Source organism: Primulina huaijiensis, chromosome 4 (genome assembly GCF_012295235.1).
Source record: "Primulina huaijiensis isolate GDHJ02 chromosome 4, ASM1229523v2, whole genome shotgun sequence".
Classification (NCBI taxonomy): domain Eukaryota; kingdom Viridiplantae; phylum Streptophyta; class Magnoliopsida; order Lamiales; family Gesneriaceae; genus Primulina; species Primulina huaijiensis.
This window is the reverse complement of record NC_133309.1, coordinates 2,337,006-2,409,094: the sequence shown is the minus strand read 5'-3', so window position 1 is coordinate 2,409,094 and position 72,089 is coordinate 2,337,006. Positions and strand designations below refer to the sequence as shown.

General features: G+C 34.4%; 4 protein-coding genes across 6 annotated transcripts; 3 read left to right on the top strand and 1 right to left on the bottom strand.

Moving 5' to 3' along the window:
- The first annotated feature begins 33,547 nt into the window (after positions 1-33,547).
- LOC140975200 (auxin response factor 5-like) lies at positions 33,548-39,755 on the top strand. The gene is made up of 14 exons (XM_073438776.1): positions 33,548-34,621; positions 34,811-34,923; positions 35,716-35,814; positions 35,937-35,993; positions 36,084-36,236; positions 36,348-36,432; positions 36,569-36,659; positions 36,763-36,927; positions 37,041-37,163; positions 37,275-37,350; positions 37,423-37,558; positions 37,635-38,857; positions 38,973-39,160; positions 39,297-39,755. The coding sequence occupies exons 1-14, from the start codon at positions 34,519-34,521 to the stop codon at positions 39,451-39,453; spliced, it is 2,769 nt and encodes a 922-aa protein (XP_073294877.1). The 5' UTR covers positions 33,548-34,518; the 3' UTR covers positions 39,454-39,755.
- Positions 39,756-40,341: 586 nt separating this feature from the next.
- On the top strand, positions 40,342-50,928 carry LOC140975199 (uncharacterized). Its single transcript, XM_073438775.1, has 6 exons — positions 40,342-40,791; positions 48,963-49,097; positions 49,223-49,310; positions 49,468-49,562; positions 50,238-50,405; positions 50,482-50,928. The coding sequence occupies exons 1-6, from the start codon at positions 40,440-40,442 to the stop codon at positions 50,640-50,642; spliced, it is 999 nt and encodes a 332-aa protein (XP_073294876.1). The 5' UTR covers positions 40,342-40,439; the 3' UTR covers positions 50,643-50,928.
- Positions 50,929-51,674: 746 nt separating this feature from the next.
- LOC140975197 (protein FREE1-like) lies at positions 51,675-57,924 on the top strand. Its single transcript, XM_073438774.1, has 10 exons — positions 51,675-52,727; positions 54,008-54,094; positions 54,572-54,703; positions 54,951-55,082; positions 55,805-55,870; positions 56,075-56,185; positions 56,444-56,536; positions 57,124-57,157; positions 57,392-57,462; positions 57,558-57,924. The coding sequence occupies exons 1-10, from the start codon at positions 51,804-51,806 to the stop codon at positions 57,633-57,635; spliced, it is 1,728 nt and encodes a 575-aa protein (XP_073294875.1). The 5' UTR covers positions 51,675-51,803; the 3' UTR covers positions 57,636-57,924.
- Positions 57,925-58,315: 391 nt separating this feature from the next.
- Positions 58,316-61,242, bottom strand: LOC140975196 (putative pentatricopeptide repeat-containing protein At5g52630). 3 transcript variants are annotated; one of them, XM_073438771.1, is made up of 3 exons: positions 59,154-61,242; positions 58,809-58,940; positions 58,316-58,477 (listed from the first exon to the last, which is right to left on the bottom strand). In XM_073438771.1, exon 1 carries the CDS (start codon positions 61,201-61,203, stop codon positions 59,353-59,355), a length of 1,851 nt encoding a protein of 616 aa, XP_073294872.1. In that variant the 5' UTR covers positions 61,204-61,242; the 3' UTR covers positions 58,316-58,477; positions 58,809-58,940; positions 59,154-59,352. The 3 variants fall into 3 exon arrangements, with proteins under 3 accessions (XP_073294872.1, XP_073294874.1, XP_073294873.1); XM_073438773.1 differs by lacking the exon at positions 58,316-58,477 and having other exon boundaries at positions 58,738-58,940; positions 59,154-60,846; positions 60,973-61,242; XM_073438772.1 differs by lacking the exon at positions 58,316-58,477 and having other exon boundaries at positions 58,741-58,926.
- Between the last annotated feature and the right edge of the window lie 10,847 nt (positions 61,243-72,089).

Sequence of the window (72,089 nt, the reverse complement as noted above, 5' to 3'; positions counted from 1 at the left end):
ATTTTTCATCACAAAATTTCATAACCTTTCAAAATAAACATTTTAACATTCATTACATCATTCAGGACACTGTCAGAACTCCTAATAATTTTTAGGTATAAAATGACTGTTTTGCCCTTGAAACCCTAGTTTTCCCATTATACCCATGGACCTCAAAACTACGATCCGAATCCATCTAAACTTATCATAACACCTTAAAACACTCACATAAACATTTCTTAGATTTACATGGGTATAATGGGAAAACTAGGGTTTCGGATCGTAGTTTTGACAACTCACCATCTTTGACTCCTTCCTTATTATTTCTTAGAATGATAACTCCTTCATTTTTAATCACCATTAATTATTATTAACAAATCATTATCCTAGCCTTGAGATGACATGGTAGAATCGGTCCTTGTTGCCCCCCATTATCCGTCCAACAATCTCTTGAATATCAAACCATTTCAAATTCAAAGAGAGCAAGACTTGGTCTTGCCATCCCTTCTATATTGCAACTCCCCTTCATCACTCCTAACCATTCCCTCCCTCTCCATTATTTCAAAATTTCAGAGCCAATATTGAGAGAAAAATCGAGAGTGAGCTAGGGAATTATAAGAGAGAAAATCAAATAGAAGCAAGAAAAGAAGATCACTTCGTCTCCTCCGCGCCGCGTCGTTGCGTTTCGTTCGTTTTCTTCTCAAAACGAAACCAAGGCATGTTTATATTTTTATTGACTCTTCAATCAAGCCATATTAGTATTTTAAAACATCAATCTCATGATTTGTTTAAGCAAAAAACAGAAATACATGTCAACTTTTTCAAGAAAATGAAGTGCAGATTTTCGGCCTCTCCCTTCATGCTTCACGGTTCTTGTTGTTTTGTGGTTGCAGGGTTAGCTTGATTTCCAGGGGCTCAAGGCTGCTTTTAGACATGATATAGGGTGTGTTAGGAAGGGATTTGTCCATTGGTCTCAGCCCCTTTTCACCCTTGCATCGCGTTTTGGACAGCAACTCCCCAGCATGGCGTTTTGTGTCCCGGTTTGCATGTTTAGTGCCTAAGGTGAAGATTCTGGTCTTGGCTGCCCTAGGGGCTGCAGCCATGGTTAGAATCTCTCCTTGGCTTGTCTAAGACGTGACCAAGTCGGCCTTTCGAGGCTTGGTCCATGGTTCCATCACCCCTTCGATTTTCTTTTCCTGCATGTGTGGTTTCGAGTTTAGGGGTTGGTGTGGATCTTGGTTGGCTTTTTAGCCCTTAGCCATGGTTCAAACCATACCCTAGGATGTTGGTAAGAGCCTCTGGTTGGTGGTTCCAGCCCCAATGGCCGGTAGTCTCGAAAACGACACAAGGAAGCGAAGGCAAGGCTGCTGGAATTTCTGGACAGCAACTTGCTGCTTCGATTCAGTGGCTCGTTTGGGTTTTTGGTTGGCTTTTAGCCTATGGCCTTGGACTGGACAGTGCCTCATTGAGTTAGGAAAGTCATGTTTTTGGCCGTTTGTGATTCGGATCATTTTAGAGGTCGTACGAGAAATTTCGGTGCGATGTGCCAAATTGACTCTCGAAAGAGCGTTTCATGTTTTGGCCTCCATTCACCAAAATTTTGGCCCTTACCATGTTAGGAGCATGATTTCATCATTTTAAGTGTATTTTAATCATGACTAAATGATGGTTCGGGTTGGCACGGAGTCATGATTAAATACGAAGTCGTCGGACGTAATTGTCTCGTTTTTGGATTCAATTATAAAGTTTTGTCAGGATAAATCATTTGCATATTTTTCATGTTATATTTAGGTTGCAGCGAGCCTGGGAACGATCCAACCCATGTGGTAAAATTATTACAGGATATTTAATTACGCCATTTAATTATATTACGTGCAAAATATTCATTTTGAGATTTATGCGATATTGCTTGTGGTCACTTTACTATCATGGGATTATTACTTTACCCGATCGTCAGTTACCGGTCTGTTCAGTTTGTACCACCCAGTATACTGTGGTATTAGTCTGATCAGACGATTATTCTTTCACCCGGTCGTCAGTTACCGGTCCCGGTCGTCAGTTACCGGTCAGTTCAGTTCAGTTCAGTTCGGGGATCACTTGCGTAGACCATAATCTCACCAGAAAATTATTACATGCTATTTCATTACAGGGCTCCAAGGAGCAAACATTTTCACTATGATTTTCAGTTCAGTTATGCACGTACTATAATTAATCATTACACGATATTTTGCGTTATGCCTCACGATATGATATTTTCACTTGCATGCAATTTTACTATATTATTTACTCGTTATTTACGATATATGCATGTTGAGTCTTTAGACTCACTAGATTTGATTGTTGTAGGTACTGATGATGTCGGGATCGAGGGCAGGGACCAGTGAGCCAGCTCGAGTCGGAAGTAGTGGAATCCGAGGACCTCATTTTCAGCATTCACTATTTTTATGCTCAAACATTTTTATTAGTTGGTGGATTACTTTAACTTGTTATTTTGCGAACAATAATTTCTTCCGCTGCTATTTTGAACAATTAACTGGATTTATCAATTTGCTTGATGAATGAGGCATTTTAATTATTTTAAAAAGAAAATTTTAAATTTTCCGCAAATTTCCAAACACGAATTTTCGGGCCTTTATATGAAATATACCAAAGAGTAACTGAAAAATTTTGGTGTGGAAACATACACTGTTGCACCAACTCTAATGAGCTCTTCGGCTAAGCTCGATAAAGATGAAGATGGAATTTCAGTAGAGGTAACTATGTATTGAGGTCTAAGTGGTTCTTTCTTGTATCTTACTGCTAGCAGACCATACATAATGTTTACAATATGCATATGTGCAAGATTTCAATCTAATACTATGGAATCTCATTATGTAGTTGTTAAACGTATATTGAAATATTTAAAGGGTACTCAGAATGTCGGCTTATGGTATCCAAAAACAATCTAAATATAATATTATGGATTATTCATATGCAGACTATGCATGTTGCAAGTTGAACAGAAAAAGTACTAGTGGTTTCTGTCAATTTTTTGGTGATAGACTGATCTTCTGGTTTAGTAAAAAACAGACTTTCATTGATACTTCTACTGTAGAAGCCGAATATTTAGCTGGTGGAAGCTTTATCAAATGATTTGGATTCAACAACAATTAAGAGATTATGATATCATTGCTTCTGAGTCACCTATCTTCTTTAGAAATACGAGTGCAATAATCATCACTTACAATTTAGTACAAGCATATTAACATAAGACATCATTTAACCAGAGATCATGTGCATAAGAAATGCATTCGCTTGGAACATGTGTCTACTGATCGCCTTTTCAAATTTTACGCATTTTGCTTTGCATCCTATTCATCTTCGAGTATTTTGTTTTCTCTGCAATTTTTATTACAATTTTCTGCAAATCTTGCTTTTGATTGTTCTAACCTTCAAATCATAGAAATGACCAATGCATATACTCTAAACGCTTACCAAATCAACTTTACCTCTGTCTACAATGTTCAAGACGCCAACCTTGTGGATATGTTCAAGACATTGGAAACATCAGTCTTCGTTCATTTCTAGAAAATCTAGCAATCATTTATAATGCCCCTCTTCTAGATTTCTATGCTAAAGCTTCTATTTCTACTGATATGAAGATTGTCTATTCTCGTGACAACAAGATACTGGTTATCAATGAAGCCTTGATTAGTTCTACTTTCTCTCTTCCTACATATGGAATTGTTGATTTCTCAGCCATCGCCAGGGAAGATAAGGATACTGCTCTAAAGAACTTTTCGGCTTCATGAGAATATATGTCTCGATCTTGCTTCAAGAAATTGCTGAAGATGGAAGTTCAGTCTTGGCAGATATTGTTGCCAAGGCTATATTGATAAAGGCAAGAACCTTCGACAGACTAACAAAGGAGAAGGTCCATGTGATTTCTACCATTACTACTGGAACTCAAGTTAATTGGGCTTCTATTCTGTTTAAATCTCTCTCTAAGATGGTCTAGTAGAATATTTCTACTGATTTTATTGTGCGGATAAGAAAACTTCTCAAGGATGCTAGTTTCGAACTCACTTATGAAAAAGATGGTACTTCAAACACCATGATTGATGCTGATAATGTGGTTTCCATTCGTCCCATACCATATGTTCATGAATTTATCGCAACAAAAAATTTAATCGGGGTCCAACAAGAAGCTGTTCAAAAGTAAAAGAGGACCAAGAGAATGCTTATGATTGTGGTAAGTGATTCAAAACAAACAGGGTCCGAAGAATCCTCTGCTCCCATTCAACCTCATCCAAACCCAACTTCAGCAAAGAAGAAAACCAAACTTACTATCTGCTTTAAGAAAACAGCTGCCATTTCATATCTATCATTCACCCTAGCCCCATATGATTGTGATAACCTACCGCTACACCAACTTTTCAAACCTGCTGCTGCCACTACTGCTATTTCACCACAAGCCCACAAAGTCCCTCTACCCAAAACCACTCAAGTTCAAGCCACAAAATCAAAGATATCAACAATTGGAAGTTCATGCTCTTTTCTCATTGCTCCCAGACCAGCAAGTGGAATGGTCATTTGAGATCCGCTTCCAAAATCAACTCGCTCTAGAATTAAGAAACTAGTTTCCACTAATAAAGGAAAAGGTCAAATGTATGTTCTTCTTGAAGAACCAGTGGAAACAGGTCCCAAATCTTCTATTAAGACGACCATCAACCTTCACATAGATAAAATCAAAAGATATGCTGAAGAAGATATTGCATATTTTCATGAATGAGTCAATATCTGAATAGTTCAGCATCTATCAGTGTTCATGACCAAGGGTGCCTATGCCAAGGCCCTGAAATATGAAAAAATGGTGTTTGCTGCTGCCAAAACAGATTTTGTCATTGAAGCAATGAACATAAGAAATTACACATTTTGAAGATCAAAATTCAAAAGCTGAGTAAAACACTGGCTGTTCTGAACTCCAATTATGATTTCCAAGGCCCAAATACCTTTCATGATTAAGCAGTGATCATTTAGTTCTCTTCTGATTTCAGAACTTTAGATATGACTATCATGATTATTGATAACAATTTGAGTGATGATGTCATGGTTGGAATTCCAGAACCGTTCAAGGTCAAGCCACTTGAGAAAGAAGTGAAGACCCTCCAAGGGATGAAGTCTCTATTGTTCAAGAAGCATATTCAGAAGTCACTATTGCTTCTCCTTGTTATGCTATTGATGATTGATAACTTTTGTTGTGCCTTCTACTGTCTCAATCACACCTACAAGTGAAGAACGTATTGATGCTGCTGCTGATGCTCCCCTACTCCAAGAATTTGTGGTTCTTGATCTTGAAATGTTCTTTGTTGAACATCAACAAGAAATGAAGGGAATATTGTCTGTTGATCCGGAACCAAGTATACATGTGACTACATATATTTTTCAAATGCCAACTGAACCAAAACTTTCTGTTGATCCAAATAATGCCCTGGTCTTGCATTTTGAGAATCCGGTTGACACTTTCTTTGAACAATTTGTATGTGTTTCTCGCTTAAATGAGATTAAAAAACGAATGGACGCATCGTCTTAATCTACTGATAATCAGATTGCCCTAGAAATTGATATGGAATATGTTGAGCGTAGCAGCAACAAAATCATTGAAGTCGTTAAGGGCATTAATTTTGAGTAAACTAGGGCTAAATTTGTTTCGACTTATTCAAAGATCTTCTGGCTAAATAAATTTTTTCAATCAACGACGATGTGACTAAGATAGCCTTTCAGCTTTCTGGTCTCAACTCCAATTTTGTCAAAACCTAATCAGATGTCATACTAGCTCAGAGTGATTTTTCATCTTCTGCTACTACACCAAAAGACTCTCTATGTTCACTCGATTCCAAAGTCGACGCTCTAGATGTTACGCTTAATGATCAATCTCTTCAAAATTTGGACAACCAAGTTGGCAATCTTTCTAAGCACTTATTTGAATTTATTCAATGGGTGAAAGCTAGTGCTGCCAAAAAAAAAAAAAAAGAAAAGATGCAAAAAAAAAAAAAAGCAGAAGTAGAACCTGTACAAGATCGAGTTGAAAGTAAAGATGAGGAAATCAATGATGAGGAGTAGACTGAAAATTATTTTTTCAAGTTTTTCTTTAATTTGGCTACAATTACTCTATTCGTTGTTATGATATTGATGTTCTCACTTTGTTAATTTCTGCTCTGATTTTATTTTCATCTGCTTTATAATCTTCTGGTTTTTATCATCACCACAAAGAGAGAAATTGTTAAAGAAATTTTAATTGTGGTGATGTACTGCTTAAATAAAACTAAAACCTTAAGGAAAACCAAAAACTTAGTTTTAGTTATGTACTGCTTAAGGAAAACCAGAACCTTAGTTTTAGTGATGTACAACTTAAGAAAAACAAGAATCATAGGGTTCTGTTGATTTTATCTTAAGTAAAACCAAAACAATCACTAAGAAGAATTTAGTAGGCAGCAAAATCAGACATCAAAAAACTTAGAATTCAGTAATTCAAAACCAGAAGCATTAGTCATCTTGCTATTCTCTTATGATAACATGTCAAATTAACATCAAATTATATAATCTTTAATAATAAAATGTTGTTACCATTTTGTTTGTACTATCTATCAGATGATATCCCTATTTAAAATGGTCGTTTTGTACAATAGTACATTTCATTTAATGTCATTAAATGAACCGTACAAGATCATTTATTAATCACTATAACGAAGTCTATTCTTGGATTCAGGTACTCTCAACGGGTAAAAAAGTCTTTCTTATTTGAATGTTGAAGATCAACTCTCTAAAGACTTCTCGAGGATTTACAAAATATCTCTCCAACTCTCGAATTCTAAATTTACTGTGAATCATCTTTCAAAAAGATTCAAGCCTTTCAAAGTCTCAGACAAGCCAACACATGCTTTAAAGCTTTATCTAATTCAGAAGATCATTTGTGTTTTCTTTATTTACATTCTTTCATTATTTTTACTACCGTAAATTGTGAAACATTTGTAATATGAGAAAAGATTTTTTTCCCTTCATTAAATTTTTTAAAGTGGTTGTATCATAATACTAGGAGTTTCAGTTGGTAAAAGTAAGACATGCTCATGTGAGTTTGTACAAGTATATAAAAATCAAAGTTTTTTTAGTGATACTTTATGTAGACATAAGAAGGAGAGATAAAAAAGGATTTTGTCATTCGAATTTCCAGAAACAAGTCTTGTGTCTTAATTGTCTTCTACTACTTTTAGTTTCATTAAAGTGTTGTGGACCGATTCCAAACTTTTCAAAGTAGTCTACTGCACTTCAAAAAACGAAACAATCTTCCGACTTCTTAAAACATTTCAGAAACATACTTTTCAGAAGCAGAAGAAGTTTGAAGCATTTATTCAACCTCATCTTCTAAACGTTTCACCGATCCTAACAAAATCTACAAATTCTCTCAAGAGCTATCGGACAAAGAATTTTATTGCTTCAAGAAAAATGTGAATGGAAACGAAAATCATCATCTATAGACTATAAATGTCAAAATGGACTTATATTTAAAATTAATAAACAACATTTTGGGAAATGACGTGACTTTTTGAGTATATAGACATTTTTTATGGTATATATATACACACTTTTCATTCAAATCTTTTATAAATAGAAATTTATTCAATTCGAAAAATTACATGATTCATGACACAATTTATTATTTAAGTTATTAAAATAATAATAATAAAAATAATATATTAATTAATTCTGATTTAGTGTCCAATACTAATATTTGATTTATCGAATATTATATTATAATACTCAAAAATAATATATTAATTAATTATCTATTTTTGTATATCTTTATTAAATAGCCTCCCGGCCCGGATTAAAATGGATTTATACCTATTTTCAAGCAACCCAATTCGATTTAATATCGTTGTCGGATTTGGTCCAACCGGTCGATTATATCGGTTCCGGATTAATCCGCCCGTTCCATATTGATCCGATATGATAAACATACCTAAGTTATGGTTAAAAATTTTAAATTGCATCATAGTTAATATAATAAACTCTAAATGCATGCATGAGACAATATATAATATAAATTTTGATTTAGTTAAGACTATCAAGCCACTTTGAAATATTGGAAATAAATAAATATTTAAATTAGTTAAAAAGTTTGGAGAGAAAATTACAAATTGTTATTATATTAGCTCGCAAATCATGTTAGTCAGGTAAACCACACTGAACAAACTTTATGTGACATTATAGTTTGAGAAAATATTGGTAAAAAAAAAATTAAACTCATGACAATTAATCAAATATTTATCTACTCTATCGACTCGAACATCCCTTCAAAATCAAATTTGAGAGACTAGGAAATTGAAGCATGGGAACACAATCGAGAATACAGTCTATGGGCCCAATAAAATAATATATATTTTTTTCACAATAATTATTAAATAAAATATTTAATATAACATTATTAATTATATTATTATATATAATTTTTGTTAGTCGTAAATTCGTAATACAGACATCTATGGGCCCAATAACATAAATGGGCTAAAATGATGGCATATCCAATTTCTATCAATATTTCTCGATAACCGAGTATTCGAGGGATATAGAGCATCTTGGCACGCGAAGGCCGACGTGTGTGCGATTCGACTGATATACGATTTAAAATATTTAAATTATATTATTTATAATTTATTTTTTTCACTAATTTTTGAAATTTAGAGATTATATTAAAATTAAAATCATTGAATTATGTTTAAAAGTTTTGTTTTAACAAAATTATGGTGTTTTGAAAAAAAAATAAAATAAGAAGTGATACGATGATCAATTAAATTTAAATAAGATTGAGATAATTTTGTGTCAGTAAATTTATGATAATATAATCTTTTTTAGCTTATAATATAGTTTTTTCAATATCAAATGTGATTCTTTTGTCCCACTATATTTAAAAATGATACAAAGTGTTTGTTGTATGCAAGTTCGTATCAACGTCGTCTAGGACTGTGACGTGACATCAAATAATAAACAAACTAAGGATATAATTTGTATCAAATAAAATACATATAATAATATCAAAGTTAGAAATATTTGGATATCATATCTAATACAATTGTGATCATACAAGGTTATACATTACCATATGACATTATAGCTATTTTTTTTTAATTTATTAGCTAATTCTCAAAATAATACCAAACATATTTAGAATTGGAAAGTTTGAAACCTAATTTTGATTATTTGTCACGCTTCGGATTTTTCAGAACCTTGGTTGCAAGTGACATATCTGTCACATTAGACTTAAACTAACTCGGATTCAAGGAGAATCGGATTTAATAGGGGGAAAACACTTCCATCCAACATCTTTTCACTCACAATATTAAATAGGTCTCTTGTGAGACGGTCTCACGAATCTTTATTTGTGAGACGGGTCAACCCTACCAATATTCACAATAAAAAATATTACTCTTAATATAAAAAGTAATATTTTTTCATGGATGAGTCAAATAAGAGATCCGTCTCACAAAATACGACACGTGAGACCGTCTCACACAAGTTTTTGCCCACAATATTTGAACTAAATCTTAGTTGGAAAAAATCTAACCGACGTTCATATATCGATTCTTATTATTTATAAAAACAAAAAAGAAAAAAACAAAGTGTTGGAAGATTTTGAAAAAGAAAATGACCTTTTTACGTGCCCCAAAAAAAGTGCCCAAAAAGAACCATAATATTATACATAGCCCCACAAATTTACAAGTAGACAAATTTGAAATCTCTTACATACCACGATATGCCTCCTTACATCCTTACATTCTACTTTTTCTCGTGTTCCCCTTCTTTTGCCACGCCTAAATTTGGGATCTAGGCATTTATATTAAAACAAAATTTTCTAATGAGACGATCTTATATATCAATTTTGTGAGGTAGATATCTTATTTGGGTCACCGAAAAATTACTTTTCATGTTAAAATTATTACTTTTTATGGTAAACATGAGTAGGGTTGACCAGTTTCACAAAAAAAATCTGTAAGACTGTAATACAAGATACATACTCTTATATTAATTGTTTATTTATTATCATGATTTGGGTCCTACTATACGTATTTCATCTTTTCTTTATCCTTTTTTCCATTTTGTGGATGATTATTTATCATTTTTATTAAATTAACAATGATTATCTTAATCATTTGATTGTTCATCAGAGTGGAGAATTAGTAATTGATATGATTAAAAAAATCCTTGACTTGATTCTTAGCTATCTAGTCGGTGGAGTTATTAAGTGTTTGATTAATTATCATGAGTTTGATTATCTTACCAACATTTTTTTTGGGATAGCCCGTCGTACAAGTTTTCTTAACACGATTTACCTGACTAACACGACCAATGCGCATTGAAAGATAGCGACTGTGAATTCCATCGTTATTAGGAATAAAAAACTTAACTTCGATATTTTTTATGTCACATTTGATTTTCAAAATTTGACCAAAAGTTAGTTGTGATATTCTTTTGATTGTGGTTTAGATACAGTTTAAGGATAAAAGTCATCATCTAAAGTCCTGAAAACACATGTTTAACCATCGAAATATGTAAATGAATACTTTTAAGTTCGTTCAAATCTATCGTTCTTTTGATATGTGCGGTTAATTAGTCTTTCAGATCAATACGATAATTTTCATAATCTTTTTTTTCTGTGTTATCTATCTTACGATGATATGTCCATACGAAATAATTATTAAACATATCATATGATGGGAGAATTATAACTCCTAATGTATATTTTATGTTTTTTTTAAGATTATCATAAAAAAATTACACGTAAATCTCTACACATTTAAAATAATTCAAAATAAAAAGTAGACCTTTGCGTTTATTTTTACTAGTTCCTACATTAAATTTATGTCGGCAAACAAGAAATACATTTCCTGTGGTGATTAATTTTGAGGAAATGACGGGTTGTATTTTGCAGGCTATGTTGAAAAGTTGCAGAAAGAAGAAAATTTCATACGCAATACAATAAATGCACGCGGTTTCACACCTCAAAATTTGATTATAAATAGACACAATTCGATCATTTCATTCATCCTTTCTTCGAATTTTCTCTCATTCTATAGCATTTGAGTGCTTAGTTCTATAATATTTGTGAGGTTTTTGTTCTCCTGTATTAAGAGAGTATGTTTTCTATTTGGAAACACAGTGAGTGGTTGTACACCATAAAATATTATGGTGGAATTCTTTTTATTTTGCCCATGGTTTTTACCATAAAAATTTTTATGGGTTTTCTACGTAAATTTCGGTGTTCAATTTATTCTTTATTTTCCTATTTATTATCTCAAATTATCGCACGTGGGACCAACAAGTGGTATCAGAGCCTTGGTTTAAAAGTTCTAAAAATTCTGAGTATGCTCTATGGTTGCAGCCTAGACTCATCTTCCACATCAGAAAAGATTTTTTCAGATTGTTTTGTCAAGTCGGCATTATTTTGTCCAATCTACTAAATTGTTGTAAACATAATGACGGGCATGTACAAGATAACAAAGTTCAATGGAAGCAATTTTATGCTGTGGAAAATAAAGATACAAGCAATTTTAAGAACAATGAATTGCTTGGTGGCTATTGGAGATAGACCGGTGGAAATTACGGACGATGGAAAATGGAATGAGATGAAAGACAATGTTGTTGCCAATTTACACTTGGCTATAGTAGAAGAAGTATTGTCAAGTATCTCTGAGATAAAAACAATAAAATTTATCTGTGATACTCTGACAAATATGTACGAGGTCAAGTCGCTACACGACATGATTTTCCTAAAGAGAAGACTTTATACTCTTCGGATGGCGATAAAAATTGTGAAGGGTGCTCTTGTGATTACGAAGGCGGAAAAATTGCTGCAAATCTGTACGTATTTTTGGGAGAAACATACAAAGAGGTGGAACTAGCTGTTGTATCAATTGGTTCAAGAGAAGAATTAACAGTGTTATGGCATAGCTCGGGCATATCTCAGAACGAAGGTTGAAAATTCTCTCATAACGGAAGCTGTTGCCGGGACTTACAAAAATTTCACTACCCTTTTGTGAGTATTTTGTTACTAGTAAACAACACATATTAAAGTTTGACACTTCTACTGTCAGAAGCAAAAGTATATTGGAGCTGATTCATTCGAATGTTTGGCAAGCACCGGTTGTATCCCTAGGAGGAGCGAGATACTTTGTCTCGTTCATTGATGATTTCTTGGGTGTATCTAATCAAGAAGAAATCATATGTTTTCCAAGTCTTTAAAGATTTCAAAGCGGGAGTTGAACTTGATTCTGAAAAAAAAAATCAAGTGTCTGAGGACTAACAATGGAGGATAATATATCAGTGACAAATTTGATGCATATTGTCAATAGAGGGCATCAAAAGACAATTCACGACGGCTTACACACCTCAACGGAATGGAGTGGCAGAGCAGATGAATAGGACCTAGTTGGACAGAACGAGTGCTATGTTGAGGACTGCGGGTCTAGACAAGTCATTTTGGGCGGAAGCAGTCAAAACCGCTTGTTATATTATCAATCGTTCTCCTTCAGTGGCGATTGATCTGAAAACTCCAATAGAGATGTGGACCGAGAAGCCGATAAATTATTCTCATTTGCATACATTTGGAAGTCATGTGTACGTTCTGTACAATGAACAAAAAAGATAAAAGTTTGATTCGAAATTCAAAAATTGTATCTTCTTGGAATATGCTGATGGAGTAAAGGGATTTCGCTTGTTAAATCCTACTGTCCACAAGCTTGTCATCAGCATGGATATTATCTTCGAGGAAGATAAAGTAAAGGGAGACAAAGGCACACTGAATTCAGAAACTACTATATTTCAGATGGAAAATAAGATGAACGAAGGTCAAATTTTTTGTGAAGCAGTACCAGAGCACGAAGAACAAGAACATGTTGAGTTTCAGGTTTTCAATAAGAGGCAGTCAAATCGAGATAAAAGACCACCAGGTTGGCTTTCAGATTATGTCACTGAAATCAATATTGCATATTGTCTATTATCAGAGGATGGTGAGTCATCGAGTTTCCACGAGGCTACTCAAAGCTCGGATGTATCTTTGTGGATGATAGCAATGCAAGAAGAGTTGGAGGCATTAGACAATAATAAAACTTGAGATCTTGTTACACTACCACAAGGGAGGAAATCTATTCGTAACAGATGGGTCTATAAGATCAAGCGTGATGGAAATAACCAAGTGGAGCGGTTTCGTGCTAGATTGGTGGCAAAAGAATATGCTCAGAAATAAGACATTGACTTCAATAAAATATTTTCTCGTGTGGTTCGTCTTACAACAGTCAGAGTAGTGTTGGCATTATGAGCGGTGTCTGACCTACATCTAGAACAGCTAGATGCGAAAATTGCATTTCTTCATGGAGATCTTGAAAAAGAAATCTATATGTTTCAGCCAAAAAGTTTTGCGGAAAAAGGCTAAGAGGACTTGGTTTGCAGGTTGAACAAATCTCTGTATGCTCTCAAACAGACGCTGAGGTGTTGGTACAAGATATTTAATTCCTATATCATGAGTCTTGGATACAACAGACTGAGTGCAGATCTTTGTACGTATTTCAAGAGGTCTGGTGATAATTATGTCATTTTTGATGTTGTATGTGGAAGACATGTTGGTAGCAGGCCTCAACAAAGATCAGGTCTAAAGATTGAAGGCACAGTTAGCAAGGGAATTTGATACGAAGGACTTGGAACCAGCAAATAAGATTCTAGGGATACAAGTTCACCGAGATAGAAGTAACAGAACGATTTGGCTTTCCCAGAAAAATTATTTGAAGAAAATCTTTCAACGCTTCAATATGCAAGATAGTAAGACAATTTCGACCTCTCTTCCTGTTAACTTCAAGTTATCCTCCAAGATGTGTCCTAGCAGTAAAGCAGAGAGGATGGAGATGTCTCGAGTACCGTATACATCAGCAGTGGGAAGTTTGATGTTCGCCATGATCTGTACAAGACCGGACATTGCTCAAGCAGTGAGAGCAGTTAACCGGTATATGGCGAATCCTGAACGAGAGCATTGGAGTATTGTTAAGAGGATCCTTAGATACATTAAGAGCACCTCAAATGCTGCATTATGTTATGGAGGATCGGATTTTACACTCAGGGGCTATGTCGATTCAGATTATGCATGTGATCCTAATAAGAGGAAATCTACTATTTGTTATGTATTTACACCTGCAGGCGGAGCAGTAAGCTAGGTTTCAAAATTGCAAACATTTGTGACATTATCTACAATGGAGGCAGAATACATGGCAGCTACTCAAACTTGCAAGGAGGCAATATGGATTAAAAGATTATTGAAGGATATCGAGCACAAACAAGAGAATGTTTCTTTGTTTTGTGACAGTCAGAGTGCCTTGCACATCGCAAGGAATCTAGATTTTCATTCCAGGACGAAACACATTGGAGTCCAATTTCATTTTGTTCGGGAAGTAGTAGAAGAATGAAGCGTGGAATGCAGAAGATCCATACAAAGGATAATATAACTGATGTTCTGACCAAGCCAGTGAACACTGATAAGTTTGAGTGGTGTAGATCCTCCAGTGGCCTATTGAAAACGTAAGCAGCAGAGAATGGCAAGATTGAAAGGATACGTGGAGATGTGTTTGATTCTCAATCAAATCTCTAAGTGAGAGAAATATCAGCAAACAGGAAATGCATTTAGTGATTAATTTTGAGAAAATGAATGGTCGTATTTTGCAGGCTGTGTTGAAAAGTTGCAGAAGGAAAGAAATTTCATACGCAATTCAATAAATGCACGCGGTTTCACACCTCAAAATTCGATTATAAATAGAGACACAATTTGATCATTTCTTTCATCTTTTTTTCGAGTTTTCTCTCATCCTATATCATTTGAGTGCTTAGTTCTATAATATTTGTGATGTGTTTATTTTCATGTATTAAGAAAGCGTGTGTTTTTTGGAAACAGAGTGAGTGGTTGTACACCATAAAATATTATAGTGGAATTATTTTCATCTTGTCCGTAATTTTTACCCTATTAATTTTAAGGGTTTTTCACGTAAATCTCAGTGTTTAATTTATTTTTTATTTTCATATTTATTATATCAAATTAGACCAACAATTTAGACGGTGATTGTTGCAATTTTCGTCAACATTCTCTTTCTTTTATTGTTATTATTATTATTCTTGTTGTTATTATTATTAATTTTTAAACATATAATTTTTCATTTTCTGTATTGTATTCTTTATCGTCAAATTATTTTTTATATTTAATTGTATTTACTTTTTGCCCACGATTCACATTCTGAATATCCTTCTTTACTTCGCTTTTTGACCTTTATTAATGATTAATAATAATAATAATAATAATAATAATAATAATAATAATAATAATAATAATAATTTTGTCTTTTCATTTTCGCAGTCAAACTGATTGGGCTAAAATGTCAGAAATTGCTGCATTCATTTGATTTCATTTTAATAATAATAATATGTGTTCGGATTCATTCTACATCGAGATATCTTGAGTGTGAATTCCCTCATAATAAAAAAAATTAAAAACTTGAGGCTCTATTATGAGTATTTTAAAAATATTTTTAATATTTTATAAGTGAAAAAAACTTAATGTATGTATTTACATTAGATTTTTCAAAAACATTTTTGAATTTTTTTTAAAAAAATATACTCCAAGTATGGTTTAAAGAACATTTGAGAGATATTTTTTTATATTTTTAATGAATTACGCTGGTTGGACTGAAATTATAAGATTTTTATAAAATAATTGTATAAAAATCTTCTTAATTTTTTGAGTAGGTCTCACGAATTTTTATCTACGAGACGAGTCAATCTTAACGATATTCATAATAAAAAGTAATACTCTTAGCATAAAAAGTACTATTTTTTCATGAATGATCCAAATAAGATATTTGTCTCACAAAATACGACTCATGAAACCGTCTCACACAAGTTTTTACCTAATTTTTTTTAACTATAACATCGTCTGTTTTAAAACATTTGTTCAGACATCTTTCCAACTCTAAAATCGTGGGTTTTTTTAACCGTTTACAGTACATTTTGTGAAAGTATAATTAAATAAGCTAAAAAAAAATTTAACAAACTAATGTGTCACGCCTCTTGAAGAGGCGTGACTTTCAATTTATTATTATTTTTTAATAAAAAGCAAGTCACGACATTTGAGATGGCGTGACTTGCTTATTATTATTAATTTTTTTAAAAAGGGTGTCACGCCTCTTCAAGAGGCGTAACTTTCAATTGCTTATTTTATTTTATTTTATAAAAGCAAGTCACGCCATCTCCAATGGCGTGACTTGCTTAATTTTAAATTTTTTTAAAGTAAGTCACGCCTATTTTTTAAGCGTTGATATAAATTAATTTACGTGGCTATTCGAATATAAATTATGAATATATCATAATCTTACGTTTTGAGTTTATGATTAAAATGCCTAATTATGTTTTTATGTATTATTAGTTATTCTTATTATTTTATATTATGCAAATGATAATAACAATACTCATTGTTGTTGTTTTATATAGGTAGTATATAAAAAAAATTAGTATAACGATTAATTTATTTTACACCAATAATATAAATTTTCTTATTATAAAAAAAAAAGAAGTCACGCCTACCAACTTCCATGACTTCTTTTTTTTTCGTTTCTTTTTTTTTTAAAAAAAAATTACACAAACTCACATATATTTTCATTTCACCATCAAATTATTACGATTAATACAATAAATCATTAAACATTTTTTTTATTGTATCTCATAATTATATGAGATAGTGTATTTTATTTTTAAACAAAATACTACGTGATTTTATTTTTTATTTTACAAATAATCTTTTATATTAAATGTGTAACAAATATATACATAAACAAATAAATTTAAAATTATTATTATCATACTATACAATTATATAATTATTATAAAACAATAATATCAACGAAAAAAATAGCATATAACATAAATTTTTTAAACATTTTTTAAAAATAATAATAATGATAATGAAAATTTATCAAAACTTTATAAAAAAATCAGATTTATCTATAAATATCTATTCATTAATAAGGCTCAGAACGATTTTCAAATTTCTTTACAAAAATTAGTAATAACTAAAAAAATCACCTAATAATTAAAATTGAAAAAAAATTAAATAACACGACAAAATTAGTATAACATTAATAATAATTTCATTTATAACTTTTATATTTAACAGAATAATTTATGTTAGTATATACGCCTTTAATATAAGTTGAAACTAAAATGAACCTGCAAAACCAAAAAAAAATCAAATTATTAAAAATTTGCAGGAAGTGAAAAAATAAATTCAAACATTTAAACATGTCACTTGTACTATTATTATATTTTTTAAAAAAAAAAGATAAAAGCGTGACTTACTTTTTTTAAAAAAAAATAAAGCAAGTAACGCAATATGAGATGACGTGACTTGCTTTTTTTTAAAAAAATAATAAGCAAGTCACGACATCTCATATGGCGTGACTTGTTTTTTTTAAAAAAAAAAAATTTGAAAGTCACGCCTCTTGAAGACACGTGATACATTAGTTTGTTTAAAAAAAAAATTTTTAACTTATTCTATTAAATTTTTAGAAAATTTACGATAAACAGTTAAAAAGCTCCTAAAATGGTTTTATATATATATAAAGTTTTGAATATTTGATAAATATTTATTTAACATTGGATCTTCTCGCCAATCCCTGCGGTCAATTGCACGCGCGATGAGGATGTGGACCCCGCTGACAAAAAAAGATTCCTGCAATTTGCTGCTTTTCAGGTGTTGTACATTCTTAAGGAAATGTACAATCACAAGGTAAAAAAAATAAAAAAGAGTTGATTATTGGGTTAAATCGTACAAACTTGTACACATTTTGCAATTTGCAACTGTTCCGTGACACCATCTGAAAATATTTATAAACTTCTATATAATATGATATAACAAATATTTATATTTTATTTTCTGAATTTTTTGATAAAAATTACTTAACTCTCGTTTAAATTTGAGAGAGTGTGATTTAAAATAGCTTCATATATATCTAGATGTATTTAAAATTCATCATAACTATCTAAACAAGAACTAGTCTAGGTTCGAAATCCGTTGTCAAGTTATTTTATCCAAATAAGTACCAGTTGATTTGTTATTATAGATGTGAAAGTTTTAAGTTCAAATTCATCAATCTACATGTAACCTAAATAAATTACAATTTGATTTCATTTTCGATATCACTTTGATATTCTAACTAGCGACTGCTGCCACTTGGGATAGGGGTGCAAGTGATTCAAACTTCTCGTGAGCAACTCGATCAAAACTCGAATCGGATTTTGTGCACTTTCAGTCCAGCTAGTTCAACCATCAAGACCTCCACCAATATCAAATTCACCTGCATCGATCACACCTAGTGAGTCTATTGACTCAGCAAACCTTAATCATGATAGCAAGTACTGCATATACATTCACAAACAACAGTGAAAATACTTTTAAGAAAATAGTTTTTCATGAACATGCATAACTTAAACATTTTCTTTTTGTCATATACTTTTTTTCATCATATACATATATGTTTCCCTTTTTATTGAATTCAGATCCTCAATTGTGACTTTCGTATTAGTTGTAGATCGATGGATTCATCTACGTATTACCACGGTACCGGGTAGCGGAAACATCAGCGACACTCTCACCCATCAACCGAGTCTTGACTTTACATATCATCGTATTAGTCACAATCAATTCATCTACTTCAACTTTTCATATTTCCATCACTTATAATTTTTCTTTTAAACCAAGCATGCAACATGTCTTTTAGCATTAACGTTTCATCATAAAATTTCATAAACATTTTAACATTCATTACAGAATTCAGGGCACTGTCAGGACGTCTAACATTTTTCAGGTGTAAAATGACTGTTTTGCCCATGAAACCCTAACTTTCTCAATTTATCCTTTGACCTCAAAACTACGACCCAAATCATTCCAAATTTACCATGACACCTTAAAATACACCCATGCAAAATTCTTAGACGTAAAATTTAGCTTCTCGACTAATTTCTCAATCTGTATTTAAACTTAGACGTACATCCCGGTTTTGACTCGTATGGACTCGAAACTTAACAAAACTTTACCAAACTTAAACCATAGCTTAATTACACCTAGATATACCATATACAACCCAAATCAAGTCAATTAAAACCCTTGGACAATCCTAGGAAGTTGCTGGAAAATTCTGCTCTAACTTGAACGAAACCCTAGCCTCCCAACCTTGCACCCCTTCAGCCCTAGCCAATAACCAGCCCAACCAGACCGTAGGTGACCATCATAGGACCATATCTGAACCCTAGGGATCCTACTGGACCGAGCTTAAAAGACCTATAACCCCCAACCCCTCCAACCCGACCACAAGGCGTGCACGACTCCCTACCCTCACGTGATCACCCTAGCCTTTGAACCAACCCTTGTGCAGCAGCCCTAGGACCATGATTTCTACAAGCAAAAAATGATTTTTGCCTTAAGCAGATTTTCTATGACAAGGAACTAATTACACACTACGAAGCTCAGGTGGCTGAATACCGCTTATTCCTGGATGTGGCTGTGCATTCTTGTCAGAAAAAAGGGATAAGATGGTGCAAGGGGAACAAAAATGTCTGGTAAAGAAAATAGAGAAATAGTACAGATGCAGAAGCATGATCCTCCGGCATCGGTCATGGAGATACGAAAGAATTAACTGACAGCTATGCATTTTGGAGCAACTCCCTAGTTCTTTCCATTTATCTTTATGATGTTTCTAGTGTTTGCTAGTTTGTTGTTTGTGCTTTGTCATTTTCAAATTAATGAATGTTCTCGACTCGTGTTGCAAACACCTCTGTTGACATCTCATCTAACATTATTGAATTCAGTGGGAGATATGCCGCTAACTCATGACGAGTTGTGTGGATCAGTTTGTATATGAAACTTTTAACACTTGTGTGCATGTTTGTCCAAAAAGACAAAAAGATGGAGATTTAAAAGAAACACGCATTGGCATGTAAGACATAATTTATTCCTAAATTAGATTTTTTTGATAATATTATGCTTCAAAATACTCAAGTAATAGAGTTTTACCTTTCTACACTAATAATATTATTGAAGAGATAATACTAACTCTAGATATAATCTTCTGTTATTAAAAGAGTTTATTTCCTAATAAACTCTCTTTTATATGTTTTGTAGTTATCTATTCAATGAATCATCTCAAGGTCAGAAGGACTATATATATATATCAAAGAATGGATGTTGTAAATAGTGTTGGTCTCACGTGCGGAATTTGAGATAATAAACCCGAAAATAAAGAATAAACTGGACACCGAGATTTACGTGGAAAACCCCTAAAAATTATTAGGGTAAAAACCACGGGCAAGATGAAAAGAATTTTCACTATAATATTTTGTGGTGTACAACTCACTCACTGTGTTTCCAAAGAGAACACACACTCTCTTAGTACAGGAGAACAAAAACCTCACAAATATTATAGAATGTTATAAGATGAGAGAAAACTTGAAGAAGGGATGATTTCAGAATGAAGGGGAGAGCTCTATTTATAGAGCCTCTTGTCAGTGTGAAGACGCGTATAAAACGCGTCTTCCATCCTTCCACGAAATTTCCGCCAGTGGAAATTTCTGCCTCCTGAATTATTCAAACATAACCCACGTTTTATTTGTTTTTTTTTCTTTGATTGGCCCCATTTGAAAAGTCTTGTAGACATTTCTCCTACTTGGAGATTTGATTGAGAATCAAACACATCTCCACACATCTTTTCAATCTTGTCATTACATGCTGCTTACGTTTTCGTTAGGCCACTTGAGAATCTACACCACTCAAACTTATCGGTGTTTACTGGCTTGGTCAGAAAATCAGCTATGTTATCCTTCGTATGGATCTTCTGCATATCCACGCTTCCTTCTTCTACTACTTCCCGCACAAAGTGAAATTGTACTCCAATGTGTTTCGTCCTGGAATGAAAGGCTGGATTCCTTGCGATGTGCAAGGCACTCTGACTGTCACAAAGCAAATGAACATTCTCTTGTTTGTGCCTAATCTCCTCCAATAACCTTTAATCCATATTGCCTCCTTGCAACCTTGAGTAGCTGCCATGTATTCTGCCTCTGTTGTAGATAGCTCTACAACTGTCTGCAGTTTTGAAACCCAACTTACTGCTCCTCCTGCAAGTATAAACACATAACCAGTAGTAGATTTCCTCTTATCAGGATCACCTGCATAATCTGAATCGACATAGCCCCTGAGTGTAAAATCTGATCCTCCATAACATAATGCAGCATTCGAGGTACCCTTAATGTATCTAAGGATCCTCTTAACAGTGCTCCAATGATCTCGTCCAGGATTCACCATATATCGACTAACTGCTCCCACTGCTTGAGCAATGTCCGGTCTTGTACAGATCATGGCGAACATCAAACTTCCCACTGCTGATGCATATGGTACTCGAGACATCTCAATCCTCTCTGCTTCACTGCTAGGACATATCTCGGAGAATAACTTGAAGTTAACAGGAAGATGGGTCGAAATTGGCTTACTATCTTGCATGTTGAAGCGTTGCAAGACTTTCTTCAAATAATTTTTCTGGGAAAGCCAAATCTTTCTGTTACTTCTGTCTCGGTGAACTTGCATCCCTAGAATCTTGTTTGCTGGTCCCAAGTCCTTCATATCAAATTCCCTAGCCAACTGTGCCTTCAATCCTTGGACCTGATCTTTGTTGGGGCCTGCTACCAACATGTCGTCCACATACAACAGCAAAATGATATAATCATCACCAGACCTCTTGAAATACGTACAAGGGTCTGCACTCAGTCTGTTGTATCCAAGGCTCATGATATAGGAATCAAATCTCTTATACCAACACCTCGGCGCCTGTTTGAGACCGTACAGAGATTTGTTCAACCTGCAAACCAAGTTCTCTTTGCCTTTTTCCGCAAAACCTTCTGGCTGGAGCATATAAATTTCTTCTTCAAGATCTCCATGAAGAAACGCTGTTTTCACATCTAGCTGTTCTAGATGTAGATCAAACACCGCACACAATGCCAACACTACTCTGACTGTTGTAAGCCGAACCACAGGAGAAAATATCTCATTGAAGTCAATTCCTTCTTTCTGAGCATATCCTTTTACCACCAATCTAGCACGATACCGCTCCACTTGGTTATTGCCATCACGCTTGATCTTATAGACCCATCTGTTTCCAATTGTTTTCCTTCCTCGTGGTAGTGTAACGAGATCCCAAGTTTGATTCCTGTCTAATGCTTCCAATTCTTCTTGCATTGCTATCATCCACAAGGATACATCCGAGCTTTGAGTAGCCTCGTGGAAACTCGATGGCTCACCATCCTCTGATAATAGACAATATGCAATGTTGCTTTCAGTGACATAATCTGAAAGCCAACCTGGTGGTCTTCTGTCTCGAGTTGACTGCCTTACATTAGAAACTTCAGACTCAACATGTTCTTGTTCTTCGTGCTCTGGTACTGCTTCACAAGAAACTTGACCTTCGTCCGTCTTATTTTCCAACTGAAATATAGTAGTTTCTGAATTCAGTGTGCCTTTATCTCCTTTTATTTTATCTTCCTTGAAGATACCATCCCTGCGGATGACAAGCTTGTGAACAGTAGGATCCCACAAGCGAAACCCCTTTACTCCATCAGCATAACCCAAGAAGATACATTTTCTGGATTTTGAATCCAACTTCGATCTTTTTGTTCATTGTACAGAACGTACACTGGACTTCCAAATGTATGCAAATGAGAATAATCTGTCAGCTTCTCAGTCCACATCTCCATCGGAGTCTTCAGATCAATCGCCACTGAAGGAGAACGATTGATAATATAACAAGCGGTTTTGACTGCTTCCGTCCAAAATGACTTTTCTAGACCTGCAGTCCTCAACATAGCTCTTGTTCTGTCCAACAAGGTCCTGTTCATCCGCTCCGCCACTCCATTCTGTTGAGGTGTATAAGCTGTCGTGAATTGTCTTTTGATGCCCTCATGTTGACAATATGCATCAAATTCATCACTGGTATATTCTCCTCCATTGTCAGTCCTCAAACACTTGATTTTCTTCTCAGAATCATGTTCAACCCGCGCTTTGAAATCTTTGAAGATCTGGAAAACATCTGATTTCTTCTTGATTTGATACACCCAACATCTCCTAGAGAAATCATTAATGAACGAGACAAAGTATCTCGCTCCTCCTAGGGATACAACCGGTGCTTGCCAAACATCCGAATGAATCAATTCCAATATGCTTTTGCTCCTGGCAGTAGAAGTGTCAAACTTTAATCTATGTTGTTTACTGGTAACACAATGCTCACAAAAGGGTAATGACACTTTTGTAAGTCCTGGCACCAGCTTCCGTTCTGAGAGAATTTTCAACCCCCGTTCTGACATATGCCCGAGCTTTCTATGCCATAACACTGTTAATTCTTCTGCTGAACCATTTGATGCAACAGCTAGTTCTGCCTCCTTGTGTGTTTCTCCCAAAAGTACATACAGATTTGCAGCAACCTTTTCCGCTTTCATAACCACAAGCGCACCCTTCACAATTTTCATGATCCCATTTTCGATACGAGTTTTGCACCCGATGTCATCCAATTGCCCCAAGGACAAAAGATTTTTCGTCAGTCCTTTCACATGTCATACCTCCTGTATGGTGCGAATGGTGCCATCAAACATTTTAATTTTGATAGTACCGACCCCAGCGATTTCCAAGGCATGATCATTTCCCATGAATACAGATCCTCCTGAGACTGGTTCATAATGATCAAACCATTCTCTGCGAGACGTCATGTGCCACGTCGCTCCTGAATCCATAATCCATGTATCACAAAATTTATGCCTGCCTTCTGCAACTGTTGCTGCTTCGCTGAATAATATTTCACCACTGCCTGAAGTACTGGCCACATTTCCTTGAGAACTTTTATCGATACTCGTACACTCTTTCTTGAAGTGCCCTTTACCGCCACATTTGAAGCAGTAAATATTTTTCTTCTTACTTCTCGACTTTGATCTACCTCGTCTTTGGCTCCCACTGGAGTCACGGTCCATAAATCTTTCTCTTATCATCGATAAAGCATCGGCCTGCTTCGAGGTTACCAACCTGTCTTCCTTATTCTTGCGCCGACTTTCTTCACCGAGAACCGCAGTTAAGACATCGTCGAATCTTAGAAAGCCCATAAGAATATTGTTGGTGATGTTGATGATAAGTTGATCATATGAATCTGGTAGACTTTGAAGTAGAAGCTCCGCACGTTCATTTTCCCCTATTTTATTCCCCATGGAAGTGATTTGGGCAAATAAAGTATTTAGTGTGTTGATATGGTCGGTCATCGATGAGGATTCCGCCATCCGAAAAGTATAAAGCCTTCTTTTTAGGAAAATCATGTTGTGTAGGGACTTGACCTCGTACATCTTTGTCAGAGTATCCCAGATAACTTTGGCTGTTTTTATCTCAGAGATACTCGACAAAACTTCGTCTGCTATAGCCAAGTGTAGATTGGCAACATCGTTGTCATTCATCTCGTTCCACTTTCCATCATCTGTAATCTTCACCGGTCTATATCCAATAGCCGCCAAACAGTTCTCCTTTCTTAAAACTGCTTGTATCTTTATTTTCTACAACATAAAATTGCTTCCATTGAACTTTGCTATCTCGTACCTGCCCACCATTATGTCTACAACAATTTTAGTAGATTGGACAAAATAATCCCGCCTTAAATAAAAAAATCTCAAAAAATCATTTCTGATGTGGAAGATCAGTTTAGGCTGCAACCACAGAGCATACTCAGAATTTTTAGAAATTTTAAACCAAGGCTCTGATACCACTTGTTGGTCCCACGTGCGGAATTTGAGATCATAAACCCGAAAATAAAGAATAAATTGGACACCGAGATTTACGTGGAAAACCCCTAAAAATTATTAGGGTAAAAACCACGGGTAAGATGAAAAGAATTTCCACTATAATATTTTGTGGTGTACAACTCACTCACTGTGTTACCAAAGAGAACACACACTCTCTTAATACAGGAGAACAAACACCTCACAAATATTATAGAATGTTATAAGATGAGAGAAAACTCGAAGAAGGGATGATTTCAGAATGAATGGGAGAGCTCTATTTATAGAGCCTTTTGTCAGTGTGAAGACGCGTATAAAACGCGTCTTCCATCCTTCCACGAAATTTCCGCCAGTGGAAATTTCTGCCTTCTGAATTATTCAAACATAACCCACGTTTTATTTGTTTTTTTTTCTTTGATTGGCCCTATTTGAAAAGTCTTGCCGACAAATAGGGGTGCAAGAGTGAGAGAGCAAGTGAGAACGAGAAACTTGTGTGTTTCTCTGAATAAATCAAGGAGTCAAGTCTTGCTCTCCAAATTGTTGCTTAGAGTGTTGTTTATTAAACTGAATTTTGGTTCACAAAGTTTGTGTCAATTTTTATTTGGTTTTTTGTGTTAGTAATTTATTATGCACTTTACTTCCCTGTTATGTGAAAGAAGTTTGTTTTTAGTTATTCACTGTTATTTCTTTTGTGTGTAAACTGAATACATCTTATAATGAATCTTTTGTCACAGAGGCACTGAACAAATGTGATCATTTGTGTATAATTATTTGTTTCTTAATTTACCTACATAAATTATTTATGTGTTAAAATTATTTATTCCGCTGCATGTTGCGTTAGGTGTTATAACATCGCACACAACACTTATATCTTAAACACAAAATATTTTTATACAATAAGTACCCTAGTTTACCTTTATTATATTTTTTTAAAATGCAAATAGATGATTTAATAATATTAATATATAAATATTTTTTTCGACGTATATAGTATAAGAATGGGTTTTTGTGGGTGTTAAAAATAAAGGAATTTATTTCTTGTCATGGAAGTTGCGTGAGCTAACAATGTGTTGCGTTCAAATAAACATTATATGATACAATTTCTACGAGTAATCATGCCATCAATATGCTTGTTATTTTGCAACATTTTAAATTAAGATTTAAATTGCACCGTTATCACCTACTATAACTTTTGGCAAAGTGACAAGCACTTGGTTCTACAATTGATATCAGAGTCAAATTCACGGTTTTGATTTTCATTGATTGCAATGAGTGTAATTATTTAGAGAGAGATTGTTGGTGTAATAATTGTCCCTGCTGGGAAGTAGTGCTCAAGATGTTGTACGGTTTAAAATATTTGAGTCGCACCGTTAGTAACAACTATAACTTTTAGTAAAGTGACAAGCGCTCGATATTTATAAGCTTTTTTATAACCTATTAGATAAAAATTTAAGTAGTTATTTTAAAATTATGGTGTTTGTAATAATATTTTTATTTTATGGCTGTGTCGTTATTCTACATCACTCGTGCGAACGAGAATATGTGTTGCACGTGTGTAACATAAACTACAGGAAGATCTTATGTGATTTTAAACCGGAGAATAGTCTAATTTTAATCGAAGAAAATTAGAAGTATTGAGAAGTGGCAGTGGGCAAATATGGGAAGAGAGAATTTTATGGAAATTGATATGGAAAGATTCAACTGGAATGGCATCGAGAACAAAAATGAAAGGATGAAAAGGAGGGAGAATTGAAAAACCAAGAAAAAAATTGTAGGTTTTCTTATTTCTGAAATCTAAGCTTTCAATTTTTGAAGTACAAAACCTAAGCTATATAGATGAGTTGGTTTTGAGGTGGACGTTGATCTCATCTCATCTAGTGGCTAAAATTATTTAAGAAGAAATTATACGATCGAACATTTCACGTTTTACTAAAAATTAAATTAATGATAATTGTATAACTCAAATATTTCGAATTGTAACATTGTATAGTAAATGGAAGTTATCGCTTAATTAATAGTAATAGAGGGTACACATTTATGGTTTAATTAATATTGTTAGAATTTATATTTCAACCACATAATTAATTTTTCGTGGGTGAAAGAGTATACAATTTTTTAATTTATAAAAAATAAAAAATAAATGGATTCAACATAAGAGTCACAGTTTTGGTAAGTGAACTTTTTCATTTTCCCCACTTTTCATCTTATTTAGAGTCCTGAAATCATGTAGCTGAAATTTACAATAAACAGAAAGAAAAAAATAGGTTAAGTTTTTGGGGACTTAGTGAAGAATAAATTGGGCTTATAGATAGTTAACAAATCAAAAGATAACATCGGTGCAATAATTCAATATGGGACGACATGTATCAGTAGTAACATATCGTTATGAAAATATTCTGTGAAGTGAAATGTAGTGACTGTTAAAGACTCTGGAATGAATATCATATGTTAAAGAGGTGACTCCCACCAATATTCGGTGTATCACTTTTCCCCACATACTCAAGTAAAATCCGTACAATCGATCATTTACAAGCCAAGTTGAACTCACATTTCTGGAATAAGTCATGTTGTTCAGATAGAGCATATACTGGATTTTAAACTCGTTGTTCATTAGACTCACTTTCCGGGCCGAAACCTAGTTGTCCAGTGGGCTAGCCGTCCGATACATAGGCCGTTGTCCATGCTCAATTCATTCCGTCATTCAATCAGTAATAACAGATCGATAATCAGTCAAAAACCAATACATCCAGAAATTCAAACATGCGGTACAATATGACTAATAAATTGTAGCATGCACCACATGATGCAATATATAATCATTAGTTTATAAACTTTACCGTAAATTTCAAGCCAAATTCCAAACTATATTGTTAAAGAAACTATTGGGAAAACATCACGGTAGAGAAAACCTCATCTCGTTAACTTACTTTTCCTCTTGATTTCAATCCAAAGCAAAGATAATTCTTATAAATATCATATGAGAGATTTTACACTGGTTAGGACCAGTAGTAGGTGTTGGAATCTTTTGAAACCCGTTTTTGTACAAAACTTATATCGAGAAGTTTTAATTGGCACTTTAAAATTCATATTAATTAAAGTACATGTCCAAAATTACCAAATTTCCAGAAATACCTAAAAATACTTAAAAAATTGATCGGCCGTCGAAATCCCGACAATCGGAGAAGCGCATGAAATTCGGAGGAGCTCACACAACCACTCGCAAAGGGAGTTTTATAGTGGATTGTTTTCTGTCTGATCTATAACTTTTATATTTTACACTTTTTCAAATTCAAACTAGAACAGAGATCGGGCTTTAGCCCAATGGTCTCACCAACCAGCTTAAGCTGGCTCTCTCTCTGGGTTCGATCCTCCTCCCCAGCGTGCATTGTAATAAAAAAAATTCAAACTAGAACAATAACAGATTTGGTATGATTTGCAGATACTACGTATAACCCTAAAATTTACCTAGTACAAATCAAAAGATAGTGATGGCTTGTTCCCATGTAATAAAATAATAATAATAATAATAAATTTATCAGAAATTATTTATAAATTTGGAAGGGAAAATATTATATATATATGTGTGTGTGTGTGTGTGTGTGTGTATGTATATTATCTGATGATCATTGATACAAATTAAATTGTTCTTTATTTAAGAGGAACTAAACTGACGACAAATAAATGGTTTAATTAAATGACAAGTAATAATGAGTGAATAGATTATTGTACATCATCGTACTTTAATTAATTTTTTTTCATTTAATATCATATAATAGTGTAGTAATTTAATCGATCGATTGTATTCATAAATGAAAAGTTCATGGTGAACTAAACGCCGCCGTTCGATGGAGTTCCAAATTATAGAGTTATGTACTTGAGCTTTAATAAAACACAAATCATGGTACATCGACTAGCATGACTAATTCTTGTCATTTAATTTTTCAATGTGTTTCAAATCCATTATATTAAATATTTTGACATCGTCAAATAATCGAATACGAGTATTTAGGGGTAAAAGCAACTATTTGTAACTCGAATTAGGTTTTCCTTGTACCAATTTAGATATCAAATTTTTAATTCACGAATGTCACTATAGAAAATATTACTTTCAAACTATACTTTTTGACATCATCAAATAATCAAATTTGAGTTTTTAAAGGGTAAAATCAAGTATTTTTGGAATCGAATTATGTATTATTTGTATTAATTTAGGTATCATATTTTTACTTCACTAATATCATCATCAAAGGCCACTTAATATTAACTTCAAACTATATATTTTGATATAAAAAAATTAATTAAATTTTAGTATTTAGGGAGTAAAATCAATTATTGATAGACTCGAATTAGATATTTTTTTATATCAATTTAGATATCATATTTTATCTTCACAAATGACACATCAAAAGTCACTTAATATTATTCGAAACTTTATTTTTTATATCCCAAAATTGAGTCTTAAAAGGGTAAAATCAAGTATATGTGGGATCGAATTAGATACTATTTGTACCAATTTAAGTATCACATTTTTAATTCATAAATCTCATCTTCAAAGGCCACTCAATATTAACTTTAAACTATATATTTTGACATCTTTAAATAATCGAATCTGAGTATTTAAATAGTAAAAAATCAAGTATTTGTGGGCTTGAATTATGTCTTATTGTATTAATTCAGGTATCACATTTTTACTTCACGAATGTCATCATCAGCGTCACTCAATATTAACTTCAAACTATATTTTGACATCCTCAAATAATTGGATATGAATAATTATGAAGTAAAATCAAGTATTTGTAGACTCTAATTAGATATTCTTTGTACCAATTTATGTATTATATTTTCACTTCATAGATGAAACTATCAAAAATCACTTAATATTACTTGAAACTCAAGTATTTTCTTACACTTAGTCTATCAAAAGTCACTCAATATTACTTGAAATTCAAGTATTTTCTTACATATTTTGAGTATTCAAATAGCCAAATCAAAGATCTGGAACCCCAAAATAGGCATGTTATCGATCAAAATAAGTATTTTTTCTTATTCCACGATGAGTGAAAAACCGTGTTTTTTCAAAAATTATATTACATGAATAAGACATCTTAATGCATTTTCAATAAAAAAAAAAAACCAACAATGACTGAATTTATGGTGATCGTTCGAAGATCTAGTATTTTATTACACATTTGGAATATTCAAACAGCTAAATCAAGCATCCGGAACTCCCAAATAAATACTTTATAGGTCAAAATAAGTACTTAATCTTATTTCATGATTAATGAGAAACTATGTTTTTAAAAAATTAAAATGACATGAATAAGTCATCATAATGCATTTTTAATGAAAATATCAACAATAACTGAATTTATGGTGATTGCTAAAAAATATAATATTTTTTTTTATACATTTGCAGTATTCAAATAGCGAAATCAAGTATATGAAACACCATAATAGGTACTAATTTGGTAGACAGAGAAGACATGATTATTTTGATTGATAAAATTATATATTTATTTAAATAATAAAAAGTTACAAATGTAAATTTATTTTTATAGAGAGTTAAAATTAAATTTGTAGTGTTATCAAATATTATTTTGTAAAAAAAATTACTTAGATACTGAATGCTAACTTGTGCCTCCGTAGCATTAACAGGCAGTGGAACCACGCGCGCAGAACGGTCAAAAAAATCTGACATTTTACATCTAATTCCGACATAGCCCAAAAGAAATAATAAATAAATTTATCCTCAAAATAATATATAATAATTTAATAATAGTGTATTACTCTGTATAATTTTTTTGTTAATTAATTTTTTAATTTAAAGATTGTATTAAAATTTTAAAAAATAATTTTAAACTTTATTAGAGTATCGTAAAATTTAATATTACAATAATATAAAAAAATTATTTTTTATTCAATAAAAAATAAAATTTTAAATATTTAATTATTATAATATTAATAGTAATGGATTTTTTTGTATAGTAATGGATTTTTGAATGTTCGTTGTAGGAGTAATAACTTGTAATAATCATACCAATAATGATAATAACAATAATAAGTATACGTGTTAAAAAAAACCATAATAATTCTACACCCATAAAAAAACAATAATAATAGTACTATTTTTTTCTCAATTTTATTATATCAGTATGTTAGATCAATTAAATATTTTTGGTTTAACAAAAGGTTAACTGAAGTTTTTATTTAAAAAACAACTGAATTTACTTAATTGTTTCTCGAGATCTATTGAACTGAAATATGTTTATATTCATAGTTCAACTGACATTAAAAAGATGAATGATTTGCGAAGCCTAGCGAATCATAAATCAATATATGTCAGACTGTACATGCAAACATTAACTAAAAATCAATCAGTTTGCTACGTGTTAAGAATGAGAACTCATCTGAATTGTCGGATGAAGTTTTCTGTATTTTAATAGTTTCTGATTTCTGATATAATGTCAAAAATTCTGTGAGCACTACTCTCAGTGTACTATTGTCAGAAATGACAGTGACGTGAAAATCAATGTGACCTATTGCTAGTCTATTAGGAACAAATATCAGGTTTTATTTTACCGACTACTTGATCAAAATGTATAAATAAATAAAGATATCAGTCAGTCTAGTGATCTCGCATCTTTGATAAAATTTAAGCATTCCCAATCTTTCAAGAGCCTAACTAATGTGATTTCATCATATCATTAGGGATTTTGTGTGCTTATATTTTCTTTCTAAAATATTTGTAATTGATAGTAAGTGTAATGGTCAATTTTGTCAAGTTGAGTGAGTTAGTAGGAGTTTCAGTTAGATAGTGGTAAATCCTATTAAATAGAGTTTTTACAAAAAATTGTAATCTCTAAAGTCTTCAATCGATAAAATTACTTGTGTCAGTTTTATTCGATGTGCACTTCAGTACCCTAGAATAGCCGCTTGGAGACATGATATAATTTTGAACATATTTTAAATATCTTTTAACACAATATATCTAGCTAATTACATAAATGAATACTTCTTTTTAATATTTTGCAAATCTTATAACCTTAGGGTTCTACTAAAATAATTATATTATATTTTCAAAAATTAATATTTTGATAAACAAGAGACAATAATAAAATAATTAATCTATNCCCAAACATGAGAGGAAGAAAACCTCGTAATCTACGCGTTAAAGTACTTCTCTCTTAATATTACCTGCCCTTCACACCCCTATCTATCTCTATTACATTGTTATTTTATTTTATTACAAAACTGGAATTTTTAGGTATTTGTACTTTGATCTGAACACAAGAGAATTCAGTTCTTGTCATATGAATCAAATTAATTCTTATAAATCAATTAATTTGTTAGATTTCAATTATGGGTTGTAATTGAGTGTTGAAGGGCGTAAAAAAATCTCAGCGTCTTCTAATCATGTTTGTTCGTGTTTTTAAGTATATGCATATTTCTACATGAAAAAAACTTGTTCTCTCAGACGAGAGACATGTATCATCAATTGATATTGCGATACATCCAAGCTATGCTCTAACGGGTCTAACTCTATCATAAAACGTCAATGATATATATATATACTCATTTCACAAAAATAGTTAATCCAAATTATTATAAGAGTCCATTACAATCACTTACAAAACAATTTTAAACTTTTATCTTCGATAATGAAATCACAAACATAGCACAAAAATTTGTGATCTAGGAAACCCTAACTCGAATATATTGACCGACCTTGTGACAGATGTTAATGATCTATAGAAAATTTGAAATTCTAGGTTAGGTTTCCTTTGACATCCATGATAGTATTATTTGAATCACAAAATTTTTTATGAGACACATCTCCTATTTGAATCACAAATGAAAAAAATATTACTTTTTATTTCAAAATATTACTTATTATTATAAATATGAGCAGCGTTGACACGTCTCATGAATAAAGATCTGTAAAACCATCTTACAAGAGACTTACTACATCTGAATAAGATAAATGTTCAAATAAATTCACTTATAATAGATTCGACCCGACTAAAGTGTCTAGATTAATTTAATAAAAAATTTTCGATGTCTATCTACAATAAATGTTATCCGAAAGACTTTTGTAGTTTCTATTTTGAACTTTTTACTTCCATCACAATATCTCCTACTAGGTGTTGAGAGTTACCCTTTATGTTCTTATTTTGATCTCTTTGGCACATTTCAAACTAATAACGTCTTAATTTTTTCCTTATATTTCAAGAAATTAACAATTAAATAATTTTCCAAAAAAACTTTTGATTATACCTCATTGAAAATCCGATTGTCGTGAATAACGATACCAAAGCTGCTTCTTCGTCTGTTTGATCGGGTATATTAGTATCTGTATTGTTATCAAGACCAGCATCCTCCTTCTTACCAATAAAAACTACTATATGTCTCGTTTTTCTTGAACGAATTTGATGATCAACGTGGATATCTTCTCGATGTTTGATTATGGTTCAATCCCATGATTAATTTGTAAATCCATCAAGGAACTTTTTTTTTAATGATTTATTTTATTTTATCTAAATTTAAAGCCAAAAAATATTAAAAAACCATAGTATATGTATACGTGTGTGTGGGTGAATATGAATAACTAATTAAACTACATTCTCTCTTGTTTATTAAACGGAAAGTGTGAAAATACAAGCAAAAGGTAGTTTATATTACACATAGTTTAATGCATTCTGACTCAATGGGTGAGTACGAATTTTCGTGTGGGAATAGCGTACGTCTGCTGCTTAATTGCACATTTTCTTTTTCTAGTTTCTTCAGCTACAAATTTCTCAGCCTAAAGCTGCCACAGGATCAACTATTTTCAGCGGAAGTGTCCGCAGTTAATTAAGGCATGCACTCTCTTCCCCAGTTTTAAGCCGACCCTATCAGTAAAGTTATCGGATAATAACAAGATTCAACAACAGTGGAAAAAAGATTGAATCTTTTTGTGTTGTTTTGATTGAGAGAGGCAAAGTGGAGACGGGTCTTGCTTTGTTTTTCTCAAAGGCCATTGAAAGGTCGATATCTTTTGAGGAGAAAAATAAAGGGGAAAAGAGTGGGGGGTGGGGGGGGGTGGGCGCGGGTGAAAGCACTCGATAATCCGACCACTCATGCTTTGGCAGGCGTGCTTGATGCAAGAAAACTGACCCCTCTAAATAATTTTGAGGTTATGATCATTTGTTTTTTGGTTCACTTTTATTTCCTTTTGTTGTCCGATGTGGGGTTATTGGTGGAATGAGTAGAAGAGGGAGCCCCACTTAGATTTTTCAGTGAGCTTTTCAGTGTGTGTTTGGTTTCTTGGTTTTGGATTCTTGAGGCATGCTGTCTTTGTTGTTTGATTGGTTCCTTTCGTGCTACTAGATTCTCTGAGTATTTGTCTTGGTCTTATTCTTCTGTTTTACCAAGAAAATATTGTGTGATTTCTTGAAGGGTTATGTTGTGTTTTCTTGTTGTGGGGTAGGGTAGTCTAGTCTCCTTTCCTTTTCTTCATGTTGGGTGGAAATATCCAATTTTTGTGCTTGATTTAGTTCTGCGATACAAAAGTATGGGCAATTTTGGAGTTTTTTTGGGATTGTAGAGAAGGGTGGGGAAGAGACATATGCATATCCATACACTGATACACAAATGGGTTCAGTTGAAGAAAAACTCAAACCAGTAGGTTTGATCAGTGGAGCGGAAAATTTGCTTGAAGGGATGAAATTATTGAAAGAATTGCAGGATCAAAATGGTAAATTTACTCCCTTTCAATTTCTTACTCTCTCTGTGAATTATTTTGTGAAGAAATGGAAAATGCTAATATGATGCATAGTTTTTCCACCTAAAATACAGATGGTCCCCACTGAAAATTATGGGTTCAAGATTGTCATTTTCTATAGTTTTCTTCTAAATCCATGGAAATGGTATATGTGTATGGCAGGTATAAGGAAACCAATAAATTCTGAATTATGGCATGCTTGTGCTGGTCCACTGGTTAACTTACCTCAGATTGGAAGCCTTGTGTATTATCTTCCACAAGGACATAGTGAACAGGTTTGTTTCTTTTTATAGTTTTTGCTGCTAAACTATTGTTACATAGAGGAAATCCATTAGGGGCAGGGCAGTGAATCCTGAAACAAAAAAAAAAGTAAATTAATTGAATATGTTATTTATGTATGATTCACCGCTATAATGAATGCATTATGTTGCCTCTGCTAAATTCTCGGGTCTGCTTTGGAGGATGCAGAATGACCGATGATGGAATATTGTTACTGTTTTGCTTCATGGTTGAGTAAAAAAAAAGTAAAATTCAAGGTTTACCGGTTATATTAGATTATTATCAAGATTCTCCCGATTTACGTTCTGCAAGAAAAATGTGCCAAACGCTGTGGGATTCGGCATAATTTGACCGTTTCAAATGTTACTCAAAAAATCATATGCAAGTTTAATTCCACTCCTTCAGGCTTCTTTGGTCCGAGATTCTAGAATCGCGTGTATTTGGATGAAGAAATCATGGTTTTATTGTTGGCAGCGAATGGAAATTGGAATTTAAACTTTTTCCCACAGTACATGAATTTCTGGCTTTCCCACAGGACAGATACTTTTCTGATTTCAAAGAATCCTATTCTGTTGTGCATGCATATAAATTTTTATTGGCATCTGAAAAAATCCTATTCTGTTGTGCATGCATATAATTTTTATTGGCATCTGAAAAACTTGAAATTAGAACAAACTATGTGTTGAGGCAGTTTTAACTTTTAAAGGCAATTTTGTGTGTGTATCTTGAATTATTATCCGAGTTTATGCCTGAGTTGTGGAAAACCATACAACTATTGTTTGCAACAGGTTGCAGTTTCCACCAATAGGGCAGCAACATCACAAATACCCAACTATCCAAATCTCCCCTCTCAGTTGTTGTGCCAAGTGCACAAAGTTACACTTCATGTATGCCTCTCTCTTCACATATAAATATGTGTACAAACTTGCATATATTTATGGAGAAAGAATGGATTTTATACTGAATAAGTGGACCTTATTCTGAGTACGTCGGTTTTTTTTATTAATAGGCGGACAAAGACACAGATGAGATCTATGCTCAAATGAACCTTCAGCCAGTCAACTCTGTAAGTCTAGCCACATTTTAGCGTGTATCGAGAGATAATTTTAAAAATATTGAGTGGGGATTATCCTTTGATCTGTCCTATATTTTTCAGGAAAAAGATGTATTTTCCATACCGGACTTTGGACTGAAGCCCAGTAAACATCCAACTGAATTCTTCTGCAAGACTTTAACGGCCAGTGATACTAGTACGCATGGTGGCTTCTCAGTACCCCGGAGAGCTGCAGAAAAGCTCTTTCCACAATTGGTGTGGCTTTTTTTTTTGTTTCTCTGTTATCTTCTAGTACCTACGTGTGTATGATGATGATTAATTTACTTCCGTAAATTTGTCATTTAAATCATTCTTAATTTTTTTCAGGATTACTCTATGCAACCTCCAACTCAAGAACTAATTGTCCGAGATCTGCATGATAATACCTGGACCTTCCGTCATATATACAGGGGTAAGCTTGCTGTAACATTTTCTCGTTCCTTTTGCTTCATAGGTTTATTCGTGGTTTCTAAAAATTTCCTTCTATTGTGTTATATTATGGAAATGAAATGCTTTCTTGGAATCATACATATTCCCATCTTGTTTAGGGCAACCTAAGCGGCATCTTCTCACCACTGGTTGGAGTATGTTTGTTGGTGCGAAGCGGCTCAGAGCTGGTGACGCCGTCTTGTTTATCAGGTACAACACTTGAGATGACTCCTGGATTTTACTATACCATAATTGTATCATTTGTATATATTCATTCCAAGATGAATGTAAATATCACCAAATTTTATTCCAGAGATGAAAAGTCGCAATTGTTGCTGGGAGTGCGGCGTGCTAATCGTCAGCAAACAACACTGCCTTCTTCAGTTTTGTCTGCTGATAGCATGCACATAGGAATCCTTGCTGCTGCTGCTCATGCTTCAGCTAACAGAAGCTCCTTTTCAATCTTCTATAATCCAAGGTATCCAAATCCATTTTTCAAAAATAATTTGAATACATTGGACTTGAGGCCTGATATTGATATGGAAATAAAAAGTTTCAAGTAGATCATTCTAAAGTTTGAAGAATTTTCAGGGCCTGCCCTTCGGAATTCGTCATCCCATTGGCCAAGTATCGAAAAGCATTGTATGGCACCCAACTCTCTGTGGGTATGAGGTTTGGTATGATGTTTGAAACCGAAGAATCAAGTAAAAGAAGGTAAAATTGATACTGTTTGCACTAAGAAAGCAATATTTTCACGACTAGCTCCATTTTACCTCTTTTTTTACAGCCATTCTGTTCTTTGAAGTTTTTCCATTGTTTCTGTAGATACATGGGCACAATTGTTGGAATAAGCGATCTTGATCCATTGAGATGGCCCAACTCGAAGTGGCGCAGTCTTCAGGTGATTAAACTTAATGCTTAAGATTTTACTATTTTAAGCATTGTTTGACTTCATACTCATCTTAAATGACAGGTTGAGTGGGATGAGCCGGGGTGCGGTGACAAGCCAAATAGAGTTAGCCCATGGGAAGTGGAAACTCCTGAAAGTCTCTTCATTTTTCCATCACTAACAGCCAATCTAAAACGTCCATTCCACTCGGCTTTCTTAGGTAATTTTCTGCTTTCCACAATGATTAATATGTCTTGTCTTCCGATGTGGTAATAAACATAGCTGTCTTGTGTCAGGTGTACAACCAGAGTGGGGCGACATGTTGACATATAGGCCATTCCTCAGAGTTCCAGATGCTTCACCAGGAGATCTTCAATGCCCCTCAATTTCGAGCCTATGGCCTGAGCAACTAATGAAGATGCTTATAAAACCTCACAGTTTGGTGACTCCTTTAGATAATACACCTCCTATGCAAGACTTCTCAGTCAAAGATGTTCTCCCAGAAGCTAAGTCATTGATTCACCCGACAATCAGGAAACCTGAGTCGACCCCTCTGGATAATGTGTTTCCTCAAGGACAAAGCCATCCTCCAAGTGTTGTAACCCAACAAAATATCTCAAACTACAGTATTTTAGTACCGGGAAAACCATCATCACCCAAAAAACTCGGGAACCAAACATCAGGAGCTGTTTCTGAGTCGTCTAAGTTGGAACCTATGCTTGCCATGGACCAGCTGCCTTCGCAAGCTGCGGTAAGTGATTGCATGGTCACAAACCAGATTAATGGCACATTAGCTTCACAAACAAGTTTGTGGACCACACATTCACGGGGTGGAATCGATCCGAACCAAGTAGTTGAGTCCGCTAGTGCCACTACATATCTTCAATATCCTGGACAGTTTGAATTTGACCCGATCTCTCAACCACGACCTCAATCTGGATCTGTTCGGAGTTCGGGATCGTTGTCCATGTTGGAGAAATCCGAACTACCTGCTACACTATCCGATATGTCTTATCCGATGCCCTATTCTGTGGACCAACACTTGTGGGATTCTCAGTTTAACGAAGTAAAAGCTGTTTCCCATGCTGAACTTCCTATCCTGTTACCCCGTCAAGGCATGCCTAATCTTCAATACAGTTCGTGTGGGATGAAAGACTTATCAGATGAAAACCATAATCAGAGTGACATATATAGCTGCCTCAATCTTGATGGAAGTAACAGTGGAAGCACGATAGTTGGTCCTTCTGTTTCGAGCACATTGTTGGATAATTTTTGCACGCTAAAGAATATCAATTTCCAGAATCCGTCTGATTATCTTGTCAATAACTTCTGCCCAAACCAAGACATCCAATCCCAGATAACGGCAGCCAGCCTTGCAGATTCTCAGAATGTTCCTCTGCAAGAATATGCAGACAACTCGGGAGGGACTTCTTCGAGCAATGTGGATTTTGAAGACAACAATCTTTTGCAGCATAGTTCGTGGCAGCAGATGACCACACGATTCCGAACTTACACAAAGGTAGCCATTTTCACAACACTAGAATTATTGTAAATTTTTTGTCATACATAAAGGTGGAAGTTGCACGATTTGAAAAATGCAATCAACACATTTACGATACAATGTTTCTTGACAGATTCAAAAGGCAGGATCTGTTGGGAGGTCGATTGATGTCTCAAGTTTTAAAAACTATAATGAGCTGCGTTCAGAAATCGAGCAAATGTTCAGTCTCAAGGACTTGCTCAATGACTCAAGCTCTGGATGGAAGCTAGTGTATGTAGATTTCGAAAATGACGTTCTTCTTGTGGGAGACGATCCATGGGAGTAAGTCTCACTTATCTTTCTCTATTCGATAAGAATAAGTTCGTATGGAGAAAAACTCTTGCTCAAACTGTCAAAACAGCTCATTGTAATACTTGATTTATTTCTTGAAAATCTAACGGGGCGCGGCATATTGCAGGGAGTTTGTTGGTTGTGTAAAATGCATCAGAATCTTATCGCCATCTGAAGTTCAGCAGATGGGGGAAGAGGGAATGCAACTTTTAAACTCGGCTGGAGTGCAAGGTGTCAACGGTTTAACTTATGGTGCTGGATGTCGCAAAGATGGCTCAAACTGAATTTGTTTGCTACTTTCCAGACGAATATCTCGGATTGTTAAATACAATGGATCGATGTCTAAACTCACATTGGTAGCAAATCTTGGTCTGAATCTCAGATGTTTGTTTGGTTTCAGCATGTTGTTTGTAGAGGTAATATCAATGTAATCTACTACCAGTAGAGGAGGCAGGTTTTGTAGCGTAAGATCGATGAATTATCCGATGAAAACTAAGCTTAAAATGAATCGAATTTTAAAATTTGGCCCCCCTTTCAAACTGTGCTATCAATTTTGAGTATTGAAATTTGAAAGAGATGGTTGAAATTTTAGCATAAGGTTTTGGTCGACTCTACCATTGGAATTTCATAACTTGAAAATCGATGTAATAGTATCGATTTACATTTGAATATTCATCAATATAAAATTCAATTCCAGTTTTGATCTATTACTAGTATCAATCCTTATCAGTTAAATAATGTTATTGTTGGTACAATATTTGAGTGTTTCGGGCGTGTCACATACGCGAGTATCAAAATGCAAAATGCAAAATGTAAAAATGCCAAAAATCTAACTTTTAAATCAAGCAAATGAGAGCTCCGATTCAACAATCATTTATGATTTCACCGGTTTGACGTAAAAAACAAAATTAACCTGTAAAAGTGATGAAAATGGAGCTGGAAACTTTAGTAATAGTAATCGAAATTAATTTCGAAAATATTCATAACGCATATTGACAGATTTTTTTCATAAGTTTTTGCCTCACAAAATTGTCCTATGAGTCGATCTCACGAAGATTTTTGTTTTGTGTTATTTTTGAAACTCAATTTTTTGCAAAATCGAGCAAATATAAATCGAAAACAATTAAATTTGGAAAAACAAAGAAAAGTCGATAGCACAGCAGATTTCAAAACGACGGCGTGGCATAAATACTAACCCCATAGTCTAAAACCCTCTAGTAAACCACAGATCACTGCATTTCTCAGGTACGACGTCATCTCCCAGAACGCGATGAGAAGAGTTACGGGGCTCTCCGCCGTCCGCCGCGCCGTAGATGGTTTCTCCGGCACGAATTTGCGGGCTGGAAATCTAGTGTATCACCACCCTCTGTCCCAGGTTGCTCTTTTCAGCACCTCGAACAACTATTCCTCGGCGAGATCTCATTGGTTCTCGTACGATAGGATCTCCGACCACTCTTCCCGTGCAGCTGCACATGCCGTGGCTGGGACCATGCTGTTTTCAGTCGCCACCACGTCGCTTGTTGAAGAGGTTCACGCGAAAGAGCCCGTACAGACGAAGTTCCGGCCAAATGATGTCGTTCTTTACCAATACGAAGCTTGCCCGTTCTGCAATAAGGTTAAAGGTGAGGTTTCTGAGAGAAGTGTCTAATATGTCATGGGTGTGTGTTACTTTTGTTATGAATAATTACACTGATGCATTATATTGATTTAGTTACATCTCTAAATACTTGTATTGCGATCATTTTCAGTATGAATGAAAAATTTTAAGCTTTCTTCTTCCCCAAGTCTCTGCCCAAATCTCGATCTCGCTCTCTGTTTCATGTTCTGCTGTATTTTTATTGCTTTGCCCTTTTCCTGAATACTTTTGGAGCACGCCGCTCACTTGGAGAGTGTATTTGGATATGTGATCAAGGAAGTATAATTGAAATGTTACGATCCCATATCGGCTATACAAGGAATTAGCAATTATAGAGTGGCTGATAAGTTTGAGAAGCTCTTCCACCAGGTAACAAGTTTGAAGAGGTGTGGCTTATTTGGATTTGGGTCATACTCTTGCACTTATGGCTTAACAGAGCCAATTGTTTTGTTTTCTGGGTAAACAGTCACTTGTTCTGTTTGTGTTTAAACTCTGTTTCTTGGGGTTTGTTGGATAAGTGACGTATTTTGTGGAGTTAAAGAACATGAAATTGGGTCTGGTTTGAAATTTTTGTTGTTTCATTAATTATTTGGTACCTGAGATTTTTTAAAGATTAGTCACAGGTTTTAGTACATTATGAAAATTGTGGACTGATAAATATATTAAGAAAAAATGGTGTGATTTACAGACTGATTTTGATACAACAGTTAACAGTAATGTGGATGTTGCAATTAAGAACACAGTAGCAATACTAAAGTATTAACGGAAGGCTAAATTGTGGTAATAGTATATAGTTTGTGGATTTTGATAGAAAAAATAGAATTGTAGTTTGTTTTGGACCATGGAGTTTTGGTCATAGGATTGGACAGGGGGAAAATGGCCGTTCAAGTTTGAACTGCAGTAGTTTTGTTCTTAATAATAAGGGTGTCATTCCTTGGTACCATTCTATATTATTTGAAAATAATTTCTCAAGAATTCCACGTGAGAGGGTCCACTTTTAAGTTTTCAGAATGCATTGTTATTTTATAACAATTATAATACAGTTTAGATGTTATTACAGAGTACACAAACAACGTACAATGACACAGATATTTTTTGCGTCACTCAAAAACGGTAAGAAGAATTTGTAGTGGGAATTGGATTGAACCATTTCGTTATATCATACTCACACAATGGGTGTGCTGTAAGTGCTGTCTCTGGATGCAGGATTAGACTAGATCTGCAACAAGCCTCCAACTATGCTTATTCATGTGTATGAAACATTTAAGTTTGATAGAATTAACTTGACATAAAATTGTAGATGTTTTGGTGTAAAGCTTCTATTCACACGATGAAGTTAAAACAATTTGTCTTCTCTTTAGAAAAACCAATTTTTTAGGTTCCGTCTCGTTTCTTTAGAACTAAATATTTTACAGTTTCCAGTTATAATCGGTATGAAAAATATTTGGTATTACTTTTGTATCAAGTGTGAAACAAAGCTTAGATATGACAGGCCTGCATGGTAAAATGCTACGATTTTAAATAGAAGCTGAATATTTTGTTTTACTTTGTGCTTTGAAATTTGAATGAATGCATTGATCGTCTAAGGCTAAGTAATTGGGATGGATTTTTGTTTCAGAATTGCATGTTGGTGTAACTGCACGTGTATGAAAGTTGTCAAACGAGGAAGAACACAATTGCTGGAAATAAAGAATTCCATTATATTTTGTTGAATATTTGCAATCATTATCTTTAATTATATCTTCATATCTTCAACACTCTCCTTCAAGCTGGTGAATAGATATATATCGTTCCCAACTTGGACAGAATCTCTTGAAACAAAGGACCATTTAATCCTTTGGTGAATATGTCGGCTAGCTGATTACCTGAAGATACATTAGGTGTACAAATTATGTCACTATCTAGCTATTCTTTGATGAAGTGTCTATCAACTTCAATGTGCTTTGTTCGATCGTGTTGCACTGGATTATGAGCAATGCTTATAGCTGACTTGTTGTCACAATAGAGTCTCATAGGTCCACTCATCTTTACTCTTAGATCGTCCGAGATAATCTTCAACCAAAGGTCTTGAGCCATTGTGCTGAATTATGACTTGGCACTTGACATTGCTACAACATCTTGTTTCTTACTTCGCCACGTGACAAGATTTTCTCCAAGCAATGTACAATACCCAATAGTTGACCTTCTGTCACTAATTGATCTAGCATAATCCGTATCTGTGTAAGTTTCAAGTACCATATTGTCACTCTTTTTTAACAGAATTCTTTTTCCCGGACTGCCTTCCAAGTATTGAAGTACCCTGTCAACTGCATGTAAATGTGTCTCTTTTGGTTCATGCATGAATTGACTGATCACACTTACAACATATTCTATGTCCGACCTTGTGTGCGAGAGATAAACGAGTCTTCCCACGATGCGTTGATACATCTCTCTATTCATCATTTTGTCATCCCCGACCTTTCCAAGCTTATGGTTGAATTCTATAGGTGTGTTAATTGGTTTACAAGCCAATTTCCCTGTTTCTCGGAGCAAATCAGTGATGTATTTATGTTGGGATATAAATATCTCTTGCTTTGAATATGCTACTTCAATGCCAAGGAAATACTTAACTTCCCCAAATCCTTAATTTTGAATTCAGTTGCTAGTCTCTGTTTAAGGCCTTGTTTCTGTTCTCATCATTCCCTGTGATAATAATGTCAATAACATAGACAATTAAAATAGCTACCAACCCAGAATTCGAGTGTTTAATGAACAAAGTACGATCTTCCTGTCTCTGTTGTATCTCATGGATTGCATTACTCGTGTAAGTCTTCCAAACCACGCCCGAGGAGATTGCTTGAGGCCATACAAGGCCTCTTTCAATCTACGTACATGTCTCTTTCTTACATTTTCCATATCCCGATGGAATGTCCATATATATCTCTTCCTCAAGGTTTTCATGTAAGAGGCATTTTTTACATCAAACTGCTGCAAACCCATCTATAATATGCTGCCAAAGATAATAGAACTCTAAATGCATTCATTTTAGCAGCCAGAGCAAATGTTTCTTGACAGTCCACCCATATGTCTGTTTATAACCCTTAGCTACCAGTCAAACCTTATATCTCTCCAATGTGCCATTTGATTTATATTTCACTGTGCATACTCATTTACACCCTACAAATTTCTTTCCCAAAGGAAAATATATGAATGTTGTTCAAACTTACTAAGAGGATTTTATGTGATTGTGAAAAATCATCAAATTTTACGACATGGGACAATGCTTAGCGTGGGTGTTTTATGCAATCTCTGGTTCCTTTGCGAAGGACAATAGGAACGTGCAAGCTAGGGTCATCTACCGTGTACCGAGTGAGGTGTATGTTCATTGTGTATGATGGGATTTTCAATTGTTACCTTAGGTGTAGAGTTCGGTTCTAGAGCTTTGTTCGGACTCTTGGATTTGCACAAGTTCAAGGACCGAGGTGGCTTTCTGACTTGAATATGTTCGACCAAACAATCTCGGGACATTTATTGGACAGATAGAGGGCTTGGCAGATGAGGACTGGAGAAGATAGGTAAATTAAAAGTATCATCATCCTCCTTATCTTCCAAACCTGGATGCTCCCCTGAAGATGAGGAGTGGGGAAATAAGGTTCATTTTCATGGAATGTGACATCAAAACAAACTACTTCTTGGAAGGAGGATGATAACATCTGTAGCCCTTTTGGGTTGATGAATACCCAACAAACAAACACTTGAGAGCTCTAGGATCCAACTTATTACAATTATGACTATGAACATGAACAAAACACACACCCGAACACTTTTGGTAGTAATTGATTAGTGTGTAGATCAGGAGAGGAGGTCGTGAGCATGTCAAGAGGACTTTTATCACCTAAGACTTTAGAGGGGAGCCGATTAATGAGATGTGCGGCTGTTAAGACAACATCTCCCCAATAATACTTACTTACTTAGGCATATGGTTCTGGAATAAAAAAGCACGAGTGATATTGAGCGAGTATTTTTCCTTTCAGCAAGTCCATTTTGTTGTGGAGTATGGACACAAGATGACTCATGGATAGTGCCTTCTTTTTGAAAATATTAGTGAAGAACCTGATTGAAATAGTCTTTGGCATTATCAGACCCGAACCTTTTTATTTTGACCCCAAATTGGTTTTTGAATCATGGTATGAAACTGTGGAATCATAGAACACACTACACATCATATTTATGTTTGATCACGAATATCCAACACATGCAGCTATAATTGTCAATAAAAGAAATGAACCAGCGAGTTCCAGAAACATTTGGAATAGGAGATGGAACCCAAACATCGCTATGTATTAAATAAAAAGGGTTTGAACATCTTTTATTGCTTTGAGGAAAAGATGCGTGACTGACGATTTCGGTTGGGAATAAATCTAGCAAGCGGACTAGGTCGAGTTATAGTAAATGGATGATGAGTCCAAGTATCGATCCCATAGAGACTAATATTTAATTACTAGAATTTTTATCACTTAAGCTAGACAAAATAAATAAAAAGATGATATGTGAATTATTAATCTAAACTATTAAATAAAATAATTGCAACTAAAAACGACGAATTGAACGATCAAGGAGGGATTCAACTTCAAATAAAGAATTAAGACACACAATGGTACCAAACTCTATTATGTTGACACGTGTTAAAATTCAATTAATTATTTAATTCTTGACAATCACGGTGAAATCCCCAAATTTATTTATTAAACGATTCCTCGAGTTAATAAACCGATTTAAATCTAACAGTCTAATTATTTCTAATCGAATTTAATTAGATCTAAATGCATTAAAAGAGTCTGGTCCGGTCTGAATTCAGGCACAGCCCGCCCGTCTGCTGTAATCTTCGTGGAATTTCAGTTTTCACCTAAAACCGCACACTGAAACCGAATACTATTTTTAGTCTGTTTAACCATGTGTTGATGACGTCTTTGTTGCTATATTTAATCAATCATCTTCCGATTCGTGATTAATCAACAAACATGTAAATAGTTGATCAGACTATTAACAAGAAATATTAAACTAACATCAATCAATAACTAAAATCAAGAAAAATAATATATTGAAAATAAACCAAATATCGAACAAAGTATTGTTCGGTCCTATCGTGGTCTTAGCCTAAATAAAATTATTCCATGAATTCAAAACAAAAATGAAAACTCAGATATAATTTCATAGAAGAAAACAAAATAAAGAAAGAATAAGAGGAATTCTCGGTGATTTTTGGTGTGTGTTGAGGAATTCCTCCTGTTTCTGTCTTCTATCTTCCTCCATGTAGATGTCTTCTGTGCAGTCTTTTGTTGTCTTCATTGTAGCCTTCTGTTCCTCCCGTCTGTTCTGCGCTTCCGTCTTCTCTTCCTTCCTCTGTGTCTATCATCTGCCTCCTCCCTTCCGTTCTCTCTCATCTGCCTCCTTTTCTTCTGTGTACGGTTTTGCCTCCTTGTTTCTTTCCTTTCTTCTCTCTCCTCCTCTATTATGCTCTCTTCCTTCCCCTCCTTTGCGTCTCTCTCTTCTGCCTCCTCCCTTCCGCGCTGCTTTTTCTTTTTCTCTTTTTGCGCATTCTCTATTCTGCTCACGTACGCTGCTTTTTATATTTCATGGGCCTAATCCTCCAACTCCATGAAGTCCAGGTCAATCTCAAAAAATTGTAGATAAGATTGTAGAGATTTTGTTTATCAAGATCTGCACAGATTTTCTTCCAAACTTCAATATTGTCAAGATAATAAAATATAAAATTTTTCCATTTCTTTTGGTATTTTGTTTCATTTGAAGTTTGTAAAATCATCTTATCTCTTAAATTAGGCTTTTTTTCCTCTTTTATTCAAATCTACAAATATTATAAAATTAATTCTAATAAGCACATAATTAAGGATAATAATTACAGATAAGCACACATATTATAAAATAAAATCTCTAAAATCTCTATAAGATTTGGGCTTATCAATCCGCACTTGTGCTTTGCCAATTCACAAATGTCTCAAGAAAAGACTCAATATCTAATCCCTTAAATAAGCTAGGAAACAAGACTTTGAGAGTTTGAAAGGACGGATGACCAAATATACGATGTTGAAGCCAAATTTGTTCTTGATTTGAGGAGAGAGAGGCAGAATTAGGTTGCTTGGGCAGATTGCTTGGTGAGTCAAGGTAGTAAATTCCGTTCCCTTCCTTTGCACGCGCAATCGTTTCCCTGATGCATGGTCCTGAAATTCACAATAAGACGGGTAAAAAAATCACATTGCAAGACAAGTCTAGTGTTAATTTCTGTACAGAGCATAGTTGTCAAAGGCGAGGCGAGAGGCGCTACCAGGCACGGGCATTGCGCCTGGGGAAATCCCAGGCGCAACGATTTACAAAGGCGAGCCCAGGCGCGCGCCTCGGCTCGCCTTGGAGGCGCGCCTGAGATTGCCTTTTTTTTTTTAAATTCAGTGACAGAGAAGTTGCATTTGAAAATGCAACTTCTCTGTTTTTTTTTAATATTAACTTAAAATGTAAANTTTACTGTTTGGGGACATGAAGCACTTGTTTTAAGGTAATGGAAGGACTTAATTCAGTGTCACCTAACCCTGCTACTGTGATTAATGAACCGTAAGCAGTAGTAATTTTTCTAGTGCTAGGAAAAGGGGTATATGAACAGAAAATTTGTGATGAGCGTGCCATGTCAGCTGTGGCTCCGGAGTCTAAGGCCCACAAGTTTGCAAAAGGGCTAGTGGAAGCATCGAATCCAATGAAAACAAGAAACTTACCAGACTGTCAATGAGCATGTACCTGGCGATTTCCCAAGAGGGGTCAAGAAAGCCCTTAACTGCTCAATTTCTTCCTTGTTGAATTCCTTTGAAGGTGGAGTATCTGTGTTCTCAGTAGGCTGCTGGACGGTCATACGGGCTTGGCTCCTAGTTCTCTGTCGTTTTCCTTTATTGCCCTTTTCCTTGTATGATGGTTTGGCGTGAGTTTTCCAGCATCGATCAAGAGTATGCCTTGTTATGAGACATTTGGTACACCACAATTCATCTTTAGAACCCTGGGACAGATTTCTTGGAGCAGTGACCTTTCCAGGGTTGAGATGGTCACTGTTCCTGTTAGTCACAATGCAGAGCTCTCCACACTTTTAGGTTTAAGCATGACACTGCGCCTACTTTCCTCTGATCTTATGATGGCTATAACCTCATTCAAAGATGGAATTTGGTCCCTCCCAAGGATTTGAACATGGACTTGATCGAATTCAGGATTGAGTCCGACGAGGAAGTCATAGACCCTATCTTGTTCGATGTAATTTTCAGGATTGTTGCATCTTCCGGACACTTGGTCTCGAAGCATCGATAACGATCAATCTCTTGCCACAAAATTTTCACGGTATTAGCATACTTTGTTACAGATTTATTTTCTTAAGTGGCCAAGCCTGTTTGTACAAAGGATTTCATAGATTTGGGCAGCATCTCCCTTCTTGGAGTATGTTTGGCGTATGCTTTCCCAAATCTCCTTGGCAGTGGTGAGAAACATGCATGTATCGCTGATTTCAGGCATCATAAAATTCCATAGCCAAGCCATAATAAGGGAGTCTTCTTCATCCCAGGCAGCGAACCAACCAGATGGCTACACTTTCTTTTGCCCTTCAATGTGGTCCGGACGAGCTGGGACCATTTTAAAAAGTTTTTTTCCATGCAACCGATAGGCATTATAGATTTGCTGTAACTCTCCGACAGCTGGAAGGGTTTCTGGAATTCCGGCCTTTTCAGCCATCAACAATTGCAAGAATTAGAAATCAAGGACCTGTAATATCAGACTAAAACAGTAGAAATGAATTTGCGAATTAGATCTGAATGGATCAAGGCTTATGGCTCTAATACCATGTCAAACGAGGAAGAACACAATTGCTGGAAATACATCATGTCTCGTTGAATATTTACAATCATTAATATCCAATTTATGGGCACACTAATACAACAAAAGAAAGGAAACAGAATTGTACTCCCTTTATTTAAGGGATCTCCTAATTATCCTAATTTACAAAGATCTGGTTCTGTCCATTATCTCTAATTATATCTTCAACGAAATTATTTGTTCGATGTTTCATCATCTGAAAGACTTTTGTCATGATAATAGTTACAGAATAGGCTCACTAATTGCACCCTTCTTTTCCAGCATTTCTGGACTACTATGATATTGCATACAAAGTAATAGAGGTCAACCCTATCAGCAAAAAAGAAATCAAGTGGTCTGATTACAAGAAAGTTCCTATATTGATGGTTGATGGTGAGCACATGGTTGACTCATCAGGTACATATTTCATTCAATTAACTGTCATCTAAGGTTTCTCGAATTCTGAACATATGTAGAGAGTACTTTTTCATTATTTGGTGGATTTAAGATTAACTTTGTAATTTTCTTTACTGACTATCTAGATATAATTAATAAACTGGCCCAAAGGATTAATCTGACTGCACCAGCTGATTCTTCCTCTGGAGATGATGAAGAGAAGAAGTGGCGAGGGTGTGTGTTTCTTGACCTTGTTGCTTCTCTTTTATGGTCCTTTTTCCTCTATCCTATATTCCTTGGTGAATGTTATTAGGATGTGCTAGACGAAACAGTTTGTTAAAGCTTTTGTAATAGTCTTCTCTGTAACAGTATCTTTATGTTATTGCTGCAGCTGGGTGGACAATCACTTGGTTCACATATTATCACCTAATATCTATCGAAGCACCTCTGAAGCCATTGAGTCATTTGACTATATCACCAGTCATGGTAAGATCTCACTGTCACTTATAGCTTATATCAGTCTTAGAATTTAGAAAATATGCAAATCTTAGGTAATCTCAGAGTCAGTGTGTGGATTTATGTATTTATTATTATTATTGTTATTATTCTTAAAATTGGAATTTGCAATTACATCTAATCTTAACTTGATTTTAGAGTTCGAACTATTATATTCATCACCAGCTAGCCTGTGCTCTGAAAAGAATATGAAAATCCTCTATGTGAAAAAAATAAGAAATTGGAAATGTGGTAGTTCCCCCGACTCTTCATGGCAAAAACAAAGCCTTATTTTGGTTCTCGTTGTCATCAATGGTCTACGCACCAAATCAACATTTTTTCCTTTTCTGTTGTTTTGTTTTTCACAATTCTATTGTATAAACTAACATATTTTGTCGATCAGGACCATCATGAAGAAAATAATCATAATTTGCCGTTGTAGTTTGTTGATTATGATCAGCAATTAAGTTTTTGCTTGGACCCAGGGGAATAGGGTTGACTGGGTGGATTGCTGCGCACACAGCTAAAATCGCTTTTCTAAATACTGTACAAGGCCTTTGAATCGGCTATTACGAGTTGTTAGCAGCGATCCATTTTGATGACACATTCTTTCTGCCCCCTCCAGCGGCATTACTTTAGACCCTGTTATTTGTTTCACACGTGTAGGTAATTTCAGCTTCATGGAAAGATTGGTAGCCAAATATGCTGGAGCTACTGCAATGTACTTTGTTTCTAAGAGGTTGAAGAAAAAGTACAACATTACAGATGAGCGTGCCGCACTATATGAAGCTGCAGAAACATGGGTGGATGCACTCAATGGTCGAGAGTTTCTAGGTATGGCTAATTACCTTCTGTACGACACATTCCTTAAGCTGCCCTCTCATTTTCATGGTGTTTTTTTCTTCACTAGGTGGAGTGAAGCCTAACTTGGCAGACCTCGCCGTCTATGGTGTTTTAAGGCCCATTCGCTATCTCAAATCTGGCAGAGACATGGTTGAACACACACGGATTGGTGATTGGTACTCTCGAATGGAAGATGCCGTAGGAGCATCTTCCAGAATCCAGGCATAGCCAGAGTAGTCTCGAAAATTTTATTCGCCCTCTTGATGAGGTTGAATCTGGATTTTCATTGCAATATATTAGTTAAGTCGCTATAGATTACAATGAATTCTTTTTTGGGTAAATGGGATGTGAAATATTGTCTTGTGGTAAAGATAGAAGTCTATCGAGCTTGTTTCATTAATCTTTCTAAAGCCGTGCTTCGCAACGGAGCAGGATCTTACTATCCCATCCGAGGTCATAATTTTTGGGACATTGCAATTTAAACTGTGGATTTATTTGGGGAATAAAACAATCTGATATATTGTCTTTCTTGGTCTTTTCCTGTAACAGGCTATTTTATTCGAAATCGTTTCTCATCTCCTGTTCCAACTATTCCTTATATTTATTTTTTTTTAGCTCAGGGAGGAGTTTCGTAGAACTTTAATGTCAAATGAATTATAAATTATTAACAATGTTTTGTTATAAAAGAGTATCGAACTTGAGAATTTGATGTAGTTGTTAGATGATGAAGTTGAATCCTATATCCAAGTCTTCGAGTTATTGTTTTTTAAGTTTTCCTTGACAATCACAACTTGATTTGTCAACCGCAAGAGTGGTGATCAAGCAAATACCATATAATTTAGCTCTTCCATGATTAAAAAATAGATTCCATCCATTTTTTGATGTACGGGACATTCGATCTTACTGAGAGGTTGACCAAAATTTGGCCAATTTTTTTCCGTGTGACTAATTTGATCATTCTCCTGTAGATAAAGATCCGTGAGATCGTCTCAAAAGAGATTTACTCTAAATTTTTTACAAAAAACTAAACTTTTTAGATGTTTTTAAATTTCATTTGAAGGCGGGTTTCAAATTTATATGAAACGAAGTTATCTTAAAATCTTTCTTATTCAGATCCAAATATTTAAACTAAACAATTTAGTTGTTCAGAATTATTACATTTGAAAATTTGCAAAGTTGATTGGTTGAACTCATGATATTAAAAGTCAATTAAAATCGTTATTAAAAAAACACGATTTTTCGGTAGAAAGTGTGTCAACGAGTCAAGCTACGCTTTTCTCATCTCTTTCACTCGATTCTTCTCCTCTTCCTCGCTCCAATTATTTGCGATCACCACTGTACGCAAAAATCCCCGCCGGAGTTTACACCCTCCGCCGTCAGCTCACCGCCATGCAGCACGGCGACTATAATTCCGCTGCCCCTTATTACAACAACCAGCAGCAGTACTACCCACAAAACAATACTCCGAACACGAACCCGAACCAGATTGATTCTATCCACCACCCGCTGCCGTCGTACGCATCCGCTCCACCGTTCTCGACCGGCAGCTACCATCCTCTTCCACCTTCCTCTGCGGACTACTCAGCCTCTTACGGCCACAGCTCCTCTTCATATCCTCAATTTTCTCAAAATCCCGATCCTGTCCCCACCGCTCCATCGTATCAACAAACTCAGCCCTCTTATTCGTTCCCCCAATTTGAAGCACACGGGGCCTATCAACCTCCCTCCCCAGCTCAATCATCGGCGTATTATCAATCTTACGATCAGCCGCCGACGCCAAATTATGCCTCAAACACTAACCATAGCCCCAGCCAGGTGTCGCCCAATTCAAATAATCCTTCTGTTCAACCCTTTTCTCAATACCCTCTGTTAAATTCCGCACCGTATGAACCATCGTATGATAATACTGCCAAACACGATGGTTATCTTGATGGTAATTTCGGTAGGAGCAGGCCAGTTTTGGGATCAGAATTATATGGAAAACTAGCGGACAGTGGATATAGCGCGTATGGAAATGACGGTGGCTACGGGAGTAACGAGGGAGTTTACGCATACAAAGGGAGTAGAGAGCCTTATGGAGCTCGGGGAACAGCTCCAAAGTCATCAACTTGGTCTAGTTTTGATGATTTCGGAAGGCCCCTTGGGCGTTCTTCTTCATTGGGGAAGGAGCATCCTGAGAATTCTGGTTTGAAGGTTGTGAGAGCAGTGCCGAAGGCCGATGCACAACAGGATGCTAAAAGTGGGGTTCAAAAGTTCAGAATGAAGCTGTTGGCGGAAAGTGTTGGCCAGAGCACGATGGATGTGCTTTGCCAGGTTTGTGCAAAGAATTTAAGGTTGCATTTGGATGTGTTGATTTGAAATCTATGGATTTCGATAATAATTTTATTGTTTAAATCTACACCTTTATTTATGCATTAGTTAAACATTCAAAGTTGACGGAGAACTTGAAATTCATGCTAATTAACATATTAACATGGAACACTAGATAATCATGGAACGAGTGTTTCTCTAAACTCAAAAATACATTCATCAATACAAATGCAACCTAAGTAATTTGTAAATGCCTCTTGCTTTTCATTGTAGTACTTAATAAGTCTGATTGTTTGTGTTTTGTATTTTTTCTTGTTTAAAATTGTGAAAACACAAATGACTCCATCGACAATCAATATGAATTGAAATCAGCTAATAGTTTAATTTTATATGGATGAATGCTACCTTCTTATGTTCTTAAAGTTTTGGGTTTTGCCGAGTTTCATTGTTTCTTTACACTTGTGTTTGATCACGACGCAGTTTGGTGCTGTTTAGGACTTAAATTTTGGCGGTTTATGCATATGCTTAGCTACTGCTTGCTGCTTTGACATGTTGATTATTATGGAGCCACTTTTAGCATGTTAAATTACATTTAAAATTTAAAGAATATATGCATATGATTCACTAAATGCTCAACAAGGTGGTTTGGATTTGTTACTGAGTCAAAAGTTTTTTCAACTGAAGCTGGGACTTCCGTTTTCTTTTGCCTTGGTTATGGCATTTTTCTAGTTGGCATTATTCTCACACCTCTCACCATAAGTGAGTTAATTTCAAATGGAATGGCATGTCGTGCACTCATGCTAGTGAGAATTGTGAAAGTGTGATGTTGTATGACTTCATTTTAACGCCTAAATTGCGTCAGACAGCAAATTTGTCAACCTTCTCTAGTGAGAATATTTCTTAGACATACATCACAGTTTTTAGTATGTGTGCATTTGTGTCAATCGAAACAGGTAGTCACCTGGCCTCTGTCTCATTGAAATGCAATGCTTAGTGAGTAGATAGATAGTTATAAATTGGTTCGTCACTTTGTTGTATTATATTTTTAAGGTTGCTTTTTTACTTAATTTTGATTATTTTCTCTTTTTTGGTGGAAAAATCTTTCATAATATGCTACATTGTAACATTTTAATCCAGTAAATGAAAGCAATCCTGAAAAATGTACCATTTATAATGTACTTGGTTATGTGTAGTGGTATCATAGAAGTTTCTCTTTCTTATCCATATTCACTTGCAGTATCAAGTTTTTTATCTTGAAATATTTTGATTTGGACTGCTTTCAGATTAGCCTGGATGGAATTCGTATGCTGGACCCAAGTACCAATCGTATACTGCGAATATATCTTCTCGACTCAATAACCAGATGCGAAGTAAGTTTTTATTTATACTTTTCCTAATGGGGTGGAGTTGTATGAGGTTTACACGGAAAAGTTAAGTGCATCTAGTTTTATCAGCTACCAAAATGACCAAAAAATTTCAATTTTGTAAGAAATGCAATAAGTGTGAAGTGGACAATTCCAATCTTTAACATTTGTTGATTTTAAGCACCGATAAATACTCTTTAAATTTGTTATTTCCTTTATCTTGAAGATACTTTTGTGGAGTGTGTAAGCTCTTTTTTTGGTCAAATGGAGAGGTGCACTTAGCACGGTGACTCTTATTCTGGAGAACTAACAAATCATTCACCAATTACTGCTTTAACGTACTACTGGTTTACCTAAAATTTGTAGCATTAGAAATTGGTTCTTGGACTCCTGGTTGGGATCTTTGATATGAGCTCATGCGCCTTCATCTTATCTTCTTATCAAGTTGCATTTCCATTAAATTTCTGTTTTCTTTGTATATAGGCTTTGGATTCATCGACATTTGCCTTCTGGTCAAAAAGCTCCGTGGACATTGAACCGAGGCGTATCAGATTGCAGTCTAATAGTTATACCACCAACACAATTTTGGACACAGTTACTGCTGCAGTCGTACAGGTTTGTGATTCTTTATTTTGTTCATGGTGTTAATCATTTGTAGACCACTATGCAGTGTCTGAAGCATTGTTGACTTGTCAACGCCTATCTTATGGTTGCGGTTTTTATTTACATATTTTACTGAGCCCCACTTGCCACTAGTGAACTAAGACACGTTCATATGAAAAAAATTTAGAACAAATGAGTAGAACCGTGTTAAAAAGGAAATTGGACTAGTAAAATGTTTGATTACTTTTTGAAATTGCAGTTTAAGGAGATGAATGGAAGAAGCCAGACTTCTGACTCTCCCAAGGTTGCTATGCAATCAACAGAGAAAAAGAAAGGTTTAGGGGATTGGATGAATTTGATAAAGCCTGTCATTGAAGAAAAAGATCACTGGGTAAATTATTCTTTTATTTGGCCTTGTGAGTTGGGCTACTGAAATTTCTATGCCCTTTTTTTCCCTATTTATACGAGTTCTCTGAGAAACCTAGTTGTGTAGAAAATTGGAAAGAAGATGACATTTCTTTCTCAAATCGATGAGAAATTTGATGGGGTTTTTGTTGAACATTGTATTTTCATTTCGAATATGTGTGGTGAGTTATCTGGTGGAGACCAATAGATGATGGGAGTTTCTGAGAAGATATTTCATAATAAGTCCTTATGTAGTTAAATTTCTTTTGAATAATGCGATGGAGTAATTGTCATCTTTCTTTCCAAATTAGACAGAAATGTTGGTGAGCTAGATATAATTTAACCTCTCCCAATTATACATGCCGAGACTGTTGAAAAAAGTGTGAAAAGAAGTTGATCGTGATACCAAAAGCATTATTCTTGTCATTACTTGATTGATGATGATCTAAGAGGTGCTGTTAAATAAAGGCCACTCACCCCCTTCATATCTTGCGCGTGGCTGGAGTCCTATTGGCATTTTGAATTGCCTTTTTTATGGGCAATCACACAACTCTAATTTTTTTTAATCTTTATTACTTTTTGGACAATGAAAAATGCAAGGCAATTCCACCATCTGTGCTAGTAAAGTATATATATTATGGATGCTGGTAATTCTATATCTTCTATTTGAAGCTTCAGGTTCTCATTTATTTTCTGGCTTGATAATAGGTTCCTGACGAAGCAGCAACAAAATGCACAGCTTGTGGGACCGATTTCAATGCTTTTGTGCGGAAGGCATGTACTCTCGTTTCCTCTATGCACATTTCTTCTATTTCTGTTAATTTTTCTGTGTTTGGAATGTGTTATTTACGATATATGATCATACTTTCTAACGGATGTATAAAACATGCATGTTTTCTTTTTTGTGTGTGATTTGTCGTGGGTGTAATGTAATTTCTGATTTATGTATAAAACAGTTATTTTGGTTCTACTTTTCAGCACCATTGCCGAAACTGTGGAGATATTTTCTGTGACAAGTGCACTCATGGTAGAACTGCTCTTACTGCTGAGGAGAATGCTCCAATAGTTAGAGTTTGTGATCGATGCTTGGTATGTGCCAATCATATTCTTCTCATTCGGGTCTTCTCCAAAACTTGTTTATCATGGCTCTTTACTCTGGTTTTGCGGTCTAGATGTAGAAGTGATATCCACTGCTGATGTTCCAGCAAATGCAGTCACTATACACTTTGAGTTCTGTCAAAAAAAGTATCTGCATGTTCCTCCTGCCTTTGAGAATGAGCATTACCTGAGATAATGATTTGTGGAACTGCTGCATTAGGATAATTCTAAATTATGCTGTTTTTGTAGGCTGAAGTTTCTCATAGGTTGAGTAATGCGAAGGAAACTGCTAGCAGAGCTACTGTTATTCGAAGTCACGACGATCTCGCAAAGAAACTTCAGGTGTTACCTTCTTTGGCATTCACTGTATCTATTGATACCCATAAACTCAATATTTGTATGTGTACTCCTTTAATCGTGCTGCATAGTTGTTTGATCTATCAAAATATTATCGATTGACATGATTTTAATGTGGCTTAATGTTCAATCATCATTTGATTACTTTATGTGATGTGTATGTGATAGCATCTTTTTTCCTTAGTCGTGAATTATGTTTCTAATGCTCTCATTTGTGACATTTCAAGTTGAAATAATCCGTTGTTCACATTTTAGGTATGTGGCTGCTAACCAAATAGTATATGTGATAGCATCTTTTTTTCTTAGTCATGAATTATGTTTCCAATGCTCTCATTTGTGACATTTCAAGTTGAAATAATCTTCTGTTCACTTTTTAGGCATGTGGCTGCTAACCAAATAGGAGAGTTTCTTTTTTTGGGGTTCCAACTAGTTAATTTCTTGGTTGTGTTGACTTAAGTACTAATGTTTTTCATAATGACGCAAGTTATCTTGTTTGGAATTTTATTATGTATTTATTTTCCATTATTGTTAAGCTGTTCAATAATTTACAATTGGATTGTTGATTGTTACAGGAGGAGATGGAGAGAAGCTGCAAGGTGTCATCAGGTAAATATGCTCTTATTCTTGACGTTATTTTTTTCGGAAACACAACCAGAAATGGTCATATTGCGATTTGGTGTCCACGAGGCATGAGTTGGTGTGATTTAGAGTAATTAGTTGCTCAAGTCTTCTGGAACCTTTTCATTCCATATCTTTTTTTGGCTCCACTCCACGTTTTGTGACTCATATGTTTGTGTTCGAACTGCTGCCTCTTCTTTTGAAATCATCTGTCTTCTTCAGGCTCCAAGTCAGATGTTTCAGGCAGACGGATGAAAGAGGTTGCTTGCCCTACTTGTACAGTCCATTTGCAGGTTCAAATAATTCTCAATTTTTTGCCTTCCAAGTTTATGGAATCGGGTTATCTTTCTTCACACATTTTAACTGTGCCATGTGCAACTTGGAGCAGGTTCAAGTTCCCAGCTCAGGCTCAGAAACCATAGAGTGCGGAGTCTGCCAGCATCCTTTCCTGGTCAGTGGCAACTGATCCATATGTGTGGTCGATCCCCATAACCCCCGGTCCCCGCGACTGTAATTGTTAGTCTCTCTCAAGTTTCTCGAAGTGTTTTGAGTGTTGTTTTTCTACAGAATACTCGACATTAGTCGGTTTTTCTCCCTCAAGTTTTACTTTATATGTTCTTTCTCCGATGCCAATGATCTGGTCACTCGTATTTGTACATGAATATTCTCGTCTGTTGTCGAACTATTGTTCATGTCTGTGACATCGATCTATGTTCATGGAAGTTTATCAATGTGTTTTTGATGATTAAAACTTATACATAGTTTGCTTATTGTTTTGGAGTTGAAGCTTACATTGTAGCTTTATAGAGTTGTCTTAACCTCAACCGATGATTTCATCACATGAATTTTTTACTCTTTGAACATTATTTTCTTAGATATGATTACTAAATCTAAAATCCATTTGAAATAATAAAAAAATTTTAAGTTCAACAAAGTTTCTATATATTTTACTTCAAAAATCGAAATTTTAATCTATATTTTACTTTTCAACCTGAAAAATATGAAGTTTATTTATTACCACAACATTGGTTTCTCTGGATCTTGGCTAGATTTCGGATATACACAAGTTATTACGCACTATTTTCTTCAAAATTTTGGAGTTAAAATAAAATTAAACATAGTAATTTGTATAGAGAATTCGACATTGAAATAATAAAATATCAATCATTCACCTAGTTACACATTATATGCTTTGCCAAGTATAAATCACCCGTGAAGGTCATAAGTCTTGGTTGTTGAGGTGACATCTCGAATTGTTGACTTTTCTTTGTATTTCACTATTTTGGTCCACTTCCAGCTTCCAATCATCTTGACAAAATAAGATTAGATCAATTGTGAGACGGTCTCACGAATCTTTATCTGTGAGACGGGTCAACCCTACCGATATTCACAATAAAAAGTAATACTCTTGGCTTAAAAATTAATACATTTTCATGCATGACCCAAATAAGAGATCCGTCTCACGAAATATGACCCGTGAGACCGTCTCACACAAATTTTTACCACAAAATAAAAGAAAAAACATAATAAATTTCCACACATTTTTTTTTATTTTTTGAAATTATTTCCACATAATTCGTATGAAAAAATTCATATAAAACGAAACGACAATGTAATTCGTATCGATCAGTAACAATACCTCAAAATCAAATCCACACTTTTGGTGTCCTGGGAATGGAATGAACATAATAATTGGTGTGCCTTAAAAATCCAATCTAAGCTTGCAGGCTCGTAGACATGCAACGTAAACCATATACCTGGAAATCTTTGGCTGGAGGATAGCAAGAAATAATCAAAGGATGCTAAATAATTCATTAGAGACGTGCAAAAATATGAGGGGAGAATCGGGAACATTTATATTCCAAGTCTGAGACCAATCTAAGTTATTGCATGACATCTAAAGGATAAAATACAATCAACACCAACTGTAATAGTTTAACTGAGACTCATATTTGAAGACTGTAAAGGCAAAGAACATTCGTACCTTTGTACAGAGTTGTGTGGAAAACTGTAATTCAGCAAAACCCAACTCTTGGCATTTCATTTTTCCTTTTCTTTGCCTCCTCCAAGACAGCACCGCCACCAATGTATGCCAATACCAAGTGTACAGTCTTCCCTTGTGCAATGATCAAGCCGTTTTCAACGCTGATAAAAGTCGGATAAGTAACATGGTTGCAATGCAGTCACCAGTAATCACCACAGGAACATTGACCATTTGAGAATCTATGGAAACGATTGTTGTCTCTAACAATAATAGTCCTTCCGGTGCATTTGGACATAACCTTTACTGCAGTATGACAATCACCGCACACACGCAAGTTTTTCATGACTCTAATTGGTCGTTTGGGCGGAAACTTAATGAGCGCAAATGCAATGGCTAATCTCTCGCTGTGATACCTAATAGCTTGGCTCTTCTCTACAGCACCAACTTCTCGCAACACATAACTAGTGTCTGCAACATAACCAGCGCGCTCCATGTCCTCCCCCAACTCCTCAAGCTTTTTATAAATCTCCACCGTTTGTGGATGAGCCCTATCCCCTGCAGCAAACATGTGAATCTTGTTACTTTCCTCTACCCAGCTCAGACCCGTTTCCTTTTTCTGCCCCAAATCTTTCAGCAACTTTCTTGCTTTTGCAGCTTCTTGATATCTACCAGCAGCTGCATAAGCACTGGACAACATAATGTGTAAGCCTGGGCTCACGGGTCCAAGCGCAAACACTCTATCAGCCACATAAGCAGCCAGCTCAATGTTTCTATGGATTCGGCAGCCAGTCAATAAAGCTCCCCACACAGACTCTGTTGGTTGCATCGGCATTTCATTAACTAATTCAAGAGCCTCTTGAAGTTTTCCAGCTCGACCAAGTAAGTCTACCATTGAAGCATAATGCTGACTTCCAGGCTCGATTCCATTATCCTTCATCAAGCTAAAGTAAAATTTTCCTTCCTCTAGTAAACCTGCATGGCTACAAGCATAAAGCATACACAAAAAAGTGATAAAATTTGGCTTCGTCCCCACACTTTCCATTTTCTTAAACAGCTCAAACACACTCCTTGTATGGGCGTGCTGAGCACATGCGATCAACATTGAGTTCCACATCCCTAAATTTCTATCGAAAACCTCATCAAAAACTCTATAAGCATCCTCAATCACACCACTCTTTGAGTACATAGAGATCAAAGAACTCCCGACAAAACACGACTCATCAAAATTCATCTTCAAGCACAAACCATGCATCTGCTTTCCCAATTCAAACAATGTCGAATTCCCACAAACCCGAATCACACTAGAGAAAGTAAAATCATTCACATTCATACCTCCTCCACATAAAGCATCTTTGAAAAGCCTCAGAGCCTCGTCATCCTCTCCCATTTGTGCATAACCATATATAATCCCACTCCACGACACCACATTTCTATCAGGCATTCCGTCGAACATCTTCCTCGCATCCCCCAATCTCGCACATTTCGCATACATATCCACCACAGAGCTCCCCACATACACATTCACATCATAACCTAATTTCACAGCCAGACAGTGCACCGATTGCCCCAAATTACAATCATTTAATATCGCGCACGCTTTCGTCGCACACGGAAGTATATGATCATCCGGATACATCTTCTCATCCCGAAGCATACCCTGAAAATATTCAAGCGCATCCAAGGGGAGTTCATTCTGAACAAAACATGATACGATAGAACTCCAGGTGGTAGATGATTTGAAAAAAGCGTCATTGAACAACAATTCCGAACAATGCGGGAGCTGAAGCCTAGCGTAGAAATTGATCAAATGATGGCATACCAGCGGAACAATTTGAAGGCCGGATTTGATAACATGGGCATGAAAAGCTTGGCCTTTGAGAAGAAACTTCCCCCGCGTGAAATCGAGCAAATTATTACATATGGTTCGATAGTTCTGCTCGAAGCTCAGATTATTCAGTGGGTTTCGCGGGAAACGTGAAGTGCTGGAGAATTCTTTGCGGGGCAATGGCAGCAGCTCTTGCAGTGGAGGATCAAGAATCGGTTCCACCATTACAGAGTTGTTTACAGGCAAGAAAGAACCGAATTAAATTAGTTTGAATAATAGCTCGAGTTTGATTCGAAATATTCAAACATGTTTGGGAACTACTCATCATATATACATCTAACATATAACTATGTTATATCAATATAACATTAAAACACACAAATATTGAACATAATAATTTGAGCTTGAGTTTGACATAGAAAAAATTCAAACATATTCAAGTTCGGCTCAAATTCGATAATTTCAAATGCGAACCAATTTTTTTTTCTGGATTCGATACGTAGGATCAAAAGCTTGTTTTTTTTAAAAAAAAATAACAAAATTTGCAGTTAGCAGTAATTATTCAACTGAAATCTTATAAACCATATATCAGCCTAAATGCTATCGAGGACACATACAAGTTTTGGTATTATTGATTAAAGTCGATGTAAACAGTGGCGGGGGATTTCAAAATTTCCTGTCCTGCACTCCTGCTTTGCCATATTGAAATTAGGGGAGTAAACGAATCGAGTTAGTTCGCGAGCTTTTCGAGCCGATTTGAAAAATATTTGATCATATTCAAATTCAAGCTGAATTCCAACTTGTTAAAATTTTTTCGAGCTAAATTCGAGCCAAAATTATATTTTTGGATAATTCACTAGTCGCTCCATAGCCTTGATATTTTATTAATATAATATAATATAAATATATATTAAATAAATTAATTAGAGTCTTTCTAGTATTTATTTTTTTAACAATAATTCAAATATCTCGCTAACATTTTCGAATATTTTGAAAGAACTCAAACTCAAGCCATGATTCGAAATGAATTCAAACAAATTTTTTAAAATTTTTGATTTTCGAATCGAGCTACAGATCAAACATATCTATTTCAAACCGAATTAGAACCTTAAAATTTTTATCATATCCAATTCAATAAACAAACCAAATTAAAATTTCTCCTAAGTTTTGCTAAAAAATAATTTTAAAAAAGAAATCGCTAGGCTTTAATGTTAAATTATTCGTCCACCTAATGCTAATGGTATAGTTGCCATATGCTTGGAGTAGGGTCGTAAACTGTTGGGTTGAGTTGACATGAATGCGGGCAATACTGAGATGAACGATCTTCTTGAAAGTTCTCGTGCGTCAAGTTGTTGACGTTGCGTCACCTGATTTGGTTGGATATACGTGACTCCATATCTTAATGAGTAATACTGTCTCTGCTGGAGACATGACTGACGGTAGTAAAATGGTAAGACTGATATCTAAGGGATATGATACAACACCAGCAGATAGACATGCATCTCTCCGGATCCATGGGCCTAACAGCCCGATTCATTAGTACCCAAGTAGGTGCACTCTGCGTTGTCACAAATATAAGAAAATAAAGTTGCATCTTGACTAACAATTATAACTTTTGCCTAGTGGTAAGCGCTTGTCCTAACATAAACGAATCGAGCCGGTTCACGAACTTTTCAAGCCGATTTTATAAATATTTGATTTGTATTCAAATTATTGAACTCAAACATGTTCGAACTTTTTTCAATCCGAACTCAATACAAAACTATTTTTTTCGATAGTTCTCGAGCTTTAATATAATATAATTATATAATAAATATATATACATTTCGAGCTTTCGGACGTTTCGAGCTCTCGAACTTTCCTATCTGAACAATTGTTCCAATAGCTCGCGAATAGGTTCAAAGAGTTCAAGCCGAACTCGAGCCATAAAATTAAAAAATTTTGAGCTTTGAATCGAGTTCGAATATATTTACTTCGAGCCGAATCAGAACTTTAAGTCTTATCACGACTAAAACATTGCATCCAAAGTCTCGGATTTCAAAATAAAATTTCCCTAGAAATGTATTGCCTTTTTTTTTAAAATTTTTTTTTGATCGATGCATAATCAAACGTTGTAAAAGTTTTCCCACATTATTCATTCTATAAACATAAGTTCAAACACATAAATATTTTACATAATATGTTTATCGACCAAGAAAATTAGACTTTTAGTTATGTTAGATGTCCACCAGATGTATTAAGTTTTTCAAGATTATGTATGGACTTAGACAATCCACCTTCCTCGAGCTAGTTTTTGGGGTAGATATAGACCTAAATCCTCAATCTTAACAAGTCACGGGCCACCCGTTATGCGTCCACTGTTATGTGTTGTACTGTCTTTATGGACCACTCGGTAATGTCTTGTATACTTCACACTCCAATTTTTCATTCCTAGACGCAGTGGCGGAGCCAGAAATATGGCTCTGTCCGGACTGGAATTTTAAACTCTAGAATCTTTTAATATTTTAAATTGATCTACTCAGGCTAATATCATATTATTCCAAAATTATACAAAATTTACATATACATTTTTTTAAAAAAAATTGGGTCATCCGGGCTAAAGCTCGGGTAAAGAGGAGCATGTGGCTCCGCCCTGCCTAGACGTGAGAGAGTGTATTAGATATACCACATCGGTTGTATTACATTGGGAGTTGAATACATGAGCTTGAACAATCCTCTTCCTTTCAGCTAGCTTTTGTGGTAGAGTTAAGCTCAAGCTCTTGATCTTAATAAGTTTTGAATTTAAAATACTTAGAATTTTATATAGATAAAAAGTTTATAGTACATGTTAAGGGTGTAGAAAATAAACCAAATCGAGCCAAATATGAAACAAATTTTAATATTAGAATTAAGTATATTCGAGCTCGAGTTTGGTTCAAAGTTAACTTTTTTAATATTTTTGTCTTAAAATCGGTTCGAATCAAGACTTGTTCGAGTTTAGATTAAAATATTCACACATATTTGCAAGGTATTAAAAAAAAGACTCAAAATATATTTATTCAATATATAATTATATTAATAAAATATTAAAGCACGCGGATGACTCACAAATTGTCTGAACAAAATAATTTGTGCTCTAATTCTGCTTGAATTTGAAACAAATCAAATGCTTTTCAAACTGATCACTAATTCGGACCAAATTTTAAAACCGTTTTAGCAGTCAAGTCGGCCAAAATCGATCATGAAACTATCGAACCAGTTCACTTTTGTTTTAAGAATTTTTTTTAGAATTTAATCATTTCTTATATTTAAAATCTTAGATTTTATTTTGGTTTTATACATATGATTATTTCAATTTTGAATATTGTTAAAAATGTTATTTTAATAGTATTAAAGATTATTTTATTTATAATTTTTTGTTTAAAATATATATGTAATTATGTATGTTGTTTAGATTTTAAATTTTGGTAAATATATATTTTTATTATTTACATACAAATTTAAAATTTTCAGAATTTGAATATATTATTTATTATATTATATATTATTATTTAATATAATATATCATTATTTCCGTGGGACAATCCGATTAAATCGTTATTTTAAAGTTGACATATTCGACCATCCGTTGACAAAATTAAAATATACCATCATCATACCATAATTAGGAGCACAATGATTGCATTTATTATTTGTAATTCAAGACATGCAAAAGCATGTTACTTAAATTAACGTTTTTAATAAGTATTTAGTTAAGGATTATCTACCAAATGTTTTAGGCATAATCCAAATGTTGTAGGAAATCGGCAAGTTTGATTCTAAACATTTGGTAAATAATCCTTAAGTCTTTATAACATTTGGACACCACATCAATATCACGTAGAAAAATGAGTAACATATTAAAACTCAAATTTGATAATATATGACCAAAATTGCAAAAAACAAATATATAACATTAATATGATGTTGATATGTGTAAAGCCACATTTGCACTTGAAAGAAAATGTGCTCCTAAATTCATTTCCTTTTTGATAATATTTCGTTTAGAATTTTGCTTTTCTAGAATATTGAGGTTCTTAAACTCCAGATTTGATCTTTATTATTTGAAATAATTTGTTTCATAACAAATGACTAATTTACTTATTTTGTAGGAATCTAGTCAAGCCTATCAAAATCAACACATGCTCACGAGAGAATTTTCTGAAGAACTCTCAAAGACGAAGCATTGCTGTTTTACTGTGTTTTTGTGACGTGTTGGAGACATTTGAAGACAACACTCATACAAAGTGTTAATTGTAGAATTGTCTTGTTGCTCCGAATTTTGGCTATACTGATTTGCATTCTTGTGTTTTGGTTATTTTTGTTATTGATATTTTAGGATGCGATTTACTTCATTGACTTGTTAAGGAAGATAGTTTTTCATTTCTTCAATAGTATTGATTTTGTAAACTCGATTTCTTTTCTAGTAATTATTTTGTCCTGAGACATCACACAAGTGTGTTCACTTGTGCATAAATATCTCTGTGTTATTTTAATTATCTGTGTGTTATATTATTGTAAGGCCCTTAAATCTTAATCCTTATAAAAATACAATTTGATTAGAGTTAATTAATCACAGCAGAAAACGAGTAAAAATTTTCTTTACAATGAGCCCAAAATGTGTCAACTATAATTATAATACTAAAAATATATATAATAAAGTCTAGTCTAAATACATCACATCATAAAATAAACCACACATGATTGAAGTCAATTACATACAAACAACTCATATCCCCGGGACATGTCTCGGTATATAGATACATATATACATTGGGATAGACCACTCAACGTCAACTCAGATATGGCTTCCTCCAGAAGTACGCTCTCCAATCTCCTGATAACCTAGAGTATCTGCCATTGTGTACACACAAAGACAACAACAGCCCCTCTTGGGGGTGAGCAAATGCTCCATATAGAACAATCATAATAAATGCAACATGTATCTACACAATAATATATGATATGCAATGCATGCATGTCGTGGAGATATCAGGTCAAATGCCATCCACTGAGCATGTATCAGAATCAATCTTATAGATATCAAATCAATGCTCGAGCTGGCACACCCGCCTCAGTCAAGTATAAGGGAATATCCGTATGATAGCGTCGAAAAAGCACAATCAAATCTCAAATCTCAACCAATCAATCATAGGAGCCACGAATGACAATGTTTTCTTGGGCCACATAATGCCAAACATAGTATCGTGATCATAACCCTAGGATCAAAATCCAATAATATAAAGGTATCCAAGGATCATAACTCAACGTGCATGTCATGTATCGATGTATGTATAAAATGATGTGTGTTAACAAAATATTTATTTTGTACATCGATATATCAATCATGAATGACATGTATGCAACATTAACTCAACAAATAAGGCATATAGGCATATTTTTATTCAAATCAATCAATCACATATCATATGACATAAATGCATGTCGTATGTTATTCGGTCGCAACATACCTCAATTCTTCGTCCCCAGTTTACTGTAGCTTTATCCGATATTAGGATTTCAATACAGAAAATCAATCTACATAATCAAAATATTCATTTCAATCAATGAATTTATTCAAATGCAACTTTAATAGCGTATTTGAATGTATCAATTCGTTCTACGCTATTCAGTTTAATATTTACATCATTAGGATAATTATATCGTATTATAAATCCTAATAACTCATTGTTATACAATCATTAATATACATCTAATTCATTTACAATCAAAATTTCAAATTCCAGAATTTTTTTGAAACTTTGAAAATTCATATAAATTTGAAATCATAGCATAATTCAATTCCGACTTTGAAAGTTAGCTTCTTGTCAGCTATTCTATCGCATATATTGATTTCGAATTCAAATATATGCTTTTACAACAATTCAATAAATAAAAGTGCTGAAACCCAAAGAAAATTACCTCAAAAGAACACTATCAACACGAGGATTCCAAATATATAATTTGTTTTGCGTTTTGACAAGGTTTCGAGGTAGATTCGAACCATATAACTTGATTTCGTAGTTTTTCTTTCTAAATTTATGAGGAAATGGAAACCATATGAGAAAATCCATTCTTATCAACCTTAAATCATGTGCAGCTAAGGCGGTGCGCGCAGGTGCACGCCTTCTTCTGTCCGAAACTAGTTGACAGAGCTTGGCGCGCAGGTGCACGCCTTCTTCTGTCCGAAACTATATTTTACACTTTGAACTAGAAAAGTCGTCAACATTGTAGATCTATGTCTTTGCTTTCATTTGCCGTTGACCGCACGCAATTTGGACATCGGACACGAAATTTATGCTCATTCTTCTAAAATGTGTCAGTGCAGGAACTTCAATGCACATGACACATTTCGGGATGATTTTTCCCCTATTTTCAAATATATTTGTACAAAACTCAGAACATAAAAATTTTAGTGCTGTGTATTAGCTTTCTAATTAAATTGGTTTCATTTCATTTGAAATAATACTGATCGAGCAAAACTTGCATTGTAAAATCCTTAGTAAAAATTAATAATATTCAAGCTCGAAATAATCGCAAGTGCATGATGTCAAGTAATAATTTAGTGTACGAGAGTACGAGTATCGTTCCTCTAGAGACTGTATTTCACAATTGTTATTCTCAGTTATTAAACCTTTAGCAACGATAATTCGGATGACTGTTTACTACTACGATGATTAAATAAAAGCTGAAAAAAATGATTCACAAATTAAATGATGAAATAAATAAGCTAAAATGATTGAGTAAAGATTCAATGAGAAATGAATTTGTTGAGAATCTCGGTTCACCTACCCCTCGCTAATTTACTTAATTTGTTCGACAATAATCTACGCTTTCGACAAGATTTCCTATCTAATTGAATACGCATTCTCGAGCTATGCCAAACTTATTCAACGCAGTGAAGTAATTAAATCTCTTTAATTATTTATCAAAGGTGAATTTCCTGTCATTTTATGAAATCCCCTAGCTTTCGACCTACTGAACTATGACTATCGACGTATATCCGACTTCATATTTTTATGTAAATTGTAAATCCACGGATTATGCTACTTGTTCCTATCACGTGCTATTCTCTCAAACTCACTCGCAATATGAAATCGTTAGTAAAGTTAGCTACGTACGCTTCAACAACGCAATGAAAATAATAACACAATCAAGAATAAATCAAAAGTCGATAGATGAATTAACTAAACTCGATTTCGGGATAGGATCCTCTTAAATCCCAAAAAATAATGAAAATTAGCTATTCGAATTCATGATCAAACTAAGAAAAACAACATTTAAAATAGAAAAATTAAACTAGAAATACTAGACATGACGAAAACGCGAAGAACATTGCCTAGAAATCTTGAAATCTTCAACTCCAAGCTTTCTCCAAGCCTTTTCTCTCTTCCCAACTTTGTGGCTGCTGAAAAGTGTCTGAATTTTTGTCCTCTAGGGTTTCTTTTGTGCAGCCACACACCTTCCAAGTTGAATACAAGCCAATAAGGAAATTTGCCTTGTTTACTCGCGCTGGGGCGGTCAAGAATTACCACCCTAGCGCGAGGTGTTCTGCCCGGACGTCCTGTTTTTGCTGTGCTCACGCTGGGGCGATCAAGAATTACGTCCCTAGCACGAGGTCTTTTGCCCAACTCCTTCCTTGGCTTCTGCATACGCTGAGGCGGTCAAGAATTACCGCCCTAGCGCCAAGTGGTCTGTCCTCAGCTTCACTACCGATTGAATTTTCTCCTTTTCCGTCGTTTTTCCTGCACATTCATACAACTCAGTGAGTAGTGATCATATGCAATAACTTAAGATGAAATGAACAAAATACAGACTTCATGCAACCAAAACAATGCAAACTAAGACTCAAACGATGCACTAAAATACGTAATCAAATACTCAAATAATTATGCTAGAAACCGTAACATGTGTCACTTCTCTATTACGGTTCAACATATTTTTCAAACACAAATCAATTACTAATATAATATTCCATTCTCACAACAAATTTTCTCACTTTCATGGTCGATTATATATTTCATACACTTAATAATATGACAAATTTCATTAATTATCGAGAATCAATAAATTATTTACGATAATACGATGCGAGGTCCTTACAATTATCCTGCTACGTGTTATCACAAAGTGTTACAAAATCCAAAACTAACACTTACATGATACACACAATCCTTACCATTATGTTAAACATAATACTTTCACTTGGTATTCGAGAAAACTTTAACGTTATTAACTCTGATTTTGGTTATTTTTGTTTAACAAGTAAAATTCAATGGATGTATCACTTGTCAACGTCGCACTATGATGTCATGTCTGTGATGGATATAATACACTATTTGTAAAGTCAAAATAAGATGTTGTATCAAGTCCATAGATGAAATAGCATGGCAACATGTTGCAAATGGTCGGACTCCGCCAAAAAGAATTGACAAAAATGATGACAATCTGATCAAACCATAAAATGATTGGACAACTGATGAAGTTTCAAAGGCATTGAATGTCATCTTCACATCAATTGATATAAACATGTTCAGCCTATGCAAACTCGTCAAAAAGAGAAAGTTGACTACTTGAAGATGATTTGACTAGCATGCATGAGTTCTGTATACTGTCAGGTAAGAAACTCCTGCTTTGTGTCACCCATTGAGCCAAAGAGCATTAATAATGCCTTAAAAGATGAATTTTGGGTAAATTCTATACACGAGGAACTTGAACAGTTTGTCCACAATGATGTGTGAGATTTAGTTCCAAGACTTGAAAATGTTAATGTAATTGAAACAAAATGGATTTTTAAGAAAAAAAATCTTATATGTTTTTAGAAATAAAACTCAGTTGGTTGTTCACCGACGATTTTCTTTAGGAATAAATCTAACAAGTAGACTAGGTCAAGTTATAATAAATGAATGATGAGTTCAAGTATCGCTCTCATTGCGGCTGATAATTAATTAATAATTTTTTTATCACTTAACATAAGCTTGACAAAATAAATAAAAATATGATATATGAATTATTAATATAAACTATTAAATAAAATAATTGTAATTAAAAATAACAGATTTAAAGATCAAAAAGGGATTCAAATTCAAATAAAGAATTAAGACACACAACGGTACCGAATTCTATTATGTGGACAATTGTTAAAATTCAATTAATTATTAATTTCTTGATAATCACGGTTAAATCTCCAATTTGTTTAATAGACAATTTCTCAAGTCAATAAACCTATTTAAATCTAGTAGTCCAATCATTTCTAATTGAATTTAATTAGATCTAAATACATTACATCTTTGTGGGATTTCAGTTTTCATCTAAAACCGTACACTAAAACCGAATACTATTTTTAGTCAGTTTAACCATGAGTTGATTGATGTATTTGTTGTTATATTTAACCAATCATCTTCCAATTCGTGATTAGTCAACATACATGTAAATATGTGATTAGACTGTTAACAAGAAATATTAAACCAACATCAATTAAAAATTAAAATCAAGAAAAATAATATATTGAAAATAAATCGTGGTCTTAGTGTAAAGAAATTTATTCCATAAAATCAAAATAGAGCAAGAACACGATGTTAGAATTCATAATAAAATCTAGGAAGGAATAAAAAAATCTCAGCGTAGTTGATATGATTCTCCCTTCGAAGTTGTGATCTTTCTGACTTTCAAACCCTAGCAGCTTTCTTGCATTGAGCATGTCTGATTGTTGCTTGTAATTGCATGTCATATTGGGATTAAAATTTATCAAATGGATGTGAATAATTTTTTGAATGACATTTGAATGATGAAGCTTATATGATTCAATCCAAAGGATTTGAGGATCCACATCATTTGGACCATGTTTAGAAGCAGAAGAAGACATTGTATAGACTGAAGGCTACACAAGCTTGTATGATAGGTTGAATGATTATCTACTTGAGATTGGATTCAAACGAGGTAAGGTTGATAAAATTCTTTTCATTCAAAGGTCGAAGCATGATACAAGTTTATGTGGAAGAACATAAAATCTAACATGCATGTGCATTTTTAAGACATTAGACATTATGCATTTTTCATTCATTTTGTCTTATGTGATGTTTATACAATGATGGCTAATTTACTGATGTAATTTCAATTTCTCAGTTCAATTTCAATCAACACACTCGGCCATGAGATGTCCTCAGTCTAAGTCACAAAGTAGTTGAGGTATGTACATGCACTCCGTGATCTTGTCCCATGTGAAAAGTGATTTGAAAAGATCGAGCAATTTTAAAAAATGGATTTAGTTTTGTATCAGAAGAAAAATAATGGAAAAAGCTACCTAAGAGAGTCCAAATAAAGACCATTATTTTAGTGTGAGAGCTACATCTTCTGAATAAAAAACAAAAATCATGACAGAAGAAAATAGAAAAAGCTACTTAGAGGAGTTCAATGAAAACTGTCCTTTTAGTGTGAGAACTATCACTTTTGGAAAAAAATAAAGTGTGGATGAGCTCTACATATACAGAAAAATCAATGTTCTTTTTGACATTGAAAGTGTTTTCAGGAGATGTTGCCATTATTAGTGAAAACACCTCATTATTGATCACATCACATGCACTTTATCATATTTCTATTGTGTTCCGTGATGTTTTTAAGCATAATTAGGTCATGCATATACATATGTTTGTGAATAATTTTTGCTCAGAAAGTTATAAGTTTACAACATGGAACATTAGGTGAAAATTCCTATTTGCTAAAAATCAAATATTTATAATTTCATATGGTTTAGTGGAGTTAAGCCGACATGGAGTTTAAATCTGAAAATTATTCTAAAATCAATTACGTTGGATTATTTCCTTAAGTGTGCCGATATTTTCATAAAATTTTAAAATTTCACCCATTAACTTTTTGTTATCATTGGTGAGTTCTGCGCAATCTGTTAGGAGATGAAGGGCTACTTTTGCACAAATTTTTGTTACAATTACCCTTGCCTATTAATTTTCAATGATCAATATTTTTCTTGCATTCTGACCAACTATATATGCAAATTCTCTTGATTATTCTCACTCTACAAATTCAACAATTTCATGAAAAAGTTTTGAATTCTACGATATTCGAAGTAAGATGGG

Bases quoted from the DNA above. Each gene is read 5' to 3' on its own strand.
- LOC140975200 (XM_073438776.1), top strand. From the start codon at position 34,519: ATGGGTTCAGTTGAAGAAAAACTCAAACCAGTAGGTTTGATCAGTGGA. The intron at 35,815-35,936 runs GTATGCCTCTCT...TTTTATTAATAG, and splicing joins TGCACAAAGTTACACTTCAT to GCGGACAAAGACACAGATGA. The intron at 36,237-36,347 runs GTGTGGCTTTTT...AATTTTTTTCAG, and splicing joins AAAAGCTCTTTCCACAATTG to GATTACTCTATGCAACCTCC.
- LOC140975199 (XM_073438775.1), top strand. From the start codon at position 40,440: ATGAGAAGAGTTACGGGGCTCTCCGCCGTCCGCCGCGCCGTAGATGGT. The intron at 49,311-49,467 runs GTGTGTGTTTCT...TTATTGCTGCAG, and splicing joins GAAGAGAAGAAGTGGCGAGG to CTGGGTGGACAATCACTTGG. The intron at 49,563-50,237 runs GTAAGATCTCAC...TCACACGTGTAG, and splicing joins TGACTATATCACCAGTCATG to GTAATTTCAGCTTCATGGAA.
- LOC140975197 (XM_073438774.1), top strand. From the start codon at position 51,804: ATGCAGCACGGCGACTATAATTCCGCTGCCCCTTATTACAACAACCAG. The intron at 54,704-54,950 runs GTTTGTGATTCT...TTGAAATTGCAG, and splicing joins TTACTGCTGCAGTCGTACAG to TTTAAGGAGATGAATGGAAG. The intron at 55,871-56,074 runs GCATGTACTCTC...TCTACTTTTCAG, and splicing joins TCAATGCTTTTGTGCGGAAG to CACCATTGCCGAAACTGTGG.
- LOC140975196 (XM_073438771.1), bottom strand. From the start codon at position 61,203: ATGGTGGAACCGATTCTTGATCCTCCACTGCAAGAGCTGCTGCCATTG.